Source organism: Protopterus annectens, chromosome 10.part0, assembly GCF_019279795.1.
Source record: "Protopterus annectens isolate FY-2018-M chromosome 10.part0, PAN1.0, whole genome shotgun sequence".
NCBI classification, from domain to species: Eukaryota; Metazoa; Chordata; order Ceratodontiformes; family Protopteridae; genus Protopterus; species Protopterus annectens.
In genome coordinates, this window is record NC_056744.1 from 1,820,019,825 (window position 1) to 1,820,091,913 (window position 72,089).

The 72,089-nt window shown below is 46.2% G+C and overlaps 1 protein-coding gene across 1 annotated transcript; it reads left to right on the top strand.

The window, feature by feature from the left end:
* Positions 1 to 4,826: 4,826 nt before the first annotated feature.
* On the top strand, positions 4,827 to 43,214 carry LOC122814515 (mucin-21-like; the record flags this gene model as incomplete). The annotated part of the gene is made up of 12 exons (XM_044087089.1): positions 4,827 to 5,006; positions 7,424 to 7,468; positions 9,653 to 9,947; positions 10,033 to 10,190; positions 10,307 to 10,436; positions 10,573 to 10,706; positions 15,409 to 15,461; positions 19,149 to 19,323; positions 19,927 to 19,974; positions 20,673 to 20,847; positions 20,984 to 21,051; positions 43,098 to 43,214. Coding segments are annotated over 12 exons (1,578 nt in total), but the record flags the coding sequence as incomplete, so codon positions are not given.
* Positions 43,215 to 72,089: the final 28,875 nt, after the last annotated feature.

Sequence of the window (72,089 nt, forward strand, 5' to 3'; positions counted from 1 at the left end):
GAGAAATATATACCGAACAAGAGAGGTCCCAGGACTGAGCCTTGTGGGACACCACTTGTAACTGGTTTGTCCAGATTCCTTACAGCTCTACACACCACAATGATGCCTTGTAAGCATTATATCCATATACCTTACAGCTCTGCACACCACAACAATGCCTCATATGCATTATATCCATATACCTTACAACTCTGCACACCACAGCGATGCCTCGTGTGCACCATGTCATGCACACCTTGTAGATCTGTGTACAACATGCCAGACTCTGTACACTCCCTGTCTGTGTACTTTGCAAACCTGTACACAATTTTAACCATTTGTACACCATCTCTCAACAGCACATACATCTGTACACTGTCCTGAGCTTTATAATGCACAGCAAAAATTCTGCACACCTTGAAGATCACTATACGTGATGCTAGGCTTATTCACCTTTTGCAAGCCTATGTACTATGCTGGGCACTGTGTGCATCATGTCAGTATAACTTATGATCCCTATACACAATTCTGCATCTGTATGCACCATGTCTGTACACCTTATGATCTCAGTACACCCTGATGAGTGTGTATGCACCATGTCTGTACACCTTATGATCTCAGTACACCCTGATGAGTGTGTATGCACCATGTCTGTACACCTTATGATCTCTGTACACCCGGATGAGTGTGTATGCACCATGTCAGTACACCTTATGATCTCTGTACACCCTGATGCATGTGTATGCAGTATGTTAGGAGACCTTATGATCTCTCTACATCCTGATGAGTCTGTATGCAGCATGTCTGTACACCTTATGATCTCTGTACACCCTGATTCATGTTTATGCAGTATGGTAGGACATCTTATGATCTCTCTACACCCTGATGAGTCTGTATGCACCATGTCAGTACACATTACAATCTCTGTACACTCTGATGAATGTGTATGCACCATGTCAGGACACTTTATATCTGTACACCCTGATGTGTGTATGCAGTATGTTAGGATATCTTATGATCTCTGTACACCATGCTGAGTCTGCATGCACCATGTCTGTACACTTTACAATCTATGTACACCCTGATGAGTGTGTATGCACCATGTCAGTAAACCTTATGATCTCTATGCACCATGTCTGTACACTTTACAAACTCTGTTCACCCTGATGAGTTTGTATGCACCATGTCAGGACACCTTACAATCTCTGTACACCCTGAGTGTGTGTGCACCATGTCAGTACACCTTATGATCTCTGTACACTATGTTGAGTCTGCATGCACCATGTCTGTATACCTTATGATCTCTGTGCACAATGCTGGGCCTGTATGCATCTTGTCAGTACACCGTATGATCTGTGTTCACCCTGAGGACTGTATATGTACTATGTCCGCACACCTTATGATCTCTGTACACACCGATGAGTGTGTATGCACCAGTACTGTATATCTGTACACTCCGTGAATCCTCTTTCTACCAGATTGTGTAGAAGTCAGTACACCATGTTTGTAAATCCCACAAAACACTGCACCCTTTAAGTGTAACAGTGTGTGTATATGTTTGTTCATTGCACTTCTTTGGGATTGTGTTCTACATATAATGCAAAGCTTAATGATAAGTGTGCTGCCAAACTGTGTGCACCTCTGCACCCCTTACTTGTTTCTCACATGTCACCCAGGTCCTTATATAGCACAGAGAGTTGTGTGCATCCTCTACTTGTTCACACTTCAGAGTTCTGTACTACATCTCTGGTCTCACACTCACAGAACTCTACAGCTGTGTGTCAATGCACCTTACAAAACTGCATTTCATTCCTGCCAGTTATAATGTGCAAAGCTTTGCACAGTGCATTCTAGAGCCCACCATCTGATACAGCTACTAAACCATCTGTTACAGGCCTGCGAGAGAATGTTCTGGCACAGTGCCAAGGACCCACGTAATCTGGTTTCTGTTAGCAGCTGTTGGATACCAGCCACTGGTTTAGCAATGTGTTGACAGCAGACTCCAAACAGCAGCACTTTCAGTTCCCACTCAATCTCCACCTGTTGGGTTGGGACCTTGGGGGGAGGGGAAGTCAGATCACCCAATCTACTGAAACATGGTTGCACCCACAACGTCTCAAACTATGAAAAGAAAAGAATAAAACTGTCAATCCAGCCATCAAATTGAGGAGGTTGATAATGTAATGTGAACTCAATATGTTACATCTTGTGTTGTACAGTTGGATTAGGAAAATGGGAGCAGTGTCAGCACGTGCCCACCTCCAGTCAGGGTCATTACTGGGAGCAGTGTCAGCACGTGCCCACCTCCAGTCAGGGTCATTACTGGGAGCAGTGTCAGCACGTGCCCATCTCCAATCAGGGTCATTACTGGGAGCAGTGTCAGCACGTGCCCATCTCCAATCAGGGTCATTACTGGGAGCAGTGTCAGCACGTGCCCATCTCCAGTCAGAGTCATTACGTGCCCATCTCCAGTCAGGGTCATTACGTGCCCAGCTCCAGTCAGGGTCAGCAGTGGGAGCAGCGTCAGCAGGTGCCCACCTCCAGTCAGGGTCAACACTGGGAGCAGCGTCAGCAGGTGCCCACCTCCAGTCAGGGTCAACACTGGGAGCAGCGTCAGCAGGTGCCCACCTCCAGTCAAGGTCAACACTGGGAGCAGCGTCAGCAGGTGCCCACCCCCAGTCAGGGTCAACACTGGGAGCAGCGTCAGCAGGTGCCCACCTCCAGTCAGGGTCAACACTGGGAGCAGCGTCAGAAGGTGCCCACCTCCAGTCAGGGTCAACACTGGGAGCAGCGTCAGCAGGTGCCCACCTCCAGTCAGGGTCAACACTGGGAGCAGCGTCAGCAGGTGCCCACCTCCAGTCAGGGTCAACACTGGGAGCAGCGTCAGCAGGTGCCCACCTCCAGTCAGGGTCAATACTGGGTGCAGCGTCAGCACGTGCCCACCTCCAGTCAGGGTCAATACTGGGTGCAGCGTCAGCACGTGCCATTCTCCAGTCAGGGTCAATACTGGGTGCAGCGTCAGCACGTGCCATTCTCCAGTCAGGGTCAATACTGGGTGCAGCGTCAGCACGTGCCATTCTCCAGTCAGTGTCAATACTGGGAGCAGCGTCAGCACGTGCCATTCTCCAGTCAGTGTCAATACTGGGAGCAGCGTCAGCACGTGCCATTCTCCAGTCAGGGTCAATACTGGGAGGACTGTCAGCACGTGCCCATCTCCAGTCAGGGTCAATACTGGGAGGACTGTCAGCACGTACCTATCTCCAGTCAGGGTCAATACTGGGAGAAGCACGTACCCATCTCCAGTCAGGGTCAATACTGGGAGCAGAGCAGCACGTACCCATCTCCAGTCAGGGTCAATACTGGGAGCAGAGCAGCACGTACCCATCTCCAGTCAGGGTCAATACTGGGAGCAGAGCAGCACGCACTCCATCTCCAGTCAGGGTCAATACTGGGAGCAGAGCAGCACGTACCCATCTCCAGTCAGGGTCAATACTGGGAGCAGAGCAGCACGTACCCATCTCCAGTCAGGGTCAATACTGGGAGCAGAGCAGCACGTACCCATCTCCAGTCAGGGTCAATACTGGGAGCAGAGCAGCACGCACTCCATCTCCAGTCAGGGTCAATACTGGGAGCAGAGCAGCACGCACTCCATCTCCAGTCAGGGTCAATACTGGGAGCAGAGCAGCACGTACCCATCTCCAGTCAGGGTCAATACTGGGAGCAGCGTCAGCACGTGCCCATCTCCAGTCAGGGTCAATACTGGGAGCAGAGCAGCACGTACCCATCTCCAGTCAGGGTCAATACTGGGAGCAGCGTCAGCACGTGCCCATCTCCAGTCAGGGTCAATACTGGGAGCAGCGTCAGCACGTGCCCATCTCCAGTCAGGGTCAATACTGGGAGCAGAGCAGCACGTGCCCATCTCCAGTCAGGGTCAATACTGGGAGCAGAGCAGCACGTGCCCATCTCCAGTCAGGGTCAATACTGGGAGCAGTGTCAGCATGTTCCCATCTCCAGTCAGGGTCAATACTGGCAGCAGCGTCAGCACGTGCCCATCTCCAGTCAGGGTCAATACTGGGAGCAGCGTCAGCACGTGCCCATCTCCAGTCAGGGTCAATACTGGGAGCAGCGTCAGCACGTGCCCATCTCCAGTCAGGGTCAATACTGGGAGCAGCGTCAGCACGTGCCCATCTCCAGTCAGGGTCAATGCTGGGAACAGCGTCAGCACGTGCGCATCTCCAGTCAGGGTCAAAACTGGGAGCAGCATCAGCACGTGCGCATCTCCAGTCAGGGTCAATACTGGGAGCAGCGTTAGCCTGCGCCCATCTCCAGTCAGGGTCAATACTGGGAGCAGCGTCAGCACGTGCCCATCTCCAGTCAGGGTCAATACTGGGAGCAGCGTCAGCACGTGCCCATCTCCAGTCAGGGTCAATACTGGGAGCAGCGTCAGCACGTGCCCATCTCCAGTCAGGGTCAATACTGGGAGCAGCGTCAGCACGTGCCCATCTCCAGTCAGGGACAATACTGGGAGCAGCATCAGCACGTGCCCATCTCCAGTCAGGGTCAAAACTGGGAGCAGCGTCAGCACGTGCCCATCTCCAGTCAGGGTCAAAACTGGGAGCAGCGTCAGCACGTGCCCATCTCCAGTCAGGGTCAATACTGGGAGCAGCGTCAGCACGTGCCCATCTCCAGTCAGGGTCAAAACTGGGAGCAGCGTCAGCACGTGCCCATCTCCAGTCAGGGTCAAAACTGGGAGCAGCGTCAGCACGTGCCCATCTCCAGTCAGGGTCAAAACTGGGAGCAGCGTCAGCACGTGCCCATCTCCAGTCAGGGTCAAAACTGGGAGCAGCGTCAGCACATACCCATCTCCAGTCAGGGTCAATACTGGGAGCAGCGTCAGCACGTGCCCATCTCCAATCAGGGTCAAAACTGGGAGCAGCGTCAGCACATACCCATCTCCAGTCAGGATCAATACTGGGAGCAGCGTCAGCACGTGCCCATCTCCAGTCAGGATCAATACTGGGAGCAGCGTCAGCACGTGCCCATCTCCAGTCAGGGTCAAAACTGGGAGCAGCGTCAGCACGTGCCCATCTCCAGTCAGGGTCAAAACTGGGAGCAGCGTCAGCACGTGCCCATCTCCAGTCAGGGTCAAAACTGGGAGCAGTGTCAGCACGTGCCCATCTCCAGTCAGGGTCAATACTGGGAGCAGCGTCAGCACGTGCCCATCTCCAGTCAGGGTCAATACTGGGAGCAGCGTCAGCACGTGCCCATCTCCAGTCAGGGTCAATACTGGGAACAGCGTCAACACGTGCCCATCTCCAGTCACGGTCAAAACTGGGAGCAGCATCAGCAAGTGCCCATCTCCAGTCAGGGTCAATACTGGGAGCAGCATCAGCACGTGCCCATCTCCAGTCAGGGTCAATACAGGGAGCAGCGTCAGCACGTGCCCATCTCCAGTCAGGGGCAATACTGGGAGCAGCGTCAGCACGTGCCCATCTCCAGTCAGGGTCAAAACTGGGAGCAGCGTCAGCACGTGCCCATCTCCAGTCAGGGTCAAAACTGGGAGCAGCATCAGCACGTGCCCATCTCCAGTCAGGGTCAAAACTGGGAGCAGCATCAGCACGTGCCCATCTCCAGTCAGGGTCAAAACTGGGAGCAGCATCAGCACGTGCCATCTCCAGTCAGGGTCAAAACTGGGAGCAGCGTCAGCACGTGCCCATCTCCAGTCAGGGTCAAAACTGGGAGCAGCGTCAGCACGTGCCCATCTCCAGTCAGGGTCAATACTGGGAGCAGAGCAGCACGTGCCCATCTCCAGTCAGGGTCAATACTGGGAGCAGAGCAGCACGTGCCCATCTCCAGTCAGGGTCAATACTGGGAGCAGAGCAGCACGTGCCCATCTCCAGTCAGGGTCAATACTGGGAGCAGCGTCAGCACGTGCGCATCTCCAGTCAGGGTCAATACTGGGAGCAGCGTTAGCCTGCGCCCATCTCCAGTCAGGGTCAATACTGGGAGCAGAGCAGCACGTGCCCATCTCCAGTCAGGGTCAATACTGGGAGCAGAGCAGCACGTGCCCATCTCCAGTCAGGGTCAATACTGGGAGCAGCGTCAGCACGTGCCCATCTCCAGTCAGGGTCAATACTGGGAGCAGCGTCAGCACGTGCCCATCTCCAGTCAGGGTCAATACTGGGAGCAGCGTCAGCACGTGCCCATCTCCAGTCAGGGTCAATACTGGGAGCAGCATCAGCACGTGCCCATCTCCAGTCAGGGTCAATGCTGGGAACAGCGTCAGCACGTGCGCATCTCCAGTCAGGGTCAAAACTGGGAGCAGCACGTACCCATCTCCAGTCAGGGTCAATACTGGGAGCAGCGTCAGCACGTGCCCATCTACAGTCAGGGTCAATACTGGGAGCAGCATTAGCCCGTGCCCATCTCCAGTCAGGGTCAATGCTGGGAACAGCGTCAGCACGTGCGCATCTCCAGTCAGGGTCAATACTGGGAGCAGCGTCAGCACGTGCCCATCTCCATTCAGGGTCAATACTGGGAGCAGCATTAGCCCGTGCCCATCTCCAGTCAGGGTCAATACTAGGAGCAGCGTCAGCACGTGCCCATCTCCAGTCAGGGTCAATGCTGGGAACAGCGTCAGCACGTGCGCATCTCCAGTCAGGGTCAAAACTGGGAGCAGCGTCAGCACGTGCCCATCTCCAGTCAGGGTCAAAACTGGGAGCAGCGTCAGCACGTGCGCATCTCCAGTCAGGGTCAAAACTGGGAGCAGCGTCAGCACGTGCCCATCTCCAGTCAGGGTCAATACTGGGAGCAGCGTCAGCACGTGCGCATCTCCAGTCAGGGTCAAAACTGGGAGCAGCGTCAGCACGTGCGCATCTCCAGTCAGGGTCAAAACTGGGAGCAGCGTCAGCACGTGCGCATCTCCAGTCAGGGTCAAAACTGGGAGCAGCATCAGCACATGCGCATCTCCAGTCAGGGTCAATACTGGGAGCAGCGTTAGCCTGCGCCCATCTCCAGTCAGGGTCAATACTGGGAGCAGCGTCAGCACGTGCCCATCTCCAGTCAGGGTCAATACTGGGAGCAGCGTCAGCACGTGTCCATCTCCAGTCAGGGTCAATACTTGGAGCAGCATCAGCACGTGCCCATCTCCAGTCAGGGACAATACTGGGAGCAGCGTCAGCACGTGCCCATCTCCAGTCAGGGTCAAAACTGGGAGCAGCATCAGCACGTGCCCATCTCCAGTCAGGGTCAATACTGGGAGCAGCGTCAGCACGTGCCCATCTCCAGTCAGGGTCAAAACTGGGAGCAGCGTCAGCACATACCCATCTCCAGTCAGGGTCAATACTGGGAGCAGCGTCAGCAGAGCCCATCTCCAGTCAGGGTCAAAACTGGGAGCAGCGTCAGCACATACCCATCTCCAGTCAGGGTCAATACTGGGAGCAGCGTCAGCACGTGCCCATCTCCAGTCAGGGTCAAAACTGGGAGCAGCGTCAGCACGTGCCCATCTCCAGTCAGGGTCAATACTGGGAGCAGCGTCAGCACGTGCCCATCTCCAGTCAGGGTCAATACTGGGAACAGCGTCAGCACATGCCCATCTCCAGTCAGGGTCAAAACTGGGAGCAGCATCAGCAAGTGCCCATCTCCAGTCAGGGTCAATACTGGGAGCAGCATCAGCATGTGCCCATCTCCAGTCAGGGTCAATACTGGGAGCAGCGTCAGCACGTGCCCATCTCCAGTCAGGGTCAATACTGGGAGCAGCGTCAGCACGTGCCCATCTCCAGTCAGGGGCAATACTGGGAGCAGCGTCAGCACGTGCCCATCTCCAGTCAGGGTCAAAACTGGGAGCAGCGTCAGCACGTGCCCATCTCCAGTCAGGGTCAAAACTGGGAGCAGCATCAGCACGTGCCCATCTCCAGTCAGGGTCAAAACTGGGAGCAGCGTCAGCACGTGCCCATCTCCAGTCAGGGTCAAAACTGGGAGCAGCGTCAGCACGTGCCCATCTCCAGTCAGGGTCAAAACTGGGAGCAGCGTCAACACGTGCCCATCTCCAGTCAGGGTCAATACTGGGAGCAGAGCAGCACGTGCCCATCTCCAGTCAGGGTCAATACTGGGAGCAGAGCAGCACGTGCCCATCTCCAGTCAGGGTCAATACTGGGAGCAGAGCAGCACGTGCCCATCTCCAGTCAGGGTCAATACTGGGAACAGAGCAGCACGTACCCATCTCCAGTCAGGGTCAATACTGGGAGCAGAGCAGCACGTACCCATCTCCAGTCAGGGTCAATACTGGGAGCAGAGCAGCACGTACCCATCTCCAGTCAGGGTCAATACTGGGAGCAGAGCAGCACGCAGCCATCTCCAGTCAGGGTCAATACTGGGAGCAGAGCAGCACGTGCCCATCTCCAGTCAGGGTCAATACTGGGAGCAGAGCAGCACGTGCCCATCTCCAGTCAGGGTCAATACTGGGAGCAGAGCAGCACGTGCCCATCTCCAGTCAGGGTCAATACTGGGGGCAGCGTCAGCACGTGCCCATCTCCAGTCAGGGTCAATACTGGGAGCAGCGTCAGCATGTGCCCATCTCCAGTCAGGGACAATACTGGGAGCAGCGTCAGCACGTGCCCATCTCCAGTCAGGGACAATACTGGGAGCAGCGTCAGCACGTGCCCATCTCCAGTCAGGGTCAATACTGGGAGCAGAGCAGCACGTACCCATCTCCAGTCAGGGTCAATACTGGGAGCAGAGCAGCACGTGCCCATCTCCAGTCAGGGTCAATACTGGGAGCAGAGCAGCACGTACCCATCTCCAGTCAGGGTCAATACTGGGAGCAGAGCAGCACGTACCCATCTCCAGTCAGGGTCAATACTGGGAGCAGAGCAGCACGTGCCCATCTCCAGTCAGGGTCAATACTGGGAGCAGCGTCAGCACGTGCCCATCTCCAGTCAGGGTCAATACTGGGAGCAGCGTCAGCACGTGCCCATCTCCAGTCAGGGTCAATACTGGGAGCAGCGTCAGCACGCGCCCATCTCCAGTCAGGGTCAATACTGGGAGCAGCGCCAGCACGTGCCCATCTCCAGTCAGGGTCAATACTGGGAGCAGCGCCAGCACGCGTGCCCATCTCCAGTCAGGGTCAATGCTGGGAACAGCGCCAGCACGCGCATCTCCAGTCAGGGTCAAAACTGGGAGCAGCACGTACCCATCTCCAGTCAGGGTCAATACTGGGAGCAGCGTCAGCACGTGCCCATCTCCAGTCAGGGTCAATACTGGGAGCAGCGTCAGCACGTGCCCATCTCCAGTCAGGGTCAATACTGGGAGCAGCATTAGCCCGTGCCCATCTCCAGTCAGGGTCAATGCTGGGAACAGCGTCAGCACGTGCCCATCTCCAGTCAGGGTCAATACTGGGAGCAGCGTCAGCACGTGCCCATCTCCAGTCAGGGTCAATACTGGGAGCAGTGTCAGCACGTGCCCATCTCCAGTCAGGGACAATACTGGGAGCAGCGTCAGCACGTGCCCATCTCCAGTCAGGGTCAAAACTGGGAGCAGCGTCAGCACGTGCCCATCTCCAGTCAGGGTCAAAACTGGGAGCAGCGTCAGCACGTGCCCATCTCCAGTCAGGGTCAATACTGGGAGCAGCGTCAGCACGTGCCCATCTCCAGTCAGGGTCAAAACTGGGAGCAGCGTCAGCACGCGCCCATCTCCAGTCAGGGTCAAAACTGGGAGCAGCGCCAGCACATACCCATCTCCAGTCAGGGTCAATACTGGGAGCAGCGCCAGCACGCGCCCATCTCCAGTCAGGGTCAAAACTGGGAGCAGCGCCAGCACATACCCATCTCCAGTCAGGGTCAATACTGGGAGCAGCGCCAGCACGCCCATCTCCAGTCAGGGTCAAAACTGGGAGCAGCGCCAGCACGCGCCCATCTCCAGTCAGGGTCAAAACTGGGAGCAGCGCCAGCACGTGCCCATCTCCAGTCAGGGTCAATACTGGGAGCAGCGCCAGCACGTGCCCATCTCCAGTCAGGGTCAATACTGGGAGCAGCGCCAGCACGTGCCCATCTCCAGTCAGGGTCAATACTGGGAACAGCGTCAGCACATGCCCATCTCCAGTCAGGGTCAAAACTGGGAGCAGCGTCAGCAAGTGCCCATCTCCAGTCAGGGTCAATACTGGGAGCAGCGTCAGCACGTGCCCATCTCCAGTCAGGGTCAATACTGGGAGCAGCGTCAGCACGTGCCCATCTCCAGTCAGGGTCAATACTGGGAGCAGCGTCAGCACGTGCCCATCTCCAGTCAGGGGCAATACTGGGAGCAGCGTCAGCACGCGCCCATCTCCAGTCAGGGGCAATACTGGGAGCAGCGCCAGCACGCGCCCATCTCCAGTCAGGGTCAAAACTGGGAGCAGCGCCAGCACGTGCCCATCTCCAGTCAGGGTCAAAACTGGGAGCAGCGCCAGCACGTGCCCATCTCCAGTCAGGGTCAAAACTGGGAGCAGCGTCAGCACGCGCCCATCTCCAGTCAGGGTCAAAACTGGGAGCAGCGCCAGCACGCGCCCATCTCCAGTCAGGGTCAAAACTGGGAGCAGCGTCAGCACGTGCCCATCTCCAGTCAGGGTCAAAACTGGGAGCAGCGTCAGCACGTGCCCATCTCCAGTCAGTGTCAAAACTGGGAGCAGCGTCAGCACGTGCCCATCTCCAGTCAGTGTCAAAACTGGGAGCAGCGTCAGCACGTGCCCATCTCCAGTCAGGGTCAAAACTGGGAGCAGCGTCAGCACGTGCCCATCTCCAGTCAGGGTTAAAACTGGGAGCAGCGTCAGCACGTGCCCATCTCCAGTCAGGGTCAAAACTGGGAGCAGCGTCAGCACGTGCCCATCTCCAGTCAGGGTCAAAACTGGGAGCAGCGTCAGCACGTGCCCATATCCAGTCAGGGTCAATACTGGGAGCAGCGTCAGCACGTGCCCATCTCCAGTCAGGGTCAATACTGGGAGCAGCGTCAGCACGTGCCCATCTCCAGTCAGCGACAATACTGGGAGCAGCATCAGCAGGTGCCCATCTCCAGTCAGGGACAATACTGGGAGCAGCATCAGCAGGTGCCCATCTCCAGTCAGGGTCAATACTGGGAGCAGCATCAGCATGTGCCCATCTCCAGTCAGGGTCAATACTGGGAGCAGCGTCAGCACGTGCCCATCAACAGTCAGGGGCAATACTGGGAGCAGCATCAGCACATGCCCATCTCCAGTCAGGGTCAAAACTGGGAGCAGCATCAGCACGTGCCCATCTCCAGTCAGGGACAATACTGGGAGCAGCGTCAGCACGTGCCCATCTCCAGTCAGGGTCAAAACTGGGAGCAGCATCAGCACGTGCCCATCTCCAGTCAGGGTCAAAACTGGGAGCAGCGTCAGCACGTGCCCATCTCCAGTCAGGGTCAAAACTGGGAGCAGCGTCAGCACGTGCCCATCTCCAGTCAGGGTCAAAACTGGGAGCAGCGTCAACACGTGCCCATCTCCAGTCAGGGTCAATACTGGGAGCAGAGCAGCACGTGCCCATCTCCAGTCAGGGTCAATACTGGGAGCAGAGCAGCACGTGCCCATCTCCAGTCAGGGTCAATACTGGGAGCAGAGCAGCACGTGCCCATCTCCAGTCAGGGTCAATACTGGGAACAGAGCAGCATGTACCCATCTCCAGTCAGGGTCAATACTGGGAGCAGAGCAGCACGTACCCATCTCCAGTCAGGGTCAATACTGGGAGCAGAGCAGCACGTACCCATCTCCAGTCAGGGTCAATACTGGGAGCAGAGCAGCACGCACTCCATCTCCAGTCAGGGTCAATACTGGGAGCAGAGCAGCACGCACTCCATCTCCAGTCAGGGTCAATACTGGGAGCAGAGCAGCACGTACCCATCTCCAGTCAGGGTCAATACTGGGAGCAGAGCAGCACGTACCCATCTCCAGTCAGGGTCAATACTGGGAGCAGAGCAGCACGTGCCCATCTCCAGTCAGGGTCAATACTGGGAGCAGAGCAGCACGTGCCCATCTCCAGTCAGGGTCAATACTGGGAGCAGAGCAGCACGTGCCCATCTCCAGTCAGGGTCAATACTGGGAGCAGCGTCAGCACGTGCCCATCTCCAGTCAGGGTCAAAACTGGGAGCAGCATCAGCACATACCCATCTCCAGTCAGGGTCAAAACTGGGAGCAGCATCAGCACATACCCATCTCCAGTCAGGGTCAAAACTGGGAGCAGCGTCAGCACGTGCCCATCTCCAGTCAGGGTCAATACTGGGAGCAGCGTCAGCACGTGCCCATCTCCAGTCAGGGTCAATACTGGGAGCAGCGTCAGCACGTGCCCATCTCCAGTCAGGGTCAATACTGGGAACAGCGTCAGCACATGCCCATCTCCAGTCAGGGTCAAAACTGGGAGCAGCATCAGCAAGTGCCCATCTCCAGTCAGGGTCAATACTGGGAGCAGCGTCAGCACGTGCCCATCTCCAGTCAGGGTCAATACTGGGAGCAGCGTCAGCACGTGCCCATCTCCAGTCAGGGGCAATACTGGGAGCAGCGTCAGCACGTGCCCATCTCCAGTCAGGGTCAAAACTGGGAGCAGCGTCAGCATGTGCCCATCTCCAGTCAGGGTCAAAACTGGGAGCAGCGTCAGCACGTGCCCATCTCCAGTCAGGGTCAAAACTGGGAGCAGCGTCAGCACGTGCCTATCTCCAGTCATGGTCAAAACTGGGAGCAGCGTCAGCACGTGCCCATCTCCAATCAGGGTCAATACTGGGAGCAGCGTCAGCATGTGCCCATCTCCAGTCAGGGTCAATACTGGGAGCAGCGTCAGCACGTCCCCATCTCCAGTCAGGGACAATACTGGGAACAGCGTCAGCACGTGCCCATCTCCAGTCAGGGTCAAAACTGGGAGCAGCATCAGCAGGTGCCCATCTCCAGTCAGGGTCAATACTGGGAGCAGCATCAGCATGTGCCCATCTCCAGTCAGGGTCAATACTGGGAGCAGCGTCAGCACGTGCCCATCAACAGTCAGGGGCAATACTGGGAGCAGCGTCAGCACGTGCCCATCAACAGTCAGGGGCAATACTGGGAGCAGCATCAGCACATGCCCATCTCCAGTCAGGGTCAAAACTGGGAGCAGCATCAGCACGTGCCCATCTCCAGTCAGGGGCAATACTGGGAGCAGCGTCAGCACATGCCCATCTCCAGTCAGGGTCAGCACGTGCCCATCTCCAGTCAGGGTCAGTATTGGGAGCAGCGTCAGCACGTGCCCATCTCCAGTCAGGGTCAATACTGGGAGCAGCGTCAGCACGTGCCCATCTCCAGTCAGGGTCAATACTGGGAGCAGCGTCAGCACGTGCCCATCTCCAGTCAGGGGCAATACTGGGAGCAGCGTCAGCACGTGCCCATCTCCAGTCAGGGTCAAAACTGGGAGCAGCGTCAGCACGTGCCCATCTCCAGTCAGGGTCAAAACTGGGAGCAGCGTCAGCATGTGCCCATCTCCAGTCAGGGTCAAAACTGGGAGCAGCGTCAGCACGTGCCCATCTCCAGTCAGGGTCAAAACTGGGAGCAGTGTCAGCACATACCCATCTCCAGTCAGGGTCAATACTGGGAGCAGCGTCAGCACGTGCCCATCTCCAGTCAGGGTCAAAACTGGGAGCAGCGTCAGCACGTGCCCATCTCCAGTCAGGGTCAATACTGGGAGCAGCGTCAGCACGTGCCCATCTCCAGTCAGGGTCAATACTGGGAACAGCGTCAGCACGTGCCCATCTCCAGTCAGGGTCAAAACTGGGAGCAGCATCAGCAAGTGCCCATCTCCAGTCAGGGTCATTACTGGGAGCAGCATCAGCATGTGCCCATCTCCAGTCAGGGTCATTACTGGGAGCAGCATCAGCATGTGCCCATCTCCAGTCAGGGTCAATACTGGGAGCAGCGTCAGCACGTGCCCATCTCCAGTCAGGGGCAATACTGGGAGCAGCGTCAGCACGTGCCCATCTGCAGTCAGGGTCAAAACTGGGAGCAGCGTCAGCACGTGCCCATCTCCAGTCAGGGTCAAAACTGGGAGCAGCGTCAGCACGTGCCCATCTCCAGTCAGGGTCAAAACTGGGAGCAGCGTCAGCATGTGCCCATCTCCAGTCAGGGTCAAAACTGGGAGCACCGTCAGCACGTGCCCATCTCCAGTCAGGGTCAAAACTGGGAGCAGCGTCAGCACGTGCCCATCTCCAGTCAGGGTCAAAACTGGGAGCAGCGTCAGCACGTGCCCATCTCCAGTCAGGGTCAAAACTGGGAGCAGCGTCAGCACGTGCCCATCTCCAGTCAGGGTCAAAACTGGGAGCAGCGTCAGCACGTGCCCATCTCCAATCAGGGTCAATACTGGGAGCAGCGTCAGCACGTGCCCATCTCCAGTCAGGGTCAATACTGGGAGCAGCGTCAGCACGTGCCCATCTCCAGTCAGGGACAATACTGGGAACAGCGTCAGCACATGCCCATCTCCAGTCAGGGTAAAAACTGGGAGCAGCATCAGCAAGTGCCCATCTCCAGTCAGGGTCAATACTGGGAGCAGCGTCAGCACGTGCCCATCTCCAGTCAGGGTCAATACTGGGAGCAGCGTCAGCACGTGCCCATCTCCAGTCAGGGTCAAAACTGGGAGCAGCGTCAGCACGTGCCCATCTCCAGTCAGGGTCAAAACTGGGAGCAGCGTCAGCACGTGCCCATCTCCAGTCAGGGTCAAAACTGGGAGCAGCGTCAGCACGTGCCCATCTCCAGTCAGGGTCAATACTGGGAGCAGCGTCAGCACGTGCCCATCTCCAGTCAGGGTCAATACTGGGAGCAGCGTCAGCACGTCCCCATCTCCAGTCAGGGACAATACTGGGAACAGCGTCAGCACATGCCCATCTCCAGTCAGGGTCAAAACTGGGAGCAGCATCAGCAGGTGCCCATCTCCAGTCAGGGTCTATACTGGGAGCAGCATCAGCATGTGCCCATCTCCAGTCAGGGTCAATACTGGGAGCAGCGTCAGCACGTGCCCATCAACAGTCAGGGGCAATACTGGGAGCAGCGTCAGCACGTGCCCATCAACAGTCAGGGGCAATACTGGGAGCAGCATCAGCACATGCCCATCTCCAGTCAGGGTCAAAACAGGGAGCAGCATCAGCACGTGCCCATCTCCAGTCAGGGACAATAATGGGAGCAGCGTCAGCACGTGCCCATCTCCAGTCAGGGTCAGCACGTGCCCATCTCCAGTCAGGGTCAATACTGGGAGCAGCGTCAGCACGTGCCCATCTCCAGTCAGGGTCAATACTGGGAGCAGCGTCAGCACGTGCCCATCTCCAGTCAGGGGCAATACTGGGAGCAGCGTCAGCACGTGCCCATCTCCAGTCAGGGTCAAAACTGGGAGCAGCGTCAGCACGTGCCCATCTCCAGTCAGGGTCAAAACTGGGAGCAGCGTCAGCACGTGCCCATCTCCAGTCAGGGTCAAAACTGGGAGCAGCGCCAGCACGTGCCCATCTCCAGTCAGGGTCAAAACTGGGAGCAGCGTCAGCACGTGCCCATCTCCAGTCAGGGTCAAAACTGGGAGCAGTGTCAGCACATACCCATCTCCAGTCAGGGTCAATACTGGGAGCAGCGTCAGCACGTGCCCATCTCCAGTCAGGGTCAAAACTGGGAGCAGCGTCAGCACGTGCCCATCTCCAGTCAGGGTCAAAACTGGGAGCAGCGTCAGCACGTGCCCATCTCCAGTCAGGGTCAATACTGGGAGCAGCGTCAGCACGTGCCCATCTCCAGTCAGGGTCAATACTGGGAACAGCGTCAGCACGTGCCCATCTCCAGTCAGGGTCAAAACTGGGAGCAGCATCAGCAAGTGCCCATCTCCAGTCAGGGTCATTACTGGGAGCAGCATCAGCATGTGCCCATCTCCAGTCAGGGTCATTACTGGGAGCAGCATCAGCATGTGCCCATCTCCAGTCAGGGTCAATACTGGGAGCAGCGTCAGCACGTGCCCATCTCCAGTCAGGGGCAATACTGGGAGCAGCGTCAGCACGTGCCCATCTGCAGTCAGGGTCAAAACTGGGAGCAGCATCAGCACGTGCCCATCTCCAGTCAGGGTCAAAACTGGGAGCAGCGTCAGCACGTGCCCATCTCCAGTCAGGGTCAAAACTGGGAGCAGCGTCAGCACGTGCCCATCTCCAGTCAGGGTCAAAACTGGGAGCAGCGTCAGCATGTGCCCATCTCTAGTCAGGGTCAAAACTGGGAGCAGTGTCAGCACATACCCATCTCCAGTCAGGGTCAATACTGGGAGCAGCGTCAGCACGTGCCCATCTCCAGTCAGGGTCAAAACTGGGAGCAGCGTCAGCACGTGCCCATCTCCAGTCAGGGTCAAAACTGGGAGCAGCGTCAGCACGTGCCCATCTCCAGTCAGGGTCAATACTGGGAGCAGCGTCAGCACGTGCCCATCTCCAGTCAGGGTCAATACTGGGAACAGCGTCAGCACGTGCCCATCTCCAGTCAGGGTCAAAACTGGGAGCAGCATCAGCAAGTGCCCATCTCCAGTCAGGGTCAAAACTGGGAGCAGCATCAGCAAGTGCCCATCTCCAGTCAGGGTCATTACTGGGAGCAGCATCAGCATGTGCCCATCTCCAGTCAGGGTCATTACTGGGAGCAGCATCAGCATGTGCCCATCTCCAGTCAGGGTCAATACTGGGAGCAGCGTCAGCACGTGCCCATCTCCAGTCAGGGGCAATACTGGGAGCAGCGTCAGCACGTGCCCATCTGCAGTCAGGGTCAAAACTGGGAGCAGCATCAGCACGTGCCCATCTCCAGTCAGGGTCAAAACTGGGAGCAGCGTCAGCACGTGCCCATCTCCAGTCAGGGTCAAAACTGGGAGCAGCGTCAGCACGTGCCCATCTCCAGTCAGGGTCAAAACTGGGAGCAGCATCAGCACGTGCCCATCTCCAGTCAGGGTCAAAACTGGGAGCAGCGTCAGCACGTGCCCATCTCCAGTCAGGGTCAAAACTGGGAGCAGCATCAGCAAGTGCCCATCTCCAGTCAGGGTCATTACTGGGAGCAGCATCAGCATGTGCCCATCTCCAGTCAGGGTCATTACTGGGAGCAGCATCAGCATGTGCCCATCTCCAGTCAGGGTCAATACTGGGAGCAGCGTCAGCACGTGCCCATCTCCAGTCAGGGGCAATACTGGGAGCAGCGTCAGCACGTGCCCATCTGCAGTCAGGGTCAAAACTGGGAGCAGCATCAGCACGTGCCCATCTCCAGTCAGGGTCAAAACTGGGAGCAGCGTCAGCACGTGCCCATCTCCAGTCAGGGTCAAAACTGGGAGCAGCGTCAGCACGTGCCCATCTCCAGTCAGGGTCAAAACTGGGAGCAGCGTCAGCATGTGCCCATCTCTAGTCAGGGTCAAAACTGGGAGCAGCGTCAGCACGTGCCCATCTCCAGTCAGGGTCAAAACTGGGAGCAGTGTCAGCACATACCCATCTCCAGTCAGGGTCAATACTGGGAGCAGCGTCAGCACGTGCCCATCTCCAGTCAGGGTCAAAACTGGGAGCAGCGTCAGCACGTGCCCATCTCCAGTCACGGTCAATACTGGGAGCAGCGTCAGCACGTGCCCATCTCCAGTCAGGGTCAATACTGGGAACAGCGTCAGCACGTGCCCATCTCCAGTCAGGGTCAAAACTGGGAGCAGCATCAGCAAGTGCCCATCTCCAGTCAGGGTCATTACTGGGAGCAGCATCAGCATGTGCCCATCTCCAGTCAGGGTCATTACTGGGAGCAGCATCAGCATGTGCCCATCTCCAGTCAGGGTCAATACTGGGAGCAGCGTCAGCACGTGCCCATCTCCAGTCAGGGGCAATACTGGGAGCAGCGTCAGCACGTGCCCATCTCCAGTCAGGGGCAATACTGGGAGCAGCGTCAGCACGTGCCCATCTGCAGTCAGGGTCAAAACTGGGAGCAGCATCAGCACGTGCCCATCTCCAGTCAGGGTCAAAACTGGGAGCAGCGTCAGCACGTGCCCATCTCCAGTCAGGGTCAAAACTGGGAGCAGCGCCAGCACGCGCCCATCTCCAGTCAGGGTCAAAACTGGGAGCAGCGTCAGCACGTGCCCATCTCCAGTCAGGGTCAAAACTGGGAGCAGCGTCAGCACGTGCCCATCTCCAGTCAGGGTCAAAACTGGGAGCAGCGTCAGCACGTGCCCATCTCCAGTCAGGGTCAAAACTGGGAGCAGCGGCAGCACGTGCCCATCACCAGTCAGGGTCAAAACTGGGAGCAGCGCCAGCACGTGCCCATCTCCAATCAGGGTCAATACTGGGAGCAGCGCCAGCACGTGCCCATCTCCAGTCAGGGTCAATACTGGGAGCAGCGTCAGCACGTGCCCATCTCCAGTCAGGGACAATACTGGGAACAGCGTCAGCACATGCCCATCTCCAGTCAGGGTAAAAACTGGGAGCAGCATCAGCAGGTGCCCATCTCCAGTCAGGGACAATACTGGGAGCAGCGTCAGCACGTGCCCATCTCCAGTCAGGGTCAGCACGTGCCCATCTCCAGTCAGGGTCAGTATTGGGAGCAGCGTCAGCACGTGCCCATCTCCAGTCAGGGTCAATACTGGGAGCAGCGTCAGCACGTGCCCATCTCCAGTCAGGGGCAATACTGGGAGCAGCATCAGCACATGCCCATCTCCAGTCAGGGTCAAAACTGGGAGCAGCGTCAGCACGTGCCCATCTCCAGTCAGGGTCAAAACTGGGAGCAGCGTCAGCACGTGCCCATCTCCAGTCAGGGTCAAAACTGGGAGCAGCGTCAGCACGTGCCCATCTCCAGTCAGGGTCAAATCTGGGAGCAGCGTCAGCACGTGCCCATCTCCAGTCAGGGTCAAAACTGGGAGCAGCGTCAGCATGTGCCCATCTCCAGTCAGGGTCAAAACTGGGAGCAGCGTCAGCACTTGCCCATCTCCAGTCAGGGTCAAAACTGGGAGCAGCGTCAGCACGTGCCCATCTCCAGTCAGGGTCAAAACTGGGAGCAGCGTCAGCACGTGCCCATCTCCAGTCAGGGTCAATACTGGGAGCAGAGCAGCACGTACCCATCTCCAGTCAGGGTCAATACTGGGAGCAGAGCAGCACGTGCCGATCTCCAGTCAGGGTCAATACTGGGAGCACAGCAGCATGTACCCATCTCCAATCAGGGTCAATACTGGGAGCAGCATCAGGACATGCCCATCTCCAGTCAGGGTCAAAACTGGGAGCAGCATCAGCACGTGCCCATCTCCAGTCAGGGACAATACTGGGAGCAGCGTCAGCACGTGCCCATCTCCAGTCAGGGTCAAAACTGGGAGCAGCATCAGCACGTGCCCATCTCCAGTCAGGGTCAAAACTGGGAGCAGCGTCAGCACGTGCCCATCTCCAGTCAGGGTCAAAACTGGGAGCAGCGTCAGCACGTGCCCATCTCAAGTCAGGTTCAAAACTGGGAGCAGCGTCAACACGTGCCCATCTCCAGTCAGGGTCAATACTGGGAGCAGAGCAGCACGTGCCCATCTCCAGTCAGGGTCAATACTGGGAGCAGAGCAGCACGTGCCCATCTCCAGTCAGGGTCAATACTGGGAACAGAGCAGCACGTGCCCATCTCCAGTCAGGGTCAATACTGGGAACAGAGCAGCATGTACCCATCTCCAGTCAGGGTCAATACTGGGAGCAGAGCAGCACGTACCCATCTCCAGTCAGGGTCAATACTGGGAGCAGAGCAGCACGTACCCATCTCCAGTCAGGGACAATACTGGGAGCAGCGTCAGCACGTGCCCATCTCCAGTCAGGGTCAAAACTGGGAGCAGCGTCAGCACGTGCCCATCTCCAGTCAGGGTCAATACTGGGAGCAGCGTCAGCACGTGCCCATCTCCAGTCAGGGTCAAAACTGGGAGCAGCGTCAGCACGTGCCCATCTCCAGTCAGGGTCAAAACTGGGAGCAGCGTCAGCACATACCCATCTCCAGTCAGGGTCAATACTGGGAGCAGCGTCAGCACGTGCCCATCTCCAGTCAGGGTCAATACTGGGAGCAGCGTCAGCACATACCGATCTCCAGTCAGGGTCAATACTGGGAGCAGCGTCAGCACGTGCCCATCTCCAGTCAGGGTCAAAACTGGGAGCAGCGTCAGCACGTGCCCATCTCCAGTCAGGGTCAATACTGGGAGCAGCGTCAGCACGTGCCCATCTCCAGTCAGGGTCAATACTGGGAGCAGCGTCAGCACGTGCCCATCTCCAGTCAGGGTTAATACTGGGAGCAGCGTCAGCACGTGCCCATCTCCAGTCAGGGTCAACACTGGGAACAGCGTCAGCACATGCCCATCTCCAGTCAGGGTCAAAACTGGGAGCAGCATCAGCAAGTGCCCATCTCCAGTCAGGGTCAATACTGGGAGCAGCGTCAGCACGTGCCCATCTCCAGTCAGGGTCAATACTGGGAGCAGCGTCAGCACGTGCCCATCTCCAGTCAGGGGCAATACTGGGAGCAGCGTCAGCACGTGCCCATTTCCAGTCAGGGGCAATACTGGGAGCAGCGTCAGCACGTGCCCATCTCCAGTCAGGGTCAAAACTGGGAGCAGCGTCAGCACGTGCCCATCTTCAGTCAGGGTCAAAACTGGGAGCAGCGTCAGCACGTGCCCATCTCCAGTCAGGGTCAAAACTGGGAGCAGCGTCAGCACGTGCCCATCTCCAGTCAGGGTCAAAACTGGGAGCAGCGCCAGCACGCGCCCATCTCCAGTCAGGGTCAAAACTGGTCGCAGCGTGAGCACGTGCCCATCTTCAGTGAGGATCAAAACTGGGAGCAGCGCCAGCACGCGCCCATCTCCAGTCAGGGTCAAAACTGGGAGCAGCGCCAGCACGTGCCCATCTCCAGTCAGGGTCAAAACTGGGAGCAGCGTCAGCACGTGCCCATCTCCAGTCAGGGTCAAAACTGGGAGCAGCGTCAGCACGTGCCCATCTCCAGTCAGGGTCAAAACTGGGAGCAGCGTCAGCACGTGCCCATCTCCAGTCAGGGTCAATACTTGGAGCAGCGTCAGCACGTGCCCATCTCCAGTCAGGGTCAATACTGGGAGCAGCGTCAGCACGTGCCCATCTCCAGTCAGGGACAATACTGGGAACAGCGTCAGCACATGCCCATCTCCAGTCAGGGTCAAAACTGGGAGCAGCATCAGCAGGTGCCCATCTCCAGTCAGGGTCAATACTGGGAGCAGCATCAGCATGTGCCCATCTCCAGTCAGGGTCAATACTGGGAGCAGCGTCAGCACGTGCCCATCAACAGTCAGGGGCAATACTGGGAGCAGCATCAGCACATGCCCATCTCCAGTCAGGGTCAACACTGGGAGCAGCATCAGCACGTGCCCATCTCCAGTCAGGGACAATACTGGGAGCAGCGTCAGCACGTGCCCATCTCCAGTCAGGGTCAGCACGTGCCCATCTCCAGTCAGGGTCAGTATTGGGAGCAGCGTCAGCACGTGCCCATCTCCAGTCAGGGTCAATACGGGGAGCAGCGTCAGCACGTGCCCATCTCCAGTCAGGGTCAATACTGGGAGCAGCGTCAGCACGTGCCCATCTCCAGTCAGGGGCAATACTGGGAGCAGCGTCAGCATGTGCCCATCTCCAGTCAGGGTCAAAACTGGGAGCAGCGTCAGCACGTGCCCATCTCCAGTCAGGGTCAAAACTGGGAGCAGCGTCAGCACGTGCCCATCTCCAGTCAGGGTCAAAACTGGGAGCAGCATCAGCACGTGCCCATCTCCAGTCAGGGTCAAAACTGGGAGCAGCATCAGCAAGTGCCCATCTCCAGTCAGGGTCAATACTGGGAGCAGCATCAGCATGTGCCCATCTCCAGTCAGGGTCAATACTGGGAGCAGCGTCAGCACGTGCCCATCTCCAGTCAGGGGCAATACTGGGAGCAGCGTCAGCACGTGCCCATCTGCAGTCAGGGTCAAAACTGGGAGCAGCATCAGCACGTGCCCATCTCCAGTCAGGGTCAAAACTGGGAGCAGCGTCAGCATGTGCCCATCTCCAGTCAGGGTCAAAACTGGGAGCAGCGTCAGCACGTGCCCATCTCCAGTCAGGGTCAAAACTGGGAGCAGCGTCAGCACGTGCCCATCTCCAGTCAGGGTCAAAACTGGGAGCAGCGCCAGCACGTGCCCATCTCCAGTCAGGGTCAAAACTGGGAGCAGCGCCAGCACGCGCCCATCTCCAGTCAGGGTCAAAACTGGGAGCAGCGCCAGCACGCGTGCCCATCTCCAGTCAGGGTCAAAACTGGGAGCAGCGTCAGCACGTGCCCATCTCCAGTCAGGGTCAAAACTGGGAGCAGCGTCAGCACGTGCCCATCTCCAATCAGGGTCAATACTGGGAGCAGCGTCAGCACGTGCCCATCTCCAGTCAGGGTCAATACTGGGAGCAGCGTCAGCACGTGCCCATCTCCAGTCAGGGACAATACTGGGAACAGCGTCAGCACATGCCCATCTCCAGTCAGGGTCAAAACTGGGAGCAGCATCAGCAGGTGCCCATCTCCAGTCAGGGACAATACTGGGAGCAGCGTCAGCACGTGCCCATCTCCAGTCAGGGTCAGCACGTGCCCATCTCCAGTCAGGGTCAGTATTGGGAGCAGCGTCAGCACTTGCCCATCTCCAGTCAGGGTCAATACTGGGAGCAGCGTCAGCACGTGCCCATCTCCAGTCAGGGGCAATACTGGGAGCAGCATCAGCACGTGCCCATCTCCAGTCAGGGTCAAAACTGGGAGCAGCGTCAGCACGTGCCCATCTCCAGTCAGGGTCAATACTGGGAGCAGCGTCAGCACGTGCCCCTCTCCAGTCAGGGTCAATACTGGGAGCAGAGCAGCACGTGCCCATCTCCAGTCAGGGTCAATACTGGGAGCAGAGCAGCACGTACCCATCTCCAGTCAGGGTCAATACTGGGAGCAGAGCAGCATGTGCCCATCTCCAGTCAGGGTCAATACTGGGAGCAGCGTCAGCACGTGCCCATCTCCAGTCAGGGTCAATACTGGGAGCAGCGTCAGCACGTGCCCATCTCCAGTCAGGGGCAATACTGGGAGCAGCGTCAGCACGTGCCCATCTCCAGTCAGGGTCAATACTGGGAGCAGAGCAGCACGTGCCCATCTCCAGTCAGGGTCAATACTGGGAGCAGAGCAGCACGTGCCCATCTCCAGTCAGGGTCAATACTGGGAGCAGCGTCAGCACGTGCCCATCTCCAGTCAGGGTCAATACTGGGAGCAGAGCAGCACGTGCCCATCTCCAGTCAGGGTCAATACTGGGAGCAGAGCAGCACGTGCCCATCTCCAGTCAGGGTCAATACTGGGAGCAGCGTCAGCACGTGCCCATCTCCAGTCAGGGTCAATACTGGGAGCAGAGCAGCACGTGCCCATCTCCAGTCAGGGTCAATACTGGGAGCAGCATCAGCACGTGCCCATCTCCAGTCAGGGTCAATACTGGGAGCAGCGTCAGCACGTGCCCATCTCCAGTCAGGGTCAATACTGGGAGCAGCGTCAGCACGTGCCCATCTCCAGTCAGGGTCAATGCTGGGAGCAGAGCAGCACGTGCCCATCTCCAGTCAGGGTCAATACTGGGAGCAGAGCAGCACGTGCCCATCTCCAGTCAGGGACAATACTGGGAGCAGCGTCAGCACGTGCCCATCTCCAGTCAGGGTCAATACTGGGAGCAGAGCAGCACGTACCCATCTCCAGTCAGGGTCAATACTGGGAGCAGAGCAGCACGTGCCCATCTCCAGTCAGGGTCAATACTGGGAGCAGAGTCAGCATGTGCCCATCTCCAGTCAGGGTCAATACTGGGAGCAGCATCAGCACGTGCCCATCTCCAGTCAGGGTCAATACTGGGAGCAGAGCAGCACGTGCCCATCTCCAGTCAGGGTCAATACTGGGAGCAGAGCAGCACGTACCCATCTCCAGTCAGGGTCAATACTGGGAGCAGAGCAGCACGTGCCCATCTCCAGTCAGGGTCAATACTGGGTGCAGAGCAGCACGTGCCCATCTCCAGTCAGGGTCAATACTGGGAGCAGCGTCAGCACGTGCCCATCTCCAGTCAGGGTCAAAACTGGGAGCAGCGTCAGCACATGCCCATCTCCAGTCAGGGTCAAAACTGGGAGCAGCGTCAGCACGTGCCCATCTCCAGTCAGGGTCAGCATGTGCCCATCTCCAGTCAGGGTCAATACTGGGAGCAGAGCAGCACGTACCCATCTCCAGTCAGGGTCAATACTGGGAGCAGAGCAGCACGTACCCATCTCCAGTCAGGGTCAATACCGGGAACAGCGTCAGCACGTGCCCATCTCCAGTCAGGGTCAATACTGGGAGCAGCGTCAGCACGTGCCCATCTCCAGTCAGGGCCAATACTGGGAGCAGCATCAGCACGTGCCCATCTCCAGTCAGGGACAATACTGGGAGCAGCGTCAGCACGTGCCCATCTCCAGTCAGGGGCAATAACTCTGAAAGCAGGTGATGACAACACAATGCAAAGACAATGATAATTGCCCTTTTCCAGTACAGAAGCTTAACTGATGTGCCTGCAGTTAATCTATGGTAGTTCTTCTGTTGGGGCAAGAGACCTCTTACAGTTCACAGCAGTGGACCTTTCCCCTAGGAGTGTTTCACTGTATTTTAAAGGCTTTACACAGCCTTCTGTCACGCATTCCCTGCTAATATGAGTTACTTTCAGCTAAGCTGACTTTGCAAACCTAAATTTATAAGAAAATAAAAGTATGCTGTGATAGCTAAATAAAAATATTTAAATAAAATATTGTATGTAAATATACTATTTTCATATCTAATTTTACAAAGACATCTCTGTGCATCAGATGAATGTTGACTTTGTGCTTCATTAAACTTTAATTTAGTTAGTTCATGAACAGGCCTCAAACATTGCTGCTTCCTCTGTGTTCATTCTCTGAACTGCGTGCAGGGATCTAGCATGAGATAACAGACCCTAAGTCAGCATTCGCATGTTACTGATGAGTGACTATTTCTCTTTCGTTCAGTGTTTCTTAGTTCAAGGGACGGACACTTGTGCTTTACTGGGCTTCCTGGTAATAACTTCTGCATAAAACATAACAGGCAGCAACCACTTCACTCAGGGGCAATGCAACCTAGGGCAAATGAATGTGATAAATCCCACAGACTTTAGTTTGATACCTATAGATATACACTTATACATGTGCAAACTCCTATAAACAGGCAGCCATGGCCTGTGCATGTTATGCAGTTAAAGTCTCATTAAACACTTCGCTTTTCTTTCTTTTTTTTTTCTTCACTTTGTCAAAAGATTCAAAACAAACCAAAAATGCATTCTTCTGAAGAATTCTACATTTAATAAATGAACAGTTTGCATTCTTACGGCTCAGCGCATGCTGAAATGTGTTAATGGAATGACAGAAAGAGAAACAATAGTATACAAATGGCTGGACTGCATCATTAAAAGTAAAGTTTCAGTGCTTTAAAAATATGCAATACAAATTAGAAAGAAATTAAAAATATATATTTATTTTTGGATAACCAGATAAGATCCACAAGGCAGTGTCTTTCACATTCAAATGTGAGGCAGGAGTTATGGGAGATTAAATGACAAAGCTTGAGAGATTGACTTACTCAAGGTCAGACAATGTACAAGAAAAAGCTGTAATATGTCCAGGGTCCAGTTTGTAACTATCCTCATGCATTCCTACTCTTAGTCCCAACTCCATGAGAAAGCAGCTCATTTGGGAATAGAAAAGGAATGAAAGAAGGTGTTTCCATGGACAGCGTAATGCACAGGTTTACAGGTAAAACATAAGTAAAGATCACATGACACATGGGATGTCACAATGGATTCAGACTGAACACCATGACAGCTTCTAAAAGTGCACTGGGAATTTGTAATGGTGGGGGGGGGGGGGGGGTTGGCATGGTTGTAATGAAAAGAGGAGTGATTATTCACCTAACATGATCAGAACTTAAGTGCTTGCACCAAAGTAGCCAAATGGTTTTAGTATAAAGTTCAGCCATTGGATTGCTTTGTTGATTTACAGCAATGAAGCTAACAAGGCAAAGAGAGAGATAAAGCCCTGATTGTGATGCATATAACCCAGGATGAGCTATTGACCCAGGGACTGGAGCAGCCAGCAAGGGAAGCAATGCCAGCTTGCCCCTTCCTGGTGGGGGTGGCCCAGCCCCCAACAGTTCCTGCAAACAAGGGTGTACAGCATGCAGGCTAGGAACATTCATGTGGCTCTGGCAGGCCACATGATGCATGTGCGGAAGCATGCATGCTAACAGGAGAAGCAGAAGCAGGCTGTCACATCTCAAGCGTACCCATCAGCTGCTGGAGTGGGGCTTAGAGCCAGAATGTCAAAATTCCATCATGGCTACCTGGATGATAGCCACCCTAATGACGGGAATCAAATGAGGAAATTCATGGTGAGAGGGCTAGGTGGTCAGCAGACATGGGGCACAAAAAAGGACTTAGACAAGTAAACACAGCAGGCATACTTATTACTCATAATGTGTGTGTGTGATTGTTTCATTTATTTGTTGTATCTGATAGTGTGTTTTGTGTTTTTGGGGTGGGGCTCTTTTTATCTTTATATAGTATGAGCAGATGTAGTCAATGCATACTGCTGAAAAACAGTCACATATTCTAAATACTTAATCAGCATTTTATAATTAGACGAATGCCCGATGCCAGTTAGAACCACGTGAAGAGTTCAACGCATAAGTCACTCAGATTGTGAATTCAGTACTTGGAGCTTACTAAACAGGCAGCTAGTCAGTACTGACAAATTCAAGACTTGGGGGTGGAGGGGATAAGGGAGAAAACTTATATGATGTAATATTAGATAATTTTCAGACCCTGCAGGGAAAGAAGTGTAAACAAAATCACTTCTCATCTACCACTTGTGACCTTGGGGACATGGTGCACAAGCTGCTAGTGTCAGCACCAGTTTTCTGTGGCAAGACAATTACAGCGAACTCATGGAAAATTTCATAATTAGTCAGTCTGAAGGACTACTTTGTAAAAATGGGACCTGGTGGTGTAGTGATCTAAAAATCAACAGAGAAGAGATGAGAAATTAAAAGTCCTTCTTTCCAACACAGTAAAAAAATGTACAGATATTTGTCAAGAATCTCACCACTCATGATCCAGGCTAGTTTTATGAAAACCTGCATTGCTTCAGTGACCTTATAAAATAAGAGTTTTTCATGATTGTTCTGCTTTGTGGGTGGGGTTCAAATCTTAAGAGAAATATATTCTGAAAGGTGTTTCCTGTGTAGTTCAGCTCTTGTCCAGCATGTGGCAGTAGAGAGTGATGGCTTGCCTGACTAGGATTCTGGCTTGTGCAATAGCAGCATGTGGGGGCTGAAGGCGCCTCGCCTGCTCGCCACAGTGTGGTGTGATGTGGCTACATGGTGCAGCTATGACAGAAAGCTCCATTTCCTGTGGTTTCATCATGTGATCCTACTGAAGAGATGGAGTGGGGAGGAGTGTAGTGAATCTGCGTATGAAGTACTGGGGGGGTTGTTTCACATCTACTTTAAATAACGGTTGCAAGTCTCACTTCTCTCTCTCATGCTTGCTTGCTCCATCTGGGTTTGTCTACCAACAGTCTTTGCTACATTGAGATGGACTTGCTCTCCGACCCATTACCTCCTAAGTCAGGGCTGCATTTCCTTATTATCTCCCAACAACCAGTCTGCGGGATTTATTGCCAGTTCCGTTGCCTGACTGATGAGCAGTACTCCCAGCTTGTTAGTGGAAGCTCTAAAACTGAGATCCATTTCTGGCTACTTCACAGCCTTGGTTAGCGAACACGAGGTGCACAGCTGTGAATAAGAAGCACTATAAAAACGAGGGCTTGTCTATCATTGGTGCTCCCTGATCACCAGCAGGCTAATTTCCTCTGCAAAGATGGAGATCACAGCACAGTTTTTGGTGCACTGGGCTTCCTCTGCAATGCAGAGGAAGCCCCACCCTGGAAATTGTGGCACCCCTATGTAGGTCCCTCAAATACAGCTAATGTATTTCAGTCCCCTCTGGCACAAAGTGACAACTGTTAAGCCATCAAGAAGAAGAATGACAGAAAGAATGTAAAAGCCTTCAGATGTGAGTCACTGATGGAATGAAGGTAAGTAGATTTCTCAAGGAAATGGCGCACACATTTATGTAGTATACATGCTACTTCACTATCCATTTAGATAAGTTGTGCATACGCACGCTGGTGGTTCACCATATGAGAAACTGTTTCCTCAAAAGGTTAATTGATTTCTGTTTTTTCTCTGACTAATTTTAAAGTACCATATATTACAAGTGTTCAGCCTGATTGTGGCATTGTGTTGTGTGAAATTATTAAAAGTGGTGCTCACCTTAAAATATGGCGACCTCCAAACGTATACCTTTAATTTCAGTTTATGCTAAACTAAAAATTGTTAAAGAGCTGTAATATTAAATGTAGAACTTTCCATAAACACATTAAGTTATTTGGATGTTCTTCACCGTGTTTTCTAATGTTCATTTTACCTGTCAGCAATGTTTGCTGTCATATTGTTTAGGAAAATGAGCAACCGGAAAAGGACATTACTCATGAAGATCTTGAGTAGCCATATTTGAAGGTGTGTGCTTTTAATACGTAAAACTAAATCAGAGTTCTAAAGATTGCCTCAGAAGTGAGTGAATGATTTTATACAAGGGAAGAAAAAATGAGGGTGAATTCAACAGCAAAAAAAGCAGAACTGTGGTGTTTCATCAAAATTTACAGGACTGGTTAAGGTCCCTGTGTGAGGCAACAAAACAGCTAAATCTACGAAGATGTTTCTCTTCAGATAAAACTAGGCTGAGGAAATAAATCTTAGTTTCAAAGAGCCCTGTATCTATGTCACTGTGTTATTTATAGCTGGTGCTATTACTCAAAGCATGATACTGAACAGAAAAGTGGGAAAGAAATATCTCATGTTTTCATTTGTAATAGGTCACTTAAGTCAAGGGAAGTTCTTTAATAATAATAATAATAATAGTAAATGATTGTTCTCTAGATAAAATATTTGCTACCAGGACCCGGTTCCAAAACAAGTTAAGAGAGTAGCTGAGACTTCATGCTTATTTTCGAAACAGAATAAGGCAGCGCCATCTTGTGATAGTTTAGGTCTCTCTCTGTGTGGCCAGCTCTGGTGAACTGTTCCTCTTTTTTACTGAACAGAAGATAAATGAAAGTGTTTTGGAGTAAAGTTGTCATAAAAATAAAATGCTTTTGTTATTCAAAATGCAAAAAAAGAAATTACTATATGGAAGAGGATTAACATAGAACAGAAGTGTAAGTAGGAAATGGAGAAACTAGTGGGCTAGAAATGTCACCACATACGCCACTAAATTAGTGCACTAATATAGCACAAATGTTCTGTAAACCTCAGTCCCAATGAATTTAATATTCTTATAGCAACGATGTCGATCTATTTATTAATTAATTTCAAATTTGCTGAACAGGGTAGAGCATCAAAATATTTTATATATATATATATATATATATATATATATATATATATATATATATATATATATATATATATATACAGTTACACGTTCTGCCATTTGCTCAGTCTTCCATGTTGTTTTTAAAGCACTTATGATGACCATTGTATTCATTATAAGAAAATCAGTTTTTATAAAAGTGTGTTCCACAATACAATTAAAATACTGTTTACGGACTGTGAAAAACAGCACTGCCACAGGTCATTTTTTGAAACTGCTGATTTAGGAAGCGGCTTTTGATTCACTTGTACCCCTTCAGTATGTTAAAGAAAAAAAAATGCAACATCTGAACTGCGGTGGCAGGGAATCTGATATAACAGAAGCCATCTCTGGGTGCTTCTTCAGTGTAAAAAGGAAATGACTAAAGTGTTGTTATGATGGTGGGGGCACACTATAATTATTTTCACTTTTGTTGTAACAGCAGTGTAACAAAAGCTGCCATAGACAGCAGTGGAGCAGGAAACATTTCAACAGTCCTTGCCATAACCATGTACGCCAGGTTGAAAAATGTATAATGTCTTCCTGGGACTGGCTAGAAAACATCACTTCATGTTATCAGCACATTTGTACTGCTAACAACTTGTAGTTTATGCTTTCCCTTAATTGTAACTACACATACATTTTTTTAATCACATTACATTAATGAGCTGTAACTAATGAGATATATACGTCTTATACAACTTGGTGCATGACAGCAGTGATTTACAGCTTCACATGCCAGTGCTAAACATACACAGACGCACATGTATAGTGTGTGTGTGTATATATATATATATATATATATATATATATATATATGTGTTTGTGCCTGTTTGCCATGTAGGTACACTGAGCCTTACTGACAGTTCTTAAGGCTGACATCATAAGAAGTCACATAAAGAGAAAACCATACTAACATATTAGCACATTGTACAAAGGTGACACATAACATACAATATAAAATAGCTTGTACTAAAAGGCAGTAAGTATTGTGGTGCAACAATAAATGCTGCTTCCTCACAGTGCTTGGTTCTCATGTTCACACTTTCTGTACCGAGCTTACACCATCCTTGCTGTGTCACGTTCATGCTTTCTGTACTGAGCTTGCACCATCTTTGCTGTGCCACGTTTATGTTTTCTGTACCAAGCTTACACCATCCTGGCTGTGGCATGTTCATACTTTCTGTACTGAGCTTGCACCCATCTTTGCTGTGCCACGTTTACATTTTCTATACCAAGCTTGCACCATCCTAGCTCTGTTCATGAGGGGAGTTGGTGATGCTGAGGTGTCCATTGTCCTTGTGCATTCCAAAGGCATGTCAAAGGTACATCCACAATGACAGGGCTTTTTTAACAGAGTGTGTGTGTGTATATATATACACGTGAGTATGTATTATGTGATGGACTAGTGCAAAGTCTAGGACTTTCTACTTTATGCCTGCTGCTTACCAGGATAAGGTGTGTCTCCTTGCAGTGTCAGTGGCACAACAGGTAGCTTGCTTGCCTTTGGTGCAGAAGGCTATGGGTTCTAGTCCCACACCAGGTAGATCATATGCTGAAATTGCACTGCATCATAAGTGGGGGGGGGGTTGCACTCCTAAGTGTGCTGACCTTCAGATGAGACATTAAACCAAGGCCCCATCTGATTGAGTTGGTGGTAGCTCAGGTGGATGTAGATGATCACCCGGCACCTATTGAAAAGAGCAGGGAAAGTTCCCCAATGCCATAGCCAAACTTCCCCGAATAGGGTGGCCATGGTGGTGCAGCGGTTAGCGTTGCCACCTCACAGCAAGAGGTTCTCCGGTTTGATTCTCGGCTGGGGTGCCCTTCTGTGCGGAGTCTGCATGTCCTCCCTGTGGTCGAGTGGGTTTCCTCCGGGTGCTGCGGTTTCCTCCCACATCCCAAAGACATGCTGTAGGTGGATTGGACAGTCTAAATTGGCCCTAGGTGTGAGTGTGTGTGCCTTCTGTGGAAGGTTGGGCGCCGGGCTGGCAACTCGACACTGTAAAACTTCACTGCCAATCATGAGCGGACAGGTGATCCGCTGTGGCGACCCCTAACCGGGAAAAAGCCGAAAGAAGAAGAAGAGTCTAAATACCACCTCAGGTCTCCACTGAAAAAAGGCTAACACCCTAGTGTGACAAACCCAGTCAACAAAGGATAAATTAATAGATGATACATAAATAGCCTTAACTATATTAAGCACCTAATGAAAATTAATGAATATATTCATTAAAGGCTGTTTCATTAAAGACTGTGAAGAAGTACACAGAAAACCAAAAACAGCAGCACTGCAGAGCCGTGAGCTGCATGCTATAACACCCTTAAGTACAATACACAACATCACTAGGTGTTACTGGGAAACTCTGCACCCTTTAAATGACTTGCGGTATATTTACTTAAACTAATTTAACTGGCAAGGTCTTTCCCGACTGCATTTTGTGTGGGGACTCGGAGCACATTTTATTCTGACTGATGTAACTAAAAAATCTTTTGGTGGGAACAGACTCTGAATGTTTCCCTTCTGAGTTTCTGTTTGTTTCAAAACTACAGATATGATCTACCCCACCAACATGTTAGAATTGTTATTTTGATAGGCAGTTTAATGGGATATTTGTTGAATAAAAGATGACAAGCAGAAACTGACAAAGATACGTAATATATAATAAATGCTATAACATGAAACAGCAACCACAATCATGTAGTACAGCATCTAAAAAAATTAATATCCTGGTTCCAAAAGAACACAGCGGTATACACTAAAATGATGACCAAGGTTTGAGTCCCATGAGCTCCCACTTGTGAAATACATGACTGAGACAAGCACTTGACCTTTCAGCTCTGTTGTGTCTACCTGATGCCTTTGTTTCCTCCAGTGGTACTGTTTATTAACAAACCATTCTCACCTGAAATTAATCATAAATGAGATACAGAGGGTGTTTGAAATACTAATACTTATAAACATGAGAAATAAATTATGTGACCCACTGGAAACTTTGGCCTTGTAGCTCTGGGGTAAGAGTACTGATCTATTAAACCAGAGGTCATGAGTTAAATGTGATCAAGGTGCCTCCTTGTCCTTTAGGGCTGAGGATTGCCATAATGATTAAGGCATTGATTTCATCACGGACACAAGGTACAGAGTTTGATTCTCATCTTGGAGGGAAATTGGTTAGGCTTACAATGACCTGCAAGGGCAGCTAGGCTAGTATGACCCTATCAAATGCAATTCTGCAGGAACTAGGTTCTAAATCTAGGAGGTTACACAATTTCTACCTCTCCCAACAAAAATTAAAAACTGCTTTACTGTGGATGGTAATGTATTTAAAAATGTTAGGTTACCAATATACATTTGCTTGGTCATGCCAAATATATCAAAACCCATTTAATCGAGAGTAGGAAACCAAATGGACAACTTATTGACAAATTATATAATTTTCTTTAAGTTTGTCAAACATGGAACTGTTTAAAGGACACAGACAGCAAATCCTTTTTCCGGAAGAGGTTAATTTCCCTTGTAAAAAGTTTGATCTACATATTACATAGTTTTTCAACGCTAACAAATGGGTTTTGTTTTTATTTTATTTTACAGTTTTTAACTAGGTACATGGGCAGGTCTAGTGACCCTTTTCAGCCATAACCTGAGTACAAAAGTACAGTAAAAATTATTGTACAGTATCACAATTCATTAGTAGATTCATTACACAGCAACAAATTTATATAAGGTTTTGATGTGCTATTTATGACAACAAACTACAATCAAATTCTTCTTAAGTTGCTATGCAGTAATTTATACACAGACAAGTATACACACACAAGCATCACTTATTGGGCACTGTATTTACCATCCAGGTATGCACGCTCTCTTTTTTTTTAAGTTTAGTTTCATTTACAAATGCAATATATAGTCATATGAATAAGTACAAAATTCAAACTTAATATTAATTTAACAAATCAACATGAAAGATAATAATTAAACATAACAAGTATCTAAAGAAAGGAAAGGAACGCACTTTCACACCCCACATTAACAAGACTGTATTTTTCATTAGACATCAAATAGTTTATGTGGTAGGAATGCCAATCAAGTTAAAAGTACCCCACTTTTTAAACAAAACAGCATGAGGCACCATAAAACCAGTGACCATGACATTAGTACCATAGAATTTATGGATCAATCCCCATAAAAAATAAACTTGGACATTAGCCAATATAATCGCTTTATACTTTTTTGAGGTGAGACGATGTGAAAAATAGTTTGCTGCTTGTTAATTAATTATTTCAATGTGGCTAAATATATAGGCGATCAGAGGTCTCATTTTTGTGACAGGAGCACAGAGAAGCTGAGTGACTTGCATGGGGTCAAACAGTATACAAATCAGGGCTGATGGGGATAAAACCCAGGTTGCGTTTTCAATTTCACATTTATTCAGTGATTATGGTGAAACACTGTACAATAAAACCAAATAAGATAAACAAAAATAAAATATGTAAATACACAGATAATCAGTCTATATGAGGCAAAGCCTGTACCAGGTACAACTATAAAAGATTAACAGTAAAGTATTAACTCAGTAAGTTAAACAAGCTGATACTAATGATTAAAAGACTAATCTAACTAGTGAGCCTTTAAGAATATCCTGATATCCTAAACCACTGAGGTAGTAGGTTCTGGAAATACAGACTCCAGTAAGCAAAAGACGGAGTGCTGGAAAACTCCTTGTCACATGTGCAGAACCACTAACAGCCCCAAGATAGTCAAGGCAATACATTGCACAGTATGGTACCAGCAGACCGATCACCTGGGGAGGGGACCCAACCATATAGGACCAAATAAATCAGAAAAAAAATCAGCATTTAGAAACACTCTTCAAGCTATTCAAGAAAATACCTGCAAAAAAACAACAAATAAAGCACTAATAAAATAAGTAACAAAGGGCGACAGCTCCAAAGGCAAACCAAAACTTTAATCTGAGCGCTCTTTCATTCACTCAAATCAAATGAACTTCTGCAGACAAATTCAAACAATAAAATCCCTCCTTATATAACCAATAAATCACATGACCAATAGAATGCATTACATCACAAGTTTAAAACTGGTTGTTAAAAGGCATATACATATTTATAAAGATATTTACATATACTTTAAAAGAATTTTTAAGCACAAAGTGGAGAATTTTTAATATATAAAAAACAATCAAAAATGTGCATCCATACAAACCTATAAGTACATAAAATGCTATATTATCTTATAAGAACATTCTACACTGAATTTCATAAATTCATTCAGCATAATAAACTTTTAAGCTTGAGTAAACACACAACAGAACTCTACTCATTAAGGCCTGGGTAACTATGCGCATTTAAGGTAAGTTGCCACCATAACTCTTGTTTTTCGAGTAAAAGGGATGTATGCCCACCTCTAGGGCCCTCCATCACTTGGTCGATCACCTTAAATTTAAAGTGGTGTCCAGGGTTGTCCCTAATGTGGTTGGCCAAAGCATTATTTTCTCTGTTTCTATTTATACTATAAATGTGTTCATAGATTCTTTCTTTGAACCTACGATCATTTTTTTGTGTATAGAAAAGGAGCTAACTCAGATCTTGGATCTAAATTGGGCACCCTACCAAGAGTTGTGTATAGAAAAGGAGCTAACTTAAAAAATATATTAGAGAAAGAGCATACATTATACAACAGGAACCCAGGAATGGTTAAATGTGAAGCTTGTGCCTATTGCAGGTACACAAACATAGGTAGAGACTATACAATTGCTAACAGGCATTTTTCGCTCACTGCTAGATATGACTAACTCTAAAAGTGTGGTATATTTGGCAAGATGTAAACTCTGTCTGGCATTTTATATCAGAAAAAACGATCATAGGTTCAAAGAAAGAATCTATGAACACATTTATAGTATAAATAGAAACAGAGAAAATAATGCTTTGGCCAACCACATTACGGACAACCCTGGACACCACTTTAAATTTAAGGTGATCGACCAGGTGATGGAGGGCCCTAGAGGTGGGCATACATCCCTTTTACTCGAAAGACAAGAGTTATGGTGGCAACTTACCTTAAATGCACAGTTACCCAGGCCTTAATGAGCAGTGTTCTGTTGTGTGTTTACTCAAGCTTAAAAGTTTATTATGCTGAATGAATTTATGAAATTCAGTATAGAATGTTCTTATAAGATAATATAATATTTTATGCACTTATAGGTTTGTATGGATGCACCTTTTTGATTGTTTTCTATATATTAATTCTCCACTTTGTGCTTAAAAATTCTTTTAAAGTATATCTAAATATCTTTATAAATATGTATATGCCTTTTAACAATCAGTTTTAAACTTGTGATGTAATGCATTTTATTGGTCATGTGATTTCTTGGTTATATAAGGAGGGTTTACTGTTTGAATTTGTCTGAAGAAGTTCATTTGATTTGAGTGAACGAAAGCGCTCACAGATTAAAGTTTTGGTTTGCCTTTGGAGCTGTGGCCCTTTGTTACTTATTTTATTCAAGAAAATACTTTTACTTCTGTACCATAACTAAAGTCTCATCATTTAGGTTTTTATTTATTAGTAGCAGTAGTACTGATAGTAATAATATTATCATTACGCTGTCATCTTTATTAAGGTATCACGGCATTTATAGCACTTATTCGTTTTAGTGACTATTGCTTAAGTAATGTTAACATGGTTGATGCCGAGGGATTCCTTAGTTAATCTTTTTCTATCGGTGGTATTTTTTTTTTTTTTAATTTTGTGTATGTTGACCCTGTAACCCTTAAGTCAAAATGCTGAGATGTTAGTAACATTAAAGTAATAAATGCATCTTGTTTAACAGCTTCAGGAATATTTGTCAACTTGATCTTTGGATTATTTGGTGCTACTGAATGACGGTTGTTGAACAAATCAGAACATGTTGCCTGTATATAAAAATAGGATTACACAGGTAGGTACGGAAGTTTCTGAAGGACTGATATAAAATAGGATTACACACGTAGGTAAGGAAGCTTCTGTAGGATCGATATAAAAAAGGATTACACAGGTAGGTAAGGACATTTTTGAAGGAACGATATAAAATAGGATTACACAGGTAGGTAAGGAAGTTTCTGAAGGATCGATATAAAATAGGATTACACAGGTAGGTAAGGAAGTTTCTGAAGGATCGATATAAAATAGGATTACACAGGTAGGTAAGGAAGTTTCTGAAGGATCGATATAAAATAGGAGTACACAGGTAGGTAGGGAAGTTTATGAAGGATCAATATAAAATAGGATTACACAGGTAGGTAAGGAAGTTTCTGAAGGATCGATATAAAATAGGATTACACAGGTAGGAAGGAAGTTTCTGAAGGATCGATATAAAATAGGATTACACAGGTAGGTAAGGAAGTTTCTGAAGGATCGATATAACATGGTATTGGTATACAAATTGGGCAGGTGGTGAAATGCTGACCTAGCGGCAGATAAGGGTCTGTGTGCAGAAGTCTCTGACACTGGGAATTAAAAAATAAATTACTACAACCTACCACTGAAATGGAAGAAGGCACATTGTCCTTCCTTTTTTTTAAATGTTGCCTAGGACAAGCAGAAACTGGCCTTTGGGTGTAAGTCTGTCCTGTTTTGTAGCCCACTCCCTTGACTTTTATGATGTTATCTTTTAATAGCATATACTATTCATAAAAAAAAAAAATCATAACATACAGACCTATCACGTCTGCAAAAGTATGATTCAGGAGTGCCTTATGAGGAAATGTCAGTCTTGGTGCCCGATTATCCAGGCTTACCCACTGGAATGCAAGTTATTTCCAACCTGGTGAATCACACTTCTGTTTACAGCAAAGAACTGAGAAAGAGGAAACATTCTGAAGTCCTTCAAAATAAGTATCTGATAGCAAACACACAAAGTGATGCATTCATTCCACTTAGGCTGCATGTGTGCATAGTCCCTACCCCCTAGAGATTTTATTTTTCTTAAACATTAAATGTAATGTTCGTGATTATTCAGAATGCAAGTTGTGATGCATGGCTTATCTTTCAAGCTTTCATGCATGCTGTTATCTTTCTTTAAAGTAACACATGCAAGTCGTCATGCATACAAAAACTGTGTATTAAAATACAGTCAAGACATGCAAAAATATCATGCCACAGAAAATCAAGATGTTAAATAGGAAAGAATACTTTGATTATTATTCAAAGTCAATCACAGACCCTTCACTCTTTCTGAATCAGTATGCAACCATCACACCTCCTATGTCAGCAAAATGTAACACAGATTCATCTAGTTATAAGCTGTCAATTATACAGGTCCTCAAATATATTTCCTAGTGTGTTTTAATGGAAAAGTGAAAGCTCTGTTGCTCCATTAAATGTTTCCACCTTTATCAGTGCTTGTCCTTTCCCAATGGTTGCCAACTCTAAAGTTAATATGCAAAAGTAAGGGGGTATGGGAGATGTTGGGGGGGGGGGGGGGGCTTGTCCCATGTATAAAAAAAAAAAAAAAAAAAAAAAAAATCAAATTTATGTTTTTGCATTGAGTTTTCTGGTTGACCAGGTGTGATCTGATAGAATAGTTGATTCCATAGGGAGCTGAGAGTTGAGGCTGTGAAGGAGTTACCACACCATTATCTTACATAGGAGAATATATACGCAGGCATTGCTGATACCTGTGGGTCAAATGACCTGCACTACTTGAGTAAAGAAATGAACGTTTTACACAAGTTTGGAGGTGAGAAATGCATGGTGTATATATTGTGTATGTCCATGTCCATGCGTGAATGCACAATGAATCCCTGGTCATAACCTTATGTAAATACCACAAAAGTTGAAAATCTGTGTTAGCTCATGTCTAAGTTAAAAACTGCATCAATAAAGTGTCTGAATGTAGGAAACATTAGGAATAAATTCCCACAATCAGAATAATGGATCCAAAACACACCTGCTATCTTAGCCGTATTAAAATCAATCAGTGTGCAGCTCCAAAGCACTGTCTCAGAGTATGAACACTGTGATAGTCTAAGACCAGGTCTGAGACCTTGGAGATCTGTGTGGGGATGTGCCTTTTTGTTCCCACACAGATCACATCAGAACAAGTCATCAGCTGTCCAAACACAAATGATCTACAGCCTAACTGGCCTATATGCTTATGTCTATTATGTGGTAATCTGATGCTCGCTGTTTCTGTGCTTTTGAACCTGTCATTCACATCCACATATGCATTACAAACTTGGTACATAACATTACAAAGCACGTTATAAAAAACGTGATCATATTTGCTGACTTCAGGATCAGTGCATCAACAAATCCATGGAAGAGACACTCGCTCGCATTCTTCCTGACTACCTTCTCTGCGCCTTTAACAGATCTCACCTCCAGTCATTAAATGACAGACCTCGTTTCATTCCTCACAAATGCTTCTCATACAGTCTTCATGTCTAAAGTCCTTCCACCAATTTGTCAATTTTCTCTGCTAAATGTCCTTGGGTCTTGAGTTCCACTATAATATATGAAGTGTCTTAGAAAATCAGAAATCTATTCATGCTGAGCTGACAAACACAGGCTGGACCTGCATATTTTGACATACAGACTGCAACTCAGTGACTCTTCTCTTAGCTGATGAGGAAAACGAGACATAATACTGCACCTTGTCTCAAGACTGAGGCCATCCAAGCCATTAACGTCAAGTGCCTGAAAAACATTCAGGATTTTGATTTTTCACTCTAGCTGGTTAGCTTCCCATCTAGTAAAAATTTATGTTAAGAGGATTATTAAAGGCCAAAATCAGACTAAAGTCAAGGCAATCCAGGCTGTTAAGAAATCCCAAGACTTTCCTGAATGAGGTCCATTATTCCCTGGGAAAAACTAACTGAACACACAGCTGTAAAGTTCACAATAATGCCTAGATCACTTCCAACCACCACCAACTTATATTCCAAGCACTTCATTCTGTCCAATAATGCCCACCCCATCCCATAGTTACACACACTTGCAAAAACCTATACAGCGGAACCCAACCTAAAGACGTTTCCCTTTCTTTTTATCTTAAGCTAGAATATCCAGAATGTGAACAGATGGTTACAACTTCATAACTGTGGTTCAGAAGGATCACACTCATTTTTAAATTCCCAAAACCTACAATACCTTTTCAGTCATTGCAATTTACATGTCAGTCTGTCTGTGTCAACTTGCCTTTTCCCTGATCTGTGGAACTCCCACCCTGTAATAATCCCTCCACTTAAACAAGGATCTCTTGTGCTCCATACGTTGCATCTCCCATCCCTATTCCTTCTCTTGTTATAATCTTAAAAACAGCAGTCTCCCTACAGCTTCAATTTACTTTAAAAAAGCAAAACAGTTTTAGGAATAGTCACATCATACTCACTGCCAAGTTCACAATTAACACTACCTTAAAAACATGGGTCAGAGTACAGGGACTGGTGTCATACTTTTTAACCTAACCAAGGTATTTCCATTAGTGGACCACCTTTTACCGTTGCCCTTGCAGAGAAGAAATAATTATTTATCAAACAGAAGGTCAAGTGTGATAACTGGCAACTCCTTCATGCATCCAGAAAAGGTGATTTCCACATTTTACTATGGGACACTCACAAGATTTGTACAACCAAATGGTTCTAAGCTGTCCCTGGGTCTTGGGTTATGCTCTCCATACAAGGAGGATTTCTGCAGTCTGTCAGCCATTGTTTGAGATTCTGGTTTGACCATCAATTGGCGTTTAGTAGTTGTATTGATAAGCTATCTAATAACATTAAGGACATAATAGGTATCTGATGAAACTACCATTCCAAAAGTATGATTCTCAGTCCCTTAGAATATGACCTTACCACCAATGATAGGAGGCTCGTCTTTCAATAGTAACCATCAATAAGTCATGCTCAACAAACAGCCAGATTCACACTTCAGCTCCCTAAGCTTCAACACTAGTGCACATCCCTCAGTAAAGCCAAGCCTGTACCACTCTCCCAAACGGCAAATATTTCGTCATGTTGCATAATATTCAGAACTCCTTTCCTGAAGCATTACCCCATCCTCACACGACTAATTACTTTTAAAGCCTTTATTTGGACTCAGTCTGCACTCCTTATTCTCAGAACCTGTTACCCTGCTCCCACCTGCACACTCACTAGAGCACTTCACAAAGGGTTTTGTTGTTGCAGCCTAAGGCATAGAATACCTTTTGACTATCCATTAAGACCATCACATCCAAGCTTATGATCTACTAAAATCCCACCTCAATATCTACTTCACAATATGATCTACTTAGATCCCACCTATCTACTTCACAATATGATCTACTTAGATCCCACGTCACCACCTACTTTTTAATAGCTGTAGTGTGTCAATGTGCTCACTGTTAGTTAAATAATGGCTGTGATATGTTTACATGGCTGGTTACAAGCAGTGCAGCTTGTTAGATAACCCCCTGTTGTACGTTACAAAGCTAGTTATACTCAGCGTAGATAGATAATCCCTGTTGTAGTTACAAAGCTAGTTATAGGGATTGCAGCTAGTTAGATAATCCCTGTGGTATATTACAAGCCTAGTTATAGGCAGTGCAACTAGTTAGATAATCCCTGTAGTGGTTAGAAAGCTAGTTATAAGCAGGGCAGCTAATGACTCCATTGTTATGATTTCTACCTCGCAGCTCGTGTTCAGTTCTGATCTTTAGTCATTGTCTGTCTGGGTTGGCCTATTTCCCTGCATTGTGCCTGTTTTCTCTGGATATATCTAAACCATATATTTACCCTTGCAGCTAGAAAGGCTCAAGGATGGACCAGTTCACGTACCTGCTTAACAGATAATAAATTAAATGAAATGCTAAAATCAGTTTTATAAAATAGTTTTACCAGCAAAGATGCACTAACTGTACTTTTATATCTGGACATGTTATGGATTCAGGAACAGCTACAAAAACTGGACTGTTGAACCGTATTTATTGTACTACAAGAATAACAGAATTACAGATGAATTTTACTCTGACACAAGAAGCCGTGGCTCTGTTAATGGCTTACTGACAATTTGGATTAAGGCATGAGATGAAAAAAAATCCTAGTAATAATGTGTAAAGCCCACTTTAGAGAGACAGCAAATTGCAGTTCAGAACTTTAAGTCTCTCTCTCTTTGTATGTATATATATATATATATATATATATATATATATATATACTGTTCGTATGATAGAAATTATTCAGCAAATGTATGCCATAATTGGTTTTTGACCCAAGTGACCTGACAGTCTTCAGAAACTCGACTTACAAGAAGTAGAAATGACAAAAAGGAAATCATTTACATAAATGGTGGCAAAATAGATCTTTTTCTTAAAAATAATGTAAACAGAGGCTGAGCTTGTCTTTTTATACATTTTTTACAATCTGACTTTTAACTGCACCAGTTATATAACAAAAAAAGAAGCGGTGACTTTCTGAATCAGTAACTCTGCCTCACTGTCATGTGAGCCTTTACAGGGGTGGGTCGGTTGAAAAGGAAAATCAGCAGCTTGAAGGTATTGAAGAAAATACATTAGGTAAGCAGTCAGTTACCAATCAGTCACTGTGGGCATAAATGTTAGTATGATAAATTGTGTAAACAGTCACTGTGGGCACAAACGTTAGTATGATAAATTGTGTAAACAGTCACTGTGGACACAAATGCTAGTATGATAAATTGTGTAACAGCTATAACCTGAAAATCATCAGGGGCTTGAAGGTGTTGATGAAAATACATTAGGTGAATCAGGCTAGATACAGAAGCAGGCAGTTAACAATCAGTCACTGTGGGCACAAATGTTAGTATGATAAATTGTGTAACAGCTATAACCCGAAGATCTGTGTTTGCTTCCCACAGCCTACATCCCTTTACATTGTGACTGAGTACATTTTTTCTTAAAAGCAAGAAAGTATTACTGGTTTGGGGACTTCAGATGAACATGATAACTGTGCAAATAGTTATTGGTGTAAGCTATAAAAGAAAGGAGGGATTGGTGGACAGTGAGTAGGAGAAAGGAAGGAGCAAATCTACAGACAATCAACAAGAAGGTCACGTTAGATAATAGTTCAATCAGTTTTTGGAGCCAAAGCTAAAACACAATAGCTGTTACATGCTCCTCTTTTTGAAACATGAAGTACTTAAGGTAGACTGAACATTTTTCAGATCAATAAATTGAGAATCAGAAGATCCCCTTTAACCTGTGATTAATCCACCTGATAACTGCAGAAAATGGCAGTTTACAGTATGAGTGTATTAAACAGACACCATGTCATATGGAGTTAAAGCCCTCATTACAGCAAGGGTACAGGTAGTGGTCCGAATACTGGAGGAAATAGATAAAGAGGGGTGGGGTGGGATGGAACGGCCGACATGAGGGGAGGGGAGGCAGCCTGAACCACTGCATTTCTAACATAAAGCAGAGGCTGTGTCTTACAAGAAGTCATGAAGAACCAGGGTGAAGCACCCTACAGCACACACCCACACCCACCCACCCACACACACACCTGGAGAACACAATTCGGTAAAATAGTAAAAGCTTAGGGATAGCAAATACGACATGCTAAGGTAAAAGATTTGACTTTTTCCCCTGCTTGATCTGTCTCCAGGAGCAGCACAGAGCTCAGTCTGATCATCCAGAACAAAAAGTGTCAAATCCTAAACTCAGAGCTGATATGGTTAACAAAGTCTGCAGTCAAACTACATGTTACATTTTAAATGTTTAATGCATATGGATTCCTGCTTTGGAAACATTTTGATATTGTCTTTAATCTTAGAATGTACATTACAAAAATATGGCCTGAATCACATAGAGGACCATCACGTAGTCCCCAAAAAGGGCCTATACGGCAAGAGAAAACCCATCAGGTGAGGCAAATCATTGGGGGGGATGGATGAGGTGAGCAAACAAAGACTGGTTCTGGCTTTAGCAGTTTCTGCTGCTTTATGCACACTGTGGTATGCATTCCATGATTTAACGTTTCTGGGTCGATGCTCTTCTGGTTGACAGCAGTTCATAGAATGAACTACCGGTCAAACCTCAAAGTCCCCTAGCGGACCTCTTGGATGTTTCCTCGACTTATGGTAAGTTAACAATCTGTCTGAGTTGTCGAGTTTACAAAATATATATATATATATATATATATATATATATACATATATATATATATATATATATATAAAATAAAACTTGAGTATGGGTCAGCCCCTTCATACCATCTGTTAAGTTGTTTTATGCACTTAGAGAATAACTGAGGAGTTAGAAAAAAAGTCATAGAAAAGTGTGGTCAGACAGTTTGTATTATGCCAGCAATCACTGGTCATATGAGGTCTCCTTTTTCTTGAGGTACTTCTCACAAATTCTTGCTTTGCTAGTCAAATCTGTTGCCTGTCACATCAGATTGCCTACAATGGCAGCTTGTTACAAAGGCGAATACAATGGCTTGTGACTCCAGGCTTGTTGGAAACAGCATGCACTGACAAAAGCATTCCGTGCCAAATAGTGGCGTGCATGGAAATGACTACACAAGCCACACTGTATTTATACAAACATTGTTAAGTAATGAAAACTGCCTCTGAAATGCTTAACGAAAAATGAATAAAGAGGCAGAAGGGCAGTTCAGTAGATATGATCTCTCTCTCACAGCTGCAGGGATCAGTCCTGACCCACCCAGTCACGGTCTATGTGGAGTTTGTATGTTTTCCTCATGTCTGCATTTGTTTTTTCTGAATTCTCTGTATTCCCCCAACCTCGCAAAACATGCTGATTGACTAACTACACTAAGTTGTTGATATACACTGTAGTTATTATTGCCCTTGTGTATTTATTATTGCCCTTGTAACGAACATCATGAGTGAAAAGGATCTGTGGGTTGGACCAGTTTATTTACACAGTTAAGAAAAAGTAAACAAGTTTATATGGGGGGGGGGGGTGTTACTGAAAGTAACCCCTGCATACATACAACAGGATGTTTAATTTCTTTTTTTCTGAAAAGAATCAGGTTGGATTTCACCTAAAATGCTCAAGTGCATCAGTCTTTTGCCATTAGTTAAAATAAATAAATAAATTAAATAAAACAACCTGTTTTGGGAGTTAGTAATAGAGTGCAATCTTTACTTCTGGGTGGGTGGGGAAGGGCCAGTTTCTTCCTGTTTTTAGTAGTGGTTTCCCCTTTGTGAAATCCCTGTTTTAGCTGCCAGAAAGCATGCTCCGATCTCACAAGTCACAAGACGCAAGACATTTTCCACATCTTCAGGAAGAGCGTTGCACTTCCTTGTGAAGATAGTTACGTAGCGTACGTGTTTGCTCTTCTCGTCTACTAGTCGGCCTCCTGAATGGAGAAAAAAACACATTGTGCTGATAAGAGCAGAAGTGCAGTGGTGGGGAGTGGATAGCCTGATGAGTAATTTATTAGTGTGCATCAGAGAGCCGTGTCTGGTTAATGATGCATATCAGACAGTGGGGAACATCACACAGCTCACCACAGACAACTGCACAGGCTTACTAGTTATGCGACATACATATACATACTCATGCTGCAAGGCAGGGCTGAGGCTATGCAGAGATGCCTTCTTCCTTCCTGACTAGGCCTCACACTACAAACAGTGCTTTGCTGGCTCTTCCTTTCAGTGGAGCAGGAATCCCAATTTAACATTTATGAAGCCAGGCCAGAACCAGGCTTCATGGGGTGAAATCCACAAGAAATCCATCACCGCAAGCCACTCTGAACACCAGTCCTGGCTCAATACAATAAATATTTTACAAGATTCCAGATAAAGACAGCTCCAGTCAAGGGAAGAAAAAGCAAACTGTTTTTGGTGTTATTAAAGCTTAACCCATGTGCTGTTAATGACCATCTGTGAGTGACGCCTTAGTCTTCTGTTTGTAAACTACAAATACGGTTGGGCAGCTGATTTAGTCATTTATTCTAAGCACCACCTCCAACTTAATGTAGCATTAATCTTGAGGTCTGAAGGTGTTCACTTTCCTGCGAGGACCTGAAGAACCCCACGTCTTGAACAGCACATTTCAGGAGCATTATATATACACTACTATACACTACAGTGCTTATAGTCATTTTTTTTCATCAGGCCATTCATTTAACAGACTAAGTAAGAGACTTTAGAAGGTTGGCTACTACCTGGTAAAATGGAGTTGACACAAGTAGTTTTATTTACAGTCAGTGAAGGCAAAAGAGACTGACATAAATTTTATATGTATGTGGCCACAGGTCAAAACAGCAAACTTTCATATGAGCAAATGCTTTTTATGTTTGCAAATAATGACAAATGCTCAAATGGGCAAATGTTCTTTTTAATAGAGTTTTAGCTGGCAGCTTTCTGTATAAGATCATGGTGGAGAAGGGTCAGGGAATATGACCTTTTACCATGCTGTTGTGTACTCCTGGAGCTGATATATGTAATTAGCACAGGGTATTGTAGGGGAGTTTGCTCCTTGCAAAAAAAAAAAATTAGTTTAATTTTTTGTTGTTTTCGATTATTTTATATTCGGGGCTGGATTCATGAATGCATATGCTAAGTGCACACTATCTGTATTCAGAAACATCCCTGCCACATTTTGTGTGTTGTCTATTCGCTCAGAAAGATTAGACTAAGTGTAGACATAGTCTGCACATTGTGGTGACCTTTATGAATCCCCTCTCGGTATTTAAGGTTGCAAGAAAATCAGAAGGAAAAGTAGAATTAGGAGGAAGAAGGTGGGAGTTATGCTTGTGTTGTCTGTTCACTCAGAATGCCGTACCCTTGATGTACACTTAGTGTAGGCGCTACCCTAATGCAGCCTATGGTCTAAAATGATCGTTCTTTCTTCATTCAGTTTTCTTCTAAGATGCTGTCGCTTCCCCTTCTTTTAAAATTCTATTAAACAAAATATTCCAGTTCTTTATCGCTTTCTTCCCCCATAACTTCCAACCTTCCACCGGAATATCATCTGTTCCTGGAGACTTTCCTAAAGATTGATTATACAGCACTGTTTTTATCTCATCACCTCCTATCTTAACTGTTAGTTGTTGAGCCTCATCTACTTCTAACGGCATGATTTAAATTTCCATAAATCTTTCTATTTATGCACTTTCTTGATGTCCATATTTCTCTGCTTTACACAAACTTTCTTAACATTTCCAAAACAGCTCTACTACCTGTGCTGCAGCTCTGGTTATTTGTCTTGTTATAGACTCCTTAAGTTTGGAGACAACCCTTTTTGCTTTCTGTTACTAAAGTCATTGTGCTAAAAGTTTTTGTGTTCTGGATTTATCAAACAACAGTTGCTTACCAGTAACCTTTGTAAACTCATGCATAATATCCAGATACCCCCTTATTTTCTCTTTAGCACTCTGCAGTCACTCCTCTTCTTGTTCTGTGAGATTCCCCTTATTCTGCAACACTTGAACCTTTGCAGCCCCTCTATATAATTCCCGTCACTTTTTAAGCACGTCTCTTTCTCTCTTATTTCTTCCCTATTTTTGAATCCCATTTTATCCTACTCATTCCTGAAGAAAGTTCTCTCTTCCCTAATAACTCTTCAATAATTTGCATGAACTGTTTCTTACACCCCTACTCTTTTTAACAGGTGGGGGGAAAAGCACCAGTGCCTCATTTGTACCTCATCAGGCTGCATTTTTATCTTAGTTTTTATCAGCACATTTTCTGAAACAGTTACTGGATGGGTGTCAATTAAATGCACATAAACTGTGTACAATTCTGGGGTACATAACATGAGGAAGGGATTCCTAAGATATTAAAATCATCTTTTATTGTACAGAGCACTGAGTAGTTCACATCTGGAGCACAGCATACAGTTCTGAAGGGAATACAGACAAACACAAATTAAGATGGTAGAAAGCACAAAGCTACAAGTACCGAAACAGTGAAGATACGGACAAACAGAACGAACAGTTACATAGACGGAAGGGAAATGCATTAGGAGAAAAATAACAAACAAGTGATTTGAGCTACACAAATCAAATTGTTTGGGAGCAAGTGGGAGAGGCAGTGTGGAAGTCCAAAAGAGTGGTGGCAGCAGAAAATAGGAAGTTTTAAACAAGACGTAGGAAAAGCACTACTTCACAGAGAAGATGGTAGGGTCCTAAGGCAGTCATCACAGGAGGTCAGAGTTGCTTGGAACAAAGCAATGAATGAATGTGTGTGTGTGTGTGTGTGTGTGTGTGTGTGCACATGCATGCATGTGAGGGGGGTTATAAAGGCTAGGTGCAACACTGAAATGGCTTTGATAAATCACTGGTTGTGGGTATGCATGTGTGTAAGTATGAAGAATATCGCTGTTTCACTTGTTCCAGTGTTTATGTGTGTGTGTGTGTGTGTGTGCATGTGTGTAAGTATGAAGAACATCACTGTTTCACTTGTTCCTGTGTTTATGTGTGTGTGTGTGTATCCATGTGTGTAAGTATGAAGAACATTGCTGTTTCACTTGTTTGTGTGTGTGCATGTGTGTAAGTATGAAGAACATCGCTGTTTCACTTGTTCCTGTGTTTTTGTGTGTGTGTGTGTGCATGTGCATAAGTATGAAGAACATCACTGTTTCACTTGTTCCTGTGTGTGTGTGTGTGTGTGTGTAAGTATGAAGAACATCGCTGTTTCACTTGTTCCTGTGTTTATGCGTGCGCGTGTGTGTATGCATGTGTGCAAGTATGAAAAACATCGCTGTTTCACTTGTTCCTGTGTTTGTGTGTGTGTGAGTAAGTATGAAGAACATCGCTGTTTCACTTGTTCCTGTGTTTATGTGTGTGTGCGTGTGTGTAAGTATGAAGAACATCGCTGTTTCACTTGTGTGTGTGTGTGTGTGTGTGCGCATGTGTGTAAGTATGAAGAACATCGCTGTTTCACTTGTTCGTGTGCGTGTGTAAGTACGAAGAACATCGCTGTTTCACTTGTTCCTGTGTTTATGTGCGCGCGTGTGTATGCATGTGTGCAAGTATGAAGAACATCGCTGTTTCACTTGTTTCTGTGTTTATGTGTGTGTGCGTGTGTGTAAGTATGAAGAACATCGCTGTTTCACGTGTGTGTGTGTGTGTGTGCGCGCATGTGTGTAAGTATGAAGAACATCGCTGTTTCACTTGTTCGTGTGCGTGTGTAAGTATGAAGAACATCGCTGTTTCACTTGTTCCTGTGTTTATGTGTATGTGCGTGTATGTGTAAGTATGAAGAACATCGCTGTTTCACGTGTGTGTGTGTGCATGTGTGTAAGTATGAAGAACATCGCTGTTTCACTTGTTTGTGCTTGTGTGTGTGTAAGTATGAAGAACATCACTGTTTCACTTGTTCCTGTGTTTATGTGTGTGTGTGTAAGTATGAAGAACATCGCTGTTTCACTTGTGTGTGTGTGCATGTGTGTAAGTATGAAGAATATCGCTGTTTCACTTGTTCATGTGTGTGCGCGCGCACGTGTGTGTGTAAGTATGAAGAACATCGCTGTTTCACTTGTTCCTGTGTTTGTGTGTGTGTGCGTGTGTAAGTATGAAGAACATTGCTGTTTCACTTGTGTGTGTGTGCATGTGTGTAAGTATGAACATCGCTGTTTCACTTGTTCGTGTGTGTGTGTGTGTGTGTGTGTGTGTGTGTGTGTGTGTGTGTGCAAGTATGAAGAACATCGCTGTTTCACTTGTGTGTGTGTGTGTGTGTGCATGTGTGTAAGTATGAAGAACATCGCTGTTTCACTTGTTCGTGTGTGTGTGTAAGTATGAAGAACATCGCTGTTTCACTTGTGTGTGTGTGTGTGTAAGTATGAAGAACATCGCTGTTTCAGTTGTTCGTGTGTGTGTGCATGTGTAAGTATGAAGAACATCGCTGTTTCACTTGTTCCTGTGTTGTGGTTGACCTAGATGGGATTTCATACAGTGTTAGAGGTTACTTATATTCCATGCTGTCCTGAGATACATACACGTATAACAGCAACTCAATTAATACGTTTAATGTTTCACTGTGTATATTCCTGATCTCTCACATTTATATTGCATCTCAGAGCACAACTGTCATTGTTTCTAAACTCTCCCATCTAATGAAGTAGGCCCTCAGTTTAAATCAGCATCCCTCTGTGCAGACCAGTACACAACTAGCTTATCATTACTTTCCACTCCAAACTGGTCCGTACTAATCGGGCTGCACTTCAAAACATAATGTCCAGGTGTCAGCAGCACAGTCAGAACCCAGCTACTAATGCCTTTAACCACCGGTATGTTACAGGGAGACCACCACTTACCCACTCAGAGCCCCTCAGTCAACCTCTTTAAGGATTCCAATTCCACATTGAGGGTGGAGGCTGCTTATTTCATCCCGTTTGGACTCCTAATCACAAACCTCTCACATACTGCCATGAGCAGTGACAGTTATCTAATGGGACACTAACTTCCGTTCCGCTCAAATCTTTATGAATGAAAACACACACATCAGCTGTAACTAAGTAAAAATAGATTAAATAGTAAAGTTATGGATATCTATTAATATACAAATGTAATGAGGTATAGAGGAATTGCCCACAAATGAGTATTTAAAAAGGCAAATACTTTAAGCAGGCAGACATAAGTATATAGGCAAGCATGTAGATAAGAGATTTGCACACATTGTCACTAGACAGGTAGTGCTGACAGATGCTATCAGTATGCAACCATTTATCACTGAAAGACATACTTTCAATCAACAGCCGTACATGGGCTCTGTACGTGTCAGTAGGACAATAACAATACTTAACAGTCAAACAGCAGGTTGAATGATTATTGTGTTTATGTTCTTCTAAATTAACCAATCATGGGAAGACTGTGGGTTTCTAACATGCAACATTTACCTTTCTCTCTACCAGTAAGTTGCAAACACAACCCCCAGGTGGTCCTATCTGTGTCAAACAAAATGGGATGGAGCCAAACTGGAAGGATCATGTGACACTCCAGGCTTCAGATAAGATGGTACTTGCCAAGGAGATAAAAGAAATCTGACAGCGCTAGCAGACGAAGAGTTCCCAGCTGAGACCTTCTAGATGTACAGTGGAGTCATCCATAAAGTAGAAAGCACTACTAAACCATTGCACTCAGTGTAGTGTTTCCTACTTTATGGATGAGTGTACTGTGGGCTTCTGATGTGAGTGCTGCAGACAAGTTCGAACCCTGCAACAGGACAAGACAACGGAAATGTGACCCAGATAAATGTGAAAGGCAACGTTTCAGTCTGGGCTGCTTGCTTTACCAGCTGTCATGTTTTCTTTCTACTGAAATGTACTGTTGGGGCAACTAGTGTTGACTGTTTAAAATTCAGTCACTGGTCTGTCCTGGCAGTTGCAGATTAAATTACACATTTTAACAAAGAAAATTAGTATGTCTAGCACATGCATTTACATTTGTTTGCTTCAGACAACAAGTTAGTTGAAGCATTTATTGTACTTTGTATAAACTGCTTTGCCTGTGCATGAGAGCTGACAATAACTGTATACATTTTCTGGTTATTGTAGGATGTGCATGTTAAAAAAAAAAAGCTGTAATTATGTAGATCAGAGGGTAAATCTGTATTTTTCAGAGTTCAATGTTTTGCATTGCTGAATATCTCACAGAGGGAGCTGTTACAGCAGTTATTGTCACCTTTGGATTTGGCTGCAAACGTGAAGTTACCTAAGGTTGTGGGAAGGCTCATTATGGTATCATTACAGTAACTGCACATTATCAGACTAGCTAAACTGAAATAAATATAAATAATTTACTGTTATACTTTACCTAGCACCGTTTCACTTAAAATTCTTGAAGACTTTTGCAGTTTACTGAATTTTGTTGTATTATACTAGGTAGAAAGCCAGCATGGTTGCACACATTTGGTCATACATACTGCACATTACATCACAGAAATAGACTGCATCGCTGAAAACAGTTTAAGTCACATAATGATTGGGGGATGGTAACAGGACACTTCACTACTAGCAAGGTACAGTAATAGACATCTCAACAGCATTTCTTGGAGAAAAGGAATTGTATCCTTTTTCTTTGAGTTGGTGTAACTTCACGTGGTATATTTAGACACGGAGGAAGAAGGGACACACACAAGCGCACAGACAAGCACAAGCACATGGACACACACACGCTGCAAGTTAAGTGACTTGCTCAGTCACACAATAGACAAACGAAGATGTTCCAGAAAATGGAGTAATACTTCTGGTCATTTACACAATTATCGATCGTGCACCAACACCTTCATCGTGTACAATATTCTTAAAAATGCAGCAACCTTGTAGAATGAATTTTTCTGTCACACTGAAATGTACAACAATGCAGCAGAATATTGTTTTCCAGATGCAGGATGACCTGTTTCTGTAGAATATTCCTATCTGAATACAGAATTATCTGGTCTTGTATGATATTCCTGTCCAGGTACAAAATCATACAGAATATTTCTGTCCAGGTGTAGGCTTTTATCACTGTCCCCACATTCCAGGAATGGTTTGCAGGAAGTGATAGGTTGGATCTATAATGGCTGTGCCAAGGCATTTGTAAACCGTTTATTGGACTGAAACAAGCGTCAAACAAATGACAAACCAACAAACAGGGATGGTTTGGAACTAGGGAAATGGAAAGGTTGCTGTCCATGAAAGGATACAAACTGAATTTAAAATAAACCTTGCATGTTCTAGGAACTCATGTAAGACTTTTTAAGTTGCGTCTTTTAGAATAATATCACCCCACAGACAGTACTTCCACTTAATGGGTAGGGGGTCCACAACTGAGGCATGGCCCATTTTCATCCTGATGCTTTTTCAATTCCTACTTCTGAGAATGTATTAACTGTGTGTTGAGTGAGGCAGGGAACAAAAGGTGCAAATGAACTGTGTTGGTCAAGGAACTGTAGACAGAGGGGGGACAATGTGTGTCACAATAGTAAGCCAAGAACCCACAAGTGAATACCAATGGTAAAACAATACAGGTTGAAAATATGATCTTTAGGATACAAGGCTCTCCAGACTCATCCAACTGCGGTGGTGGTGCTGCGGTAGTGTTGTCGCCTCACAGTAAGATGCTGTTCGGTTTGATTCTCAGTTAGAGCGTCTTCTGCATGGAGACATACGTGAATGGGTGTACCTTCGTTGAAGGTTGTGCATCAGAGCTAGCAACTTGGCACGTAAAAATCTACTGCCAATCATTAGCGGACTGGAGTTCCGCTGTGGCAACCCCTAACCGGGAAAAGCCGAAAGACACAACAAAGACCCATCTGAGAAGTAGAGGAAGGACAAAGCAACAGAGGATAGCAAGTTAGAAGCCTGAGAATAAGAAAGGTATGGCGGTCACAGGGGAAGGCCGCCGGGGAAGTTTCAAAGAGGTTCTGGCAAACCATCTGGTTTGTCAGGAATGGAAGAATTAATTTGAATTATACTGTACTAATCAAGGGTGTGGAAGTCACAATCACAAGTGGGGAGATTGTCAGGAGTGAGAAGGGTCATTCTGACAAACCCCTTAACCCAGTGGACATGCCCTCCTACATTGAGACAGTGCCTGAAATCTCTGATGGACTCTGATCTGTCACCTGGTGGTCAGAAGCCTCTCGAATTAAAAGGCTGCAGGTGTGAATAAGATCCAGCTAGGGCTAGTATGAACACCAGACAGGATTGAAACAGTGTGGCAAATGTACCTCCTCATTTCTGTGTAGAACACAGATACAGCACTTCTGAACTGGTAAATGTGGTGGAGGTGCCCATCCTTAAAGAAACTGACAAGACACTGTTCTAGCTGTAAGAAATCATGCTGCTCAGCCTACCTGAAAATGCCATTGTCAGAGTGCCAGAGAGAAGATTCCAGACAGTTTGAACCTTGCATTTGGGAGGAACAATATGGATCTTTCCAAGCTGTGGTGCAGCTGTTTAAAATTACAGTGATATGAGGGATAATGGAAGTATGTTGATCCAGTCTACAATTGTTTTGTGTACTTCAAGAATGCTTATGACACTGGGCCTTGTCATGTGCTGTAGATGCAGAAATATGTGGTTTAGGACCCCACAGCCATTTGCTATCCAGCCCAATCAGGAATGCAGTGAGAGTAGTGTGTGCATTCTTGGCACTGAGCTGAATTAATTCAGCATGGGTGTCATTGTCTGCCATTGAGTCATGAGTTCTATTTTTGAGTTTTCATGCACAAGATAGCAACACACTATGGAGATGATGAAAGTGTCATGTTTAGGGCTATAGAGAGGATGAGGACTCACACAAGGGGAGGAGTAGGAACTTCATGAATGTGCATGCCACCCAGCAGGGCTGTGATTAAGGCCAGAAAAGTCCCCTGATGGCTCCCTGGATGATGGCTGCCCTGTTGTTCAGCTCTTAACCTCTGAAATGGGTAACAAATGAGTGCAATCAGCTGTGGTTGGGAGGTGTGGTGGAACCAGAAAGTGTCAAACATTTCAACGTTTTAACTAGTGTCATATACTGCCAGGGTCTACTTATGCTTAGACTGGAAGCTGATAAGTGTAGGCACATGACTCTGCAGGGAGCACCTCTTGCACAACTTATATGTACTAGCCTCCTTTTTTCACCTCTTCCCTAGGTGTTCCTTTTTTCCCTGTCCTGACACAGACTGCTTTGAACCTGATTGTCTGTTGTCAAGAATTAAAAGCCAACCAGTGCACCACTGAATCAGATGGTAGTATCCATATCTGATCTCCACGAGTATGACTTGCTAAATGTCCACATCACAGTGCTGGACTTAGTCGCACATCACCCCCTTAGTGTATGCCCCAGTTTATGCATCTCCCACTTTCATCATTGTGTGTCACAAAGCTGGATAGTTATGAAGCTCCCAGTTAGCTGACCTCCTAGGTAAACTATTTACACCTTTACATGGCAGGTAAATATGCCCAACTAATAGTGTACCATCTCAGTAGAACACATATCAACCACATGGCAGAAGATACTGCAAAAGGTTTGCTCCACTGTTTAGCTGGCGAGTTAGGTATCAGAGGGTCATCTATGGAGGAGATGAATAGGGTGTTGGTTTTTCATTTACTCTGGAGTGGGAAGGTGGGTTCAAATGGGTGAACCCCCATATAAAATCATTCACACCATGGAAGGATCAAGCCTGGGGAGGGGCTTACACGTTGAGTTATGGTGGTAATGTGAGCAAGCAGATGTCCTTGTGCAGAGCCAACTGAATGCAGACCCTACAGATGATGACAGAGAAAAAAAAGCAAATGGAGGTGTTAGGCACATAAAACCCAACCCAACGCAACACATACCTAAATTAAAGCTATGATTTTGCCCTACAGACAGGAGTGATGACAGACAGCAGTGGGTGCAGTGCTTAAAAAAGTCAGAGAAAAGTGTTTAATAATGTGGTAAGGACTGCATTTCTGGCAACTGCTAATGCATTCTTGAAAACAAATGTATTTAAAATGCTACTATAATGATGTAAATAAATATAATAATTTATAAATTGCACACTGTTTTAACTATGTTTCAGTCTAAAAAATGTTTAGATGTGAACAGAAATGTTATTTTAATACAAGTTACTGTTGCATATGCATTCTGCTCAAAAGCTTCTATCCTGAATAAAACTAAAATGAATAAATACAATGAAAACTCTCTCTGACTAGTTATTCCATAGAAGATAGATGCAGAACATTTAAAATGTCTATTGCTATCTGGAAAAAATCAAGTTGTGCTTGTAAAAAATGAATGGTCATAGAACATCTAAGGCATCATTTGCTGGTGCTGTGTACAAGCTTTCATCAGCATTTTAAATGATGAGCAGGTAATCGGTGGTGAAAATGTTTTAAAAAATGAATGGAATTCAAAGCTCTATGTATAGGAACACAAGACAGAGGTTCCATGTTGTCCTGTCAGCTATGGAAATCTGAAGAGGTAGAAGGAAAAAACAGAGTATAGGGTTCAGAGAACAAGACTCCCATTTATATATAAAGAATAATTGTGTAAAATCTTACCATAACCATAGATGTCCTTCTCTTCCATGTTGCAGTATTCTGACTGTGGGATCCTCCACCTCATGCGACATAAATGTCGGCTCCTATACAAAAGCTTCAGCTTGGCTGTTGTAGCTGCATGGGACATCACACGTAGGGCCATAAACCACGGGCCTTAAATGTGATGTTTGCATGCACAGACCTCAGAACTGACTGCCCAGTCGGACAGTAGTCTAGGTGATGCCAAATGATGTCACCCAGACCGGTGAAATGCAATTGACTGCCCAGTGTGACCATAGTCTAGGTAGTGGCCCTATGATGCCCCATAGACAGGTTGGGGGTAATGCAGGGGGTTAGGTGGGAGGAAATGAATACTGCAACATGCAAGAGAAGGACATCTATGGTTATGGTAAGATTTTACACAACTATTCTATGTCCTATTCTCATGTTGCAGTATTCTTACCGTGGGAGACTGCCACAGCTTAGGAAGGAGAAAGGGTGGACGCAGAGGTAGCAAATTCCAGAAATCCTTGCAGGACTGCCCTTGTGAATCCTGCTCTGGCTTTGGAGATATGGTCCAGTTTTTAATGCTTAGTAAAGGTATGTACAGAGGACCAGGTGGCTGCCTCAAGGATGGAGGTTGTGTCCAGGCCCCAGAAGAGGCTACTGCTCTAATAGAGTGTGCCTTGACCCTCTGATGTAAGTGTTTTCAATGGTAGGAATAGCAGAAGCAGATAGTTTTCCTAATCCAGCAGGAGATAGTTTGTTTGGATGCTGCCTTGGCCAGAGTGCTAGGATAGAAAGACACAGAGTTGATTAGATTTTCTAATGGTCTTAGTTTTGTCCAAGCAAAACCTTAACTGCCTGTGGACATCAAGGGAGTGTAGTATTCTCTCACTGTCATTTTTAGGAGAGGGAAAGAAGGTTGGTAAGTGAATGGACTGATTTAGTGATAGCTCATTGACCACTTTGGGCATGAAAGAGGGGTTGGTGCACAGGGTCACCCTGTCTTTGTAGAAGGTAGTGTAGGGAAGGTATGCCATGAGTGTCTGTAACTTGGAGGTGAGGGCTACCAACAGGACTGTTTTCCATCTGCAGGGAGGCAGAGCTGGCTGGCTCAAAAGAGGCAACTGTAAGTTTTTCCAGGATCTTATTTAGGTCCATAGGAGGTGGGATAGGCTTCCTTGGTGGCCTAATGTGCAGGACCACTTTTTAAAATAGTTTAACATCCAACTTGGAGAGTAGAGGAGGGTCCAAGGGTAAACAGGCAGAGATGGCAGATAAGTGAAATTTCACTGAAGAGTATGAAAGTCCTGCCCTTATGAGCTCACACACACACACACATACAGCTTAAGGCTAGAGGAACATCTGCTTGAAAGGGGTCCCTATGTCTTTGGAGACACCATTTGGAGACCCTTTCCCATTTAGAAATGTAGTATCTCCTTGTGTTGGGTTTCCTGGCCTCCTGCAGGATAGATAGCACATTCTTTGTGTAGCGGTGTCTGAAGGGGACTAAATACTTATCACCCAGAGGGTTAAGCACATCATCACCAGGTGAGGATGGATGAGAGTTCCCTTCTGTTGTGTGAGCAGGTCCACCTTATAAGGCAACTTGTGGTGATTGCCCTTGGTGAGGGATTGAAGAAGGGGGAACCAATGCCACCTTGGCCAATAGGGAGTCACCATTTTGGCATGTCCCTCCTGATTTTCAGGAGGACTTTCTGACTGAGAGGAAAGGGAGGGAGGGAAGGCATACAGAAACAGTCCCTTCCATGAGATGGTGAAGGCATCCACTCTCCAAGTTAGTGGGAAGGGATCCTGGTACAAAAGCTTCTCAATTGTCTGTTCTGGGGGGGGAGGCAAATAAATCTATTTGTGGTGTGCCCCACTGATGGACAATATCTAAGAATACTTCTCTGTGCAACATCTACTCATGATGCAGAGAGAATGATCTGCTGAGAGCATCCGCTTGGTGGCTGTCCTGGGATGGGATATAGACTGCCTGCAGAGAGATATTGTTCTGAGATGCTAATTCCCAAACTTGCATTGCTAGTCTGCAGAGAAGGTAAGACCAGGTCCCCCATCCCAGTTTGTTAATGTACCATATAACAGTGGTGTTGTCCGTGAAGATTTGTAGGGGGCATGGTTGTAAGAGAGGGAGGAAGGCCTTCAGGGCTAAGTGATCTGCTGTAATCTCCATTATGTTGATGTGTTTTCTCAGGAGGAGTGTTTGCCAGAGGGCTTTCACTCTGAAGCCATTCATTGTAGCTCCCCAGCCCAGACGAAGCATCTGTGTGCATTTGTTTAGTTGGTGTGGTGCATTGAAGGGGCAGACCTGGATTCAATTGTATCTGTTGAATCCACCACTTCAATTCTATTTTTAGCCAAGGTAGGAAGGGTATTTGGAAGTCTAGAAGGTGGCTGTGTTGGGACCACACATTCTTTAGATACCGCTGCAAGTTTCTCATGTGCATCCTGACTAGTGGGCAGCATAGGTATTGTGGCTGCCATAAGGCCCAGTAGGCACATGCAATGTCTATCTGACAAGCGGTCGACCTGGAGGAGGTCCTGGAAGTGGTTGATTAGAGAAATTACATTGTCCTGATGGAGGAAAGCCTTCATCAGGTCTGTCCATATCCTGCATCCCAGGAAGGTTTTGTCCTGATTTGGGGAGAGGGATGATTTGGTGAGGTTGAGTGTGAATCCCAACCCCTGCAGCAGAGGAAATGGAGAACAGTAGATGATTTTTGAGGGTGACTTCCTCTTCTGCAAGAATGAGAATGTCATCCAGGTAGGGGTAGATTTGAATGCCCTTAGTTCTGCAGTAGGCTTTGGCTGGAGCTAGGCACTTGGTGAAGACCCTTGGTGCAGTGGATAAACCAAAGGGCAAGGCAGTAAATTGAAAGTGCAAACAGGGTTCAGCAAAATGTAGGCACTTCCTGTGGTTTAGATGTATGGGAATGTGGAAGTAAGCCCCCTTCAAGTCCAAAGTGGCCATGAAAGCTTTGAGTGGCAATAGTGGGTGCAGGTTTTGAAGGGATAGCATTCTGAAAGAAGAGACTTTCAGAAAGAGGTTTAAGAAGGATACAGGATTGGCCTCCAAGAGCAAATCCTTTTTTGGTACCAGGAATAGCCTATCCTGTTCTATGGTTCCCTGAGCAAGAGGGTCCTGGATAATGTGAGGAATTAGGTGAAGGTGTATGGAAAGAGAATGCCCTGGGGTGTGGGTTTTTCCTGCCAAGACAGGAAATATCCTTTTTCCACTATTGCCAGAACACAGTGGTCTGAGGTGACTTCTTTCCAGAGGGGCAGACAGTGAGAGAGGCGGGATGAGAGGGGAAAGTGATTGAGGCAGTCGCGAATTGTTGTTATTGTTTCTGTCCTGAAAGGGCTGTCTGTGGGCTGGGAGGGGTCTGCCCTAGAGGAGGATTGTCTCCTTGTCCCTTTCCTATGTCTGGAAGATGAAGGGGTGGCAGTGGCGGGGGCTCTTCTGACATAGGAGGTCTTAGCAGGGTATTTTTTGTAATATTTTGGTATTGGGGAGACCAGTGTTTAATTTCTTGGAGTTCTCTGCTCTTCTCCAGTAGGTTCTTAAACAGGTCTGCAGACTGTTTCCCAAACAGGAGATTATGATCTAGTGAAGCGTCCAGAAGTTTGGATTTAAAGTCTTCAGGCAGTGGCTGGAGCCTAAGCCATGAGTATCTGCACAGTACAAATGCAGATGCAGCAGATCTAGCAGAGGCCTCTGCTGCATCATAACTGCATCTAATAGAGTGCCTGGCAATCTGAGATGCCAGGGACAGTTTAGATGCTACTTATGTCTTTTTAGGAGAATCAGGCAAGGAAGACAGTAGGGATGAAGCCTGAGATACCAAATCTAGGCTATATTTCACCAAATGGATTTGGTAATTAATTGCCTTAAAAGCTGGGGTGGAAGAGGTGTATATTTTCTTGCCCAGCCTGTCCATTACCTTGCTATCCTTGTCTGAAGACAGGAGTGATGAGGATGGAATAAGTCTAGACTGTCTGTCTGGGGCCACAGCTATCACTGCAGGGTCTGTCAAGGGAGACTTTACTAGAAATGTGTGGTCATCAGGGACCTTGTAGAAACAATCAGGTTTCTTGGGAGCAGGTGGTTGAGAGGCAGGGTCTTTTGAGACTGATGCAAATGCATCTAGGTATGCAGGAATCACCAGGAGAGTGATTCAACCCAAAGCAGTCAAAATACCTTTTTCAAGTTTCTGTCATTTGGTATTATCCCATTTAAAATACTCCCCCATTTTTGTTATAGTCTCTCCAAATGTAATGTCCTCTGGAGGGGAGTCTCCCTCAATGGAATCCTCATCTGGGGAGTAGTATTCCAAGGGAGAAGGTATTTGGGATGAGCACATAACTGACTCGTCAGAGAAAGAGGATAAGGCTTTTTCTTCCTGAGAAATAGAAGAAAGCCTAGAGGTGGCTGAGGCAGGTCTTGGGCTAAGTACAGCTATAGTGGGAGCTGAGGAGGCTGAAGGCCTGCATCAAGGACTGTGTGAAGGACTGCCAGTCTGGTTGTCCCTCAGAAGAAGCAAACAAATGTTTGGTCTTTTGTCTCTTTTTTAAAGGAGTTGTTTTAGGAGAAGTTGTGGACCTAGTTTCAGGGATCTGGCCTAAAGAGGAAGAATTGGAATCCTGGATCACAGAAGGTCATTCAGTGGAGCATGGTACCCCCTCGACTTCGGTAATAACTGACATCAGAATATCCTCTGCGGATGTGCCTGCCAGTACTTCGGAAGTGGCTTCCTCAAGGGCAGATGCAGGAGGAGACAGTTTTAGTGGATGTCCCTCAACCGCTATATCGGCAGTTGGCAGGTTGCCTGACAACGGAGGGACAGAGGTGGTAGGCCTTGAAACTTCAGCCTTTTTTCTTGGCGGTTCCACCTGGGAGGCTGACTCCGGATCCATTCTTAATGCTAACTTCTTTAGCCTCGGATTCTCCAATTACAAATTGAGGGCAGACAGCTTCTGAGCATTTTGGGAACAAAAGACTGTCAGATGGCTCAGGAAGTATGGTCATGTTCCTGGCCTAAACAGAACACGCAAAGATCATGGGAGTCTTTATGCAGGATTTGACGTCCGCATCAGCATTTACCTTTCTTAACGGACATCGGCTAAGAACAGACAAACAACCTAATTTAATCAAAAATAAGAAGAATTCCTCAATGGGGTACTTAACTTTAGGCATCTTGAAGGACAGGAGTGAGGCAATCGATCTGACATACAACTGCGGCAGAAAAGTTTTTAAGTCTGTGCGTGCAGACATATTTAAGGCCTCTGGTTTATGGCCCTGTGTGTGATGTCCCACTCACCAGCAACAACCAGGCTTAAGCTTTTGTATAGGAGCTGACTTTCAGGTCACCTGAGGCGGACGGTCCCGCAATAAGAACACTGCAACATGAGAATAGAAGGACCACGAACAAAATGCAGGAACCAAATAGACCAAGTAAATAAAATAACCAGCTGGGTGTAAGATGAGCAACACAAAGGTAGTAGCGTAGTCAAAAACTTTAATATCCGCTTTCGTCAGTGGACTTCTTCAGAATACACAAATAACACAGTTTAAAACATTTAAATATCCCAACAATTGCCATACAAATTAATCAATCAAACCTTAATTAATCAAATGATTAAAACAAATAAAAAACAAGATAATTAATGTTCAGGAAAAGAAATTTAAGGGAACAAGCCCTTTGTTAACCTGTAATTTCCTGTACTTTAAAAAACATTTAATGTTGATGTAATCATTCAAGCCAGGAGACTTGTCAGCGTTAAGTTTTATTTGCCATATTGTTTCACGCTGCTCTAAGAAATTTTTAAAGTCTCCTGCTCTGAGATCAGGATGTACCACTTCTAAGACAGAAAATAAAAACTTCTTGTATAAACTACAAATCCTAGTGTGTTTATAAAGAGCGTTGTTCTCATCATTGGTTTTAATACTGTAAATATGTTCTCTAATCCTAATGTTCAAACAACGGGTGGTCATGCCAATGTAAAAGGCAGGACAACCAGAACATTGACTAATGTAAACCACCCCTTTAGTCTTACAGTTAACGTACCCAGGGACTTTGAACGTATAATCGATGTTTTCTATTGTAATGTATGGTCCCTCCGAAATAAACCGACACATGTTACAGTTGTGACAACAATGCATCCCAGTCTGCTTGATGTTAATGTTTGAATTCATCATGGTTTTACTTTCTAAAATCCCCTTTAAAGTGTTGTGGTTCCTAAAGATGAAAGATGGAGACCCTCCAAAGGTCCTTTTCATCTCCTCATTTCCCTCAATGATTTTCCAATTCTCAACAATCACTTGTCTAATCAAAGTGCTATCAGAACTCGTCTCCAGAGAACACATAAGTGATGTTTTTACATCATTTTCACTGTCTCCTTCCCCAGTGTTGTTAATGATGGAAGTGGGGAAGTCAATGATAGATCTAAAAATGCTAGAACGTTTTTGTAGAATTTCATTCATAGTTGTACATAAATTATTCGGTTCATACCCCCTCTCACAAAATAAAGAAACAATAATGTTAAATTCCTCAAGTAAATCCCTGTGTTTAGATGTCATCCTACTTGCCCTTATAAACTGTCCACGCGGGATGTTTCTAATGACATGCTGGGGATGATTACTGGAATGGTGTAAATAACCATTAGTAAAGGTCTCCTTACGGTAGATCTTACTGTGTAACCGTCTATCCTCATTGTCCCAGTATAGGAGGATGTCCAAAAAGTTCACCCTCATTCCCACAGCACCCATGGTAAACTTCAAAAAATCTGAGGTGTTGTTAATGTATGTGAACAACTCATTAACTGCAGATGAATTGCCTTCAATGACAAAAAATAAATCATCAATGTATCGGCAAAAAAACTTGATGTTAAATTTTAGCTTCAAAATAGGTATCACCTCGTGTTCCCACGAGGCCATGACTAGATTGGCAAAAGCAGGGGCGGCAGAAGACCCCATAGCCACCCCTTTCCTCTGCCTGTAATATTGTTTGTTCCCTTAAATTTCTTTTCCTGAACATTAATTATCTTGTTTTTTATTTGTTTTAATCATTTGATTAATTAAGGTTTGATTGATTAATTTGTATGGCAATTGTTGGGATATTTAAATGTTTTAAACTGTGTTATTTGTGTATTCTGAAGAAGTCCACTGACGAAAGCGGATATTAAACTTTTTGACTATGCTACTACCTTTGTGTTGCTCATCTTACACCCAGCTGGTTATTTTATTAACTGAGAATAGAAGGACATCATATATCTGTACACAAACACACATCACCTTACTCATTATGACAAAAGGACAATATAACTTGTGACACCCGTGCACTAGCCCAGTAATCAAGGAGCCTCAATCCTCACCGCTAGCACCAGTGAGGGGCATCCACATTGGGAAGTATAACAAATACACACACAGAAAAGTACAATTTCCCTTAAGAGCACACAGAGATCACAATCAGTCTGGGGCTGGTTTCTCCCTTTCTCTCCAGATCCCCAATAAGACTCCCCACTAACACAGCTATAGGGTACAGATCTCAGCCGAGTAGTCAATCCAAAACCTCTAGTGCCCTCTCTGTCCAACCAGTGCTTTGTGTCCCTGCCCAAGGAGCTGACACACACACTTTGAGATCTGGTTTATATACAAACACACATACACTCCTGGGGAAGGCTGGCACAGGTTCTCCAGCTATGCCCCCTCCTGCCAGGCTATAAGGTAGTAATCACTGCCACCAACAACTCTTATCAGCTACTAAAAAGGCCCTTACCAAAAGGTGTCTGATTATACTGTGTAATATTATTATCCAATTAGTAAGTGTGACAAACAGCAAGGCTTATTTGGAGTGGCTTTGTACAGTATCACTGTAAACATGCAATGTACTCTAGAGCTTAAATTATCTCTACACAAAACAGCCACAGTTGAAAGGTTTAAAAATATTTAATAAAAACAAAAGACAAATCTTCTCAATTCAGCACAGTGCTAGTCAAGAGTTCAGAAATCACAGGAAAATGCTTAAAATAATACTGTAGAATAGTCTGACAAATATAGAAAACAGCTAGACTAAATCTGACTAAATTCCTATCTAACTCTAACAGCAATCACAGTTCTAAATAAACTTTTATATAGAGCAAAGGCAGAGTTACTGGTGAGTGGTCATTTCTGAAGACAAATGCAAAATGCTCTGATTCTCTCTCTCTCTCTGACAAAGTCTTAAAAATAATACATCACTGCTGACTCATTTCAGATTACATCATTTTTCTCTGGTCCCCAGGCTAACAGAAACTCATAGTTTTAACATTTCTTTGGTCTTGCACCTGGCCAGGAAACTACAGCAATAAAATACATTATATATGTAAAATCTAGCAATTAACTCTGGCCTCAAAACAACAGAAGGAATTCCTTAGTCCAGACATTATGTCTCTGAGCTTTGAGATCAAACAGTCATACAATGCTTGACTTATCAGATTTCTTCCAGCAGAGTGCATTGTGGTTACCTTTTTGAAGTTCAACATTTAACACAGTTTTCTTATATTTAAGAGGACAAGCCTGTGGATTATATTCATATTTACAATTATGTAGAATTATCTACAAAATTCTATCTAGCTAGGCTGGCAGCCTTAACATATCTTCACATATCTCCCCCCCCCCCCAGGAGAACTCAAGCTAGTTTTTCAAGTGACCCTTGAGAAACATTGCTTGAGAGGGTTAGGTCTATCTAGAGTATATATTACCCCATTCCCTGTCTTGAGAGCCCATCTGCATTGTCATTGTTAATTCTACTGTGGTGCTGCACTTACATATCATATGCTTACAAACTTAGGCACCCATCTTAGAAACTTGGCATTTTTCTGCCTCGGTATAACCATGATAAGGGATTGTGATCTGTAACTACAGTGAATTTCCTTCCATACAGATAAGGCTGAAGTTTCTACAGCGCCCACACTATGGCTAGACATTCCTTTTCTACAGCTGCATAGCATTCCTCCCTGGGTTGAAGCCTACGACTGAGATAATCCACTGGGTTCTCTTCTCCCTCTGAAGAAATCTGGCCAAGTACAGCCCCCACCTCATGGTCCAAAGCATCCACCTGCACAACAAATTATTTGCTATAATCTGGACTGGCTAACACAGGGGGTCCTCCCAAAGCTTCTTTAAGCTTCTGGACTGCCTGCTCACATGCTGGGGTCCACACTTCCTTATCTGGCCTGCTTTTCCTTGTCAGGTCTGTGAGGGGAGTAGCTATGGTACTATAACTGGGGGCAAACTTTCTGTAGTACCCTGCTGTCCCTGAAAATGCCTTCACCTGCTTTTTGGTAACAGGGTGCAGGCCAAGCCTGAATGGCTTCTACTTTGGCAGGTTCTGGCCTGATCTTACCACTCCTCACTCTATGTCCCAGGTAGGAGACCTCTGCCATACCCACCTGACATTTGCTGGGATAAATAGTCAACCCTGCCTTGTGTAGTTTGCCCAGCACCTCCCTGACATGTTGAAGCTGCTCTTGCCATGAATGGCTGTAGATGGCAATATCATCTAGGTAAGCAAGGGCAAACCCTCCTGCTAGGATATGATCTACCAGCCTCTGGAAAGCTGCTGGGGCATTTTTTCATCCCAAAGAGCATCTTTGTGAACTCATACAAGCCAAGTGGAGTCACAAAGGCTGATCCCTTTCTAGCACTGGGAGTCAAGGGCACCTTCCAGTAACCCTTGGTAAGATCAAAGGTGGTAAGATACTTAGCCCCACCCAGCCGCTCTAGGGCCTCATCTGTCCTAGGCATGGGGTAAGCATCTGACACTGTGTGAATATTTAATTTCCTGTAGTCCACACAGAACCTGGTGCTGCCATCCTTCTTTGGCACCCGCACCACTGGGGAGGCCCAGGGACTGTTGGACTCTTGAATTACCCCTAATTCCACCATCTCCTGTATCTCCTCCCTCTGAGTCTGTTTGACTCTCTCAGGCACCCTATAAGGGGCCTGCCTAATAGGTCTTGTATCCACCTGGTGCTGCACCAGGTGGGTGCTCCCTGGTTTCCCAGTGAACATGTCCCCAAACTCCTGTAACACTGCTCAGATTTCTCAAACCTGGATAGGAGACAGCTGCTGGGACACTGCTACCCCTTCCACTGAGGGGTCAGTCCGAGCCTCACTGAGGAGATCAGTCACCAGATCTCCCTCAGACTCCTCCTGCAATCCACTGCAAATACTCAGCACAAGGGCCTCCCTATCATGGTAAAGTTTCATCATGTTAACATGGTACAATGTGTGCCCCTATCTCCTGCCTAGCAGTTCTACCATGTAGTTAACATCACTTACCTTTCTTACCACCTTGTAGGGTCCCTCCCAAGCTGCTTGCAGCTTGTTGTGTCTGACAGGAATGAGAACCATTACCTGCTGCCCTACAGCATACTCTCTAGCTTGAGCATTCCTGTCATACCAGACCTTTTTTTGCTTTTGGGCTTCTGCCAAGTTCTCCTGGGCCAAGCCCATGAGTTCCCTGAGCCTTGTCCTGAGGTTTAGGGCATATGCCACAACAGACTCCTTGTGAGATTCACACTCACCTTCCCACTCATCTGGTATTAAATCTAGAGGTCCCCTCATCCTATGCCCACAAAATAAATCAAAGAGTGAAAAACCTGTGGATTCTTGGGGAACTTCTCTGTAAGCAAACAGATGGGGTAAATATTTGTCCCACTCCCTCAAACTGGTCTGCAAATTCTCATAGCATGGACTTGATTGTAGAGTTTAACCTTTCCACAAGACCATTAGTCTGGGGATGGCAGGGGGTGGTGTTCAGGTGCTTCACCCACAGTACTTCCAAAGACAAGCCAGCAGGTCTGACATGAAATTGGCACCTCTGTCAGTCAGCATTTCTTCTGGGAAACCTACCCTGCTGAATATCTCTAACAAAGCATTTGCCACCTTTTCTGCCTCAATGGAGGAGAAAGCCACTGCCTCAGGGTATCTTGAAGCATAATCTACTACCACTAGGATATACTTTTTCCCTGTGGAACTTGGGGTACTCAGAGGACCCACAATATCCATAGCTACCCTCTGAAATGGCTCCTCAATCACAGGCAAAGGCATCAAAGGAGCTCTCACCTTGTCTACCTTTTGGCATTGCTCACAGGTCCTGCAGTACCCTGTTACATCTCTGGAAATTCCAGGCCAACAGAAATTCTGCATAATACGTCTCTTTGTACATTCTATGCCCATATGACCTGCAAAGAGAATATAATGGGCTATGGCTAGAAGTGCCAGATGGTAGGTTTTGGGAACTACCAACTGTTGTATCCTCTCACCTTCTAGCCCTACCTCAGGGGTCCACTCTCTATACAGTAACCCTTTGTCCCAGTATACAGATTCCCCCTTCCCTTGAAAATCAGGTGGCTCACTAGCTACCTGCCTCAGGCCTTGTAATGTAGGGTCTGAGGGCTGAGCCTGTCTCAACTCTCTCTTTGTAACCCTTCCTAGCTCCCATTCCACAGGAAGTCTGGCATCCTCTGACAGTGGTGCCTCACTGTCAGCCTGGGTACTAGTACTCACTTCTACCCTTGCAGTCACTCTGTCCAAGGGACCATCAGTACCCACAAGCAGCTGTGGTCACCTTCAGTCTCACTGCTACAGCGTAGCTCCCTCCCTGAAGTAACCACCTCATCAGTCCTGGCTACAAGTGTGTGGTCTGTCTGGGTCTCCCCCAGGTTACAAGACCCACATGCTTGTCTCCACGCCTGACTGCAAGTAACTGCATGAATACATGGTACTGCATTATCAAAATTATTCCCTATCAGGACATCTGCAGGGATGTCCTCAAACACACCTACTTGCTGGCTTCCTTTTCCACCCTTCCAGTCAAGGTGAACCCTAGCCAAAGGTATTTGGAATGGGGTCCCTCCTAAAGCTTTGACTGGAGTAGACTGCCCAGGCAAGTAGTGCTCCTCTAACCATTGCAGGCTTCACAATGGTTATGTTAGAGGCTATATCTCTCTTGGCAATGGCCTCTTCGACATTCACTATGATAGGATATAACTTCTTCTGGCAGTTTGGTACCCTTGTTGTCTCAAGACAACCTACTGTTTGTATTTTGTCTTTCCCACTTACTGGCACTCTCAACTTTTGTTCCCCACCTTGCCTCCATGAACATCTATATGCCACATGGCCCCACTGGTTGCATTCAAAAAATTTAACCCTAGATCCTGGACATGTACCTGGACAAGTGGCTTCCCCTGCTACTGACAGATTCTGTTGAGGTAGTCTGGGCTGCCCATCATGAGTTCCTTTAGACCCATGAGCAGTACTGGGGGTCCCTTTCCTGTGCAGGGATGCCCTGCTTGCTAGGTATAGGTCTCCCTTCTTCCCCAACTCTTCTGAAGTAGCACATTGTCTATCAGCTAAACAGATCCTCATGTCCTCAGGCATAATGCTAAGGGCTTGTTCCCTCACCAAAAGGTCTGCCAGCCCTTCAAAGTGATGACCTGACATCCACTCACCCACCTATGAAAATAAGTGCTCAGTTCAGCAACATACTCACACACACTTTCTTCTGCCTTGCGTCTATGCTCATGAAACTTTTTCCTGTAAGTTTCAGGTGTTAGCTTAAATTCTAACAGACAATTCTTAACAGCAGTATAATTTAAGAAATCATTGTCTGACAGTTTGGAAAGTACATTTACAGCTTTACCATGGAGTAAGGGGGTCAGGAACCGTACCCAGAGCCTTTGGTCAACATCATACTGTTTACATACCCTTTCAAACATATGAATGAAATTATCAAAATTATCCCCCTCTGTAAACTGCAGAAGAAATTTACTGATCTTTTGTGCTTCTGGGGTCCAGTTACTCCCTTCCCCATTACCTTCATGACTCTGGTGATGGAGTCAGCATCTCTTTTTTGTGCTGCCTCTGCCTCTCCTTTTCCTCAGCTTCCATGCATAGCAGTTTCTCATCCTCCTCAGCCTGTAAATGTCTCAAGTCTCTCTGCTGCTTCTGTTTCCAAATGCCTGTCCTCCAACTCAAGTCGTTTTAGCTCCAGATGGATTTTTAAGTCCTCTGCAGAAAGGTTGAGCTGTCCATTCTCTGAGTGTTGTACATTTCCACGGCCAGTCTGCTCATCCTCCTGATTGCTTTTTTTTGATGCAGCTGTGACCAAAGTTGCAATCATGTCTGCTTTAATCAGGTTTCCATGCACCAGTCCCTTAGCCTGGCACATCTCAGCCAACTGGCTCCTTGTCAGCTTGCCATACTCCTCTGCTGACATGTTTGCCTGTTTTCCCTGACTAACTGAGCTAACAAAAGAAATAAAACATTTGTGATCTGAACTCTGAATATTCACTGTGTGGCTGATTTAGAGTACAAAAACACCTTCAGAGATCACAGTACACAAGCTACAGGAATTCACTATCCACACCACTAAAAGCCAATTGCCAACCAATTAATATGTGGTGTGGATATCCCACCACTGCCAACCAATTAATATGTGACACCTGTGCACTGGCCCAGTAATCAAAGAGCCTCAATCCTCACCACTAGCACCAGGGAGGGGAGCCCACATTGGGAAGGATAACAAATATACACACAGTAAAGTACAATTTCCCCTAAGAGCACACAGAGATCACAGTCAGTCTGGGGATGTTTTTTCCCTTGCTCTCCATTTCCCCAAGTAAGACTCTACACTGGCACAGCTATAGGGTACAGATCTCAGCTAGGTAGTCAAGCCAAAACCTCCAGTGCCCTCTCTGTCCAGCCAGTGCTTCATTTCCCTGCCCAAGTAGCTGGCGCACACACACTTTGAGATTTGGTTTATATACAAATACACAGACACTCCTGGGAAAGGCTGGCACAGGTTCTCCATCTATGCCCCCTCCTGCCAGGCTACAAGGTAGTAATCACTGCCAACAATTACTCTTAGCTACTAAAAAGACCCTTACCAAAGGGTGTCCAACTGTCACTGCACTGTGCAATATTATTATCCAATTAGTACGTGTGACAAACAGCAAGGCTTATTTGGAGTGGCTTTGTACAGTATCACTATATACATGTAATGCACTCTAGAGCTTAAATTATCGATACACAAAACAGTCACAGTTGAAAGGTTTAAAAATATTTAATAAATAAAAACAAGACAAATCTTCTCAATTCAACAAAGTGCTAGTCAAGAGTTCAGAAATCACAGGAAAATGCTTAAAATAATACTGTAGAATAGTGTAACAAATACAGAAAACAGCTAGACTAAATCTGACTAAATTCCTATCTCAGAGCAATCACAGTTCTAAATAAACTTACATACAGACCAAAGGCAGAGTACTGGTTAGTGGTCAGTTCTGAAGACAAATGTAAAATCCTCTGATTCTCTCTCTCTGACAAAGTCTTAAAAAATAATACATCACTGCTGATTCATTTTAGATTACATCATTCTTCTCTGGTTCCCAGGCTAACAGAAACTCATAGTTTTAACATTTCTTTAATCTTGCACCTGGCCAGGAAACTACAGCAATAAAATACATTATATATGTAAAATCTAGCAGTTAACTCTGGTCTCAAAAGAATAGAAGTAATTCTTCAGTCCAGACATTATGTCTCCAAGCTTTGAGATCAGTCATACAATCAGCTTTCTTCCAGCAGAGTGCACTGTGGTTACATTTTTGAAGTTCAACATTTAACACAATTTTCTTACATTTAAGGGGACAAGCCTGTGGATTATATATTCATATTTACAATGACATAGAATTATCTACAAAATTATATCTAGCTAAGCTGGCAGCCTTCACATATCTTCACATAACTCACCTGTAACTGAACTACCAAATGAATTCTTGCTCATTTGCACCTATAAAACAGATTTATCAGTTTCTGAAATACCATACTGTACAAAAGGTCAACAGCTCAAATTAAATTTAAACTCAGAAGTTTCAGAATAAGACTTTGGTGGATATTTAATTAATAGAGTGTAAAACTACAGAACATACCTAGCCAGCCAGGTCACACACCTTTGTTGTTGTGAAGTAAGGTTGAGTTCTACAACATTTCCACTTGTGCTGCCCTTCAATGAGTAGAACAAGAGGACAGGATTCATTTGGGCCTCACTGAGAGCTGTTAGTGTAAAATAGCTTTTTTAACATCTTTATTAAATCATATGGTTTCTTTTTAACGGGTTTATTTCAGATAGTCGAACTTTCAAAAGTTCGAGCATCATATGGTCGACATCATATGATCGAACTTTTGAAAGTTTGAATGTTTTAACTGAGATCTCCGTACAGCACGGAATGGGAAGATTTCCCTTTTCTGTACTGTAGTGCGATCTCAGAGTTGGCATATTTAAAGAGCGTGGGGTGTGGGGGGTGCAGGGGGGCTTGCCCCCCTACTTAAAATGTTCAAGTAGTTTTTTTGTGTAGTTTTATTAGATTTTCAAACTTTTAAACGTTCGATCATATGATTTTGACCATATGACGTTCAAACTTTTAAAAGTTTGATTATCCAATATAGACCCCTTTTTAACAATTAGCACTCACTCCATTACATTAATTGCTCAATTCCTTCTTTCTCTTAACCTGCCTTGTCTACTAAATATTATTGTGCACGTATTGTTCTCGCAAATTCCACTTATTTCTATGTGATTTGCTCCTTTAACTTTTCTAATGATCCCACCTTCATTTATCTGCTTTAAAATATTAATGACAAAGGAGGTACTGCCACAGCACAGCTATCAGGAATTTTGTATATAATTATATGTTGTTTGTGAATATCAACATGATTTATATAAGATGATTGTGTTAAAACTGTATTAGAACCGTATGTCATGTGTCAAACTTTTTTGTACAGACGTGTGTTGAAAAGGTATTTTATAAAGTGTTTGTGTTTGAAATGCATCCACAGTGTGCCTTACTGGAAGAGAACAGAAATGTACATGCACTATTGTAACTGTTTAAATGTATATGTTAACAGAGGAAAGTGGAGGGCTAACAAATCCAGCAAACTTTAGGAAAATATTTTACTTTATAGGCTACACAATAAAGAGAGGCTTCTGACAGTTTTCAATGCACCTAGAGACCAAGTCTGTGCTAGGAAACTGTCTGTATTGTCTTTAGGGTGAACTGATTACTAGTCCTGAAAGCATGAAGGAATGGAATTTTTTATGACTTCCAGCATCTGCCAAAGATCAAAGATCTATGTATTTTTACAGCTAGATGCTAAATACTGCCAGCTTCCAGCAGTGGGGGTTACACCTGGGAACTAGAAGTCAGATGACAAGAAGTGATGTCATTCTGCAAGCTATCCCAGCAGTAATATTTGAGATATTAATTTGAGAAGTCTCTTAAGACACAGCATTCTGTATTCTGTCTTGGACCTGACAACAACTAGAAGATTCATTCACTACATCTGCCTTGCTCTGTTAGTAAGTTCTTGGGTTATAGTATAATTCTGTTAGACAAGGTCAGGAATATAGTGAAGCTTAGTTTAAATATTTTTCTTTATTTATTTGAGACTGTCCTGCAATGTTGTTTTAAACATTTCCTGTGGTTTTGAACTCTGATGTCTCTGATGTCACTGTGAATATATATTTAGTATTATCCTGTCCTTTTATTTATTATTAAATATATTTAAACCTTTCATTGTGGCTGATATGTGCAGAGATATTTAAGTTTTGAGAGTACT